Source organism: Mauremys reevesii, linkage group 9 (genome assembly GCF_016161935.1).
Source record: "Mauremys reevesii isolate NIE-2019 linkage group 9, ASM1616193v1, whole genome shotgun sequence".
In the NCBI taxonomy this organism is placed as follows: domain Eukaryota; kingdom Metazoa; phylum Chordata; order Testudines; family Geoemydidae; genus Mauremys; species Mauremys reevesii.
The window spans coordinates 28,475,007-28,547,095 of record NC_052631.1 but is presented as its reverse complement, the minus strand read 5'-3'; the positions used below and the strand labels follow the sequence as shown (position 1 = coordinate 28,547,095).

General features: G+C 38.9%; 2 long non-coding RNA genes across 2 annotated transcripts in view; one reads left to right on the top strand and one right to left on the bottom strand.

Annotated features, from left to right (window-relative positions):
• The window catches only part of LOC120371463, an 18,008-nt gene extending 5,622 nt beyond the window's left edge, over positions 1–12,386 (bottom strand). The window contains exons 1-2 of the long non-coding RNA XR_005584367.1: positions 12,144–12,386; positions 9,539–9,598 (exon numbers count right to left, since the gene is read on the bottom strand). This is a non-coding gene — a long non-coding RNA (uncharacterized LOC120371463). The remainder of the gene's footprint in view (positions 1–9,538; positions 9,599–12,143) is intronic.
• A 21,919-nt stretch (positions 12,387–34,305) lies between these two features.
• Positions 34,306–57,045, top strand: LOC120371465. Its single transcript, XR_005584369.1, has 4 exons — positions 34,306–34,362; positions 47,855–47,956; positions 53,689–53,803; positions 56,539–57,045. It is a non-coding gene; the product is annotated as an uncharacterized LOC120371465 (long non-coding RNA).
• The last annotated feature ends 15,044 nt before the right edge of the window (positions 57,046–72,089 follow it).

Here is a 72,089-nt window from a genome sequence, read left to right as displayed (position 1 = left end):
TTTTATAGGGACAGTCCCGATTTTTGGGTCTTTTTCTTATATAGGCTCCTATTACCCCCCACCCCCATCCCGATTTTTCACATTTGCTGTCTGGTCACCCTAGGTCTACCCACCTAAAGGCAGGCAAGTAGGAAGGAGGGGGAAGAGGGTGAGGTAGTGCTTCAGGGAAGGCAATGGGAGGGGATTGGGCATGACAGAGTGAAGCTTTGCTATGGCCAATTCATCACTCATTAAGTTCCTGAGGGAACTTACCCAGGCAGCATAGTTTAAAGGTGCCTCCCTGCAACTTTTAAGCTGAGTGGCTGAGAATCAGGGGCCTGCAATTAGTGCTTAGGCAGCCCGGCTCCCTCCTCCTCTACTGCACACACATTGCCAGAGCTCTGTGCATGTGCAGTGGATAATCAGGCCCATTGGGACTACTCATGTGCTTAAAGTTAAGCATGTGCTTTAAGCGCGTTGCCAGACTGGGACCTCTGGGCCTTGTGTTTTGACGTGCTTCAACTCCCATTGGCTTCAGAGGGAGCTGAGGTCATTCAGGATCTTCCAGGAGCAGACATGTTGTTTTGTAATTCTAGGTTTACTAGTGAGTGGCAATTTAGGATGTTGATGGATGTTACACACCAAATGAGTGGGACACATAAATAACAATGGCTGATTGTGTTTCTGTTCATCAAGGCCTTCCTACTCTGTACACAGCTTACTGACTTGAGGGGTTCGCAGGCAAAGAGAAAGACAAACATGCTTTCCCAGTAAAATAGCACTAACGGTGCCAGTTGTGGGGGTGCTAGTTACATCTGCATGGAAACAATTCTAACTCTCAGTTCCCCTCCTCTAACTTTTGCTGTAAAATGCATAAAAAATAATACCCATGGCAACCAATGGAACAAATAATACATGCGCTTTCTCTGAAATACAGGTCTTTCTCACAAAAGGGCAAAATCCTGCATTCAGCAGCTCCAGTGTAAATTTGGAGTTACTGCAGCCACCTCCAGTATGTGACAGCACCTTAAAATTTAGCTCTTGGCTTGCACTGCTTATCTCCATTGAAGGTATTATGCCTGCCTCTGTATAAAACAGGTTTAATCCTTACAACCATCGCTCTTTGGGTATTACGGCTGCTCCCAGCCAACCCACCACATCTGTCTCCTTGAAGCTGAGTGCATTCAACACTTAGAAGGGTCAGGCACTAAGACGTGTCAGATAATCCTGTATCTATATCTGTACTTGCTACATCGTTGCCCAGTCAAAACCCTCACTGAATTCAGGAGAGTGAAAAAATTGCAGGACTTGACAAAAATATTCTTGTTGGCAAATGTAATGTTTACTGAAAGAGGCATCATGTTTAACTTCTTCATGGGAAAGGGGAATGCCGTAATTAATGTGATCCATGGCAGAACCTGTCCTTCTCTTTCTACCTTCCCTTCATCTTTAAGAAGCTTTAAAATAAAAGTTAATTTTAAAATGTTAAATCTCAGAGGATTATTTCATTGTTGATTTGCTGATTTTATTTTGAGGAGAGGAATAGAATCTTCCAGTAGCTCTACACATTTTTTATTCAAAGTATAAAAATTGTCCTGATTACCTGTATAGTCCTTGATGTACTCAACACACTGTTTACTACAGCTTTGATTAATTATCCATAACTAGTAAAACCTTTCAAAATTTTTAACTGCAAGAGCTAATTAAATGAACAAATGATTCTGTTTGATCCAGATATACTTTGAGTCGTTCATTTTAAGTTAAATGATCCTCTTTTTGTAACACAATCTGTACATGTCCAGTAATGGAATAAATTTTAGCAGCTGCACTGTATTTACTGTTACTCATTTCCTTCTGTCTGAACTGCTCGTGTTTTCAGGTAGTACAAGATACCCACATTACACCAAGCAAAACAAGCTTTAAAAAATCCCCCAAAACTACAGTGTGTGCTCTATATGAATCAGATTATTTAGGGTTTTCAAAACAGCCTTCAAAGATTCCATTTAAATCCCCAAATTGCAATCTGTAATTTAAACAAACCTTTCCCTGAGGTGAAGTAAACATGTGCTGGACAGCAGATATTTCTAAACATGCCAGCTTGCCCACTATATGGCCAAACTGTTTATTCAGCTGAAGCTTGGACAAGAGCCACCACATCAGTGTCACAGTCTCTCAGCACATGTGAAGAAAATACATGCGATACATAGCAAATTAGGTGTCATGCTCTAGAAGGAGTGGAATAGGATTGATTTGCCACTTTTAGCAATGCTCTTTTACTGTCAGCCATGGCTTTGAGAAAAGCATTAGAGATTCTTGTCACAGATGTTTCTTTCATAAACTGTTGTGGGAGAATGACATTCTGCAAAAATGGTTTACTACTCTGCTTTCTTCTCTTGGGAAAAACAAAGTGCGCTACTCAGCCTAGCCAAATGGGCTCAAGGAACGCTCCTCATTTATACCACAATAGCATTAAGGATCATGACATTTACAGAGCTGATCTCAGAGACTCTGTTGGCAAATGTACAGTGCAGAGGTATTTATCCAAAGTGTGTGCCACTGATTTTTTTTTTCTTGCATTAGTTCAGTGGCGTGAAACTGGCCAGTTGGGTGTTGAAAACTGAGACGATAAAAAGGATTGAGCTTACACACCATGCATTAAGTGAATGGTTCACACTGGCTTTGAGTGATTAATCACCTTTAACAAAACCAGAACAAAACAAAAACCACCCCCACCACTACTACAGTATTTAAAGCTAGAAATCCCCTTTGGCTTACTTTAAGTTACAACATTGCAAAATACATGAAATATAACCATGAGACTAGATCATTTTTGATATCAAAATAACTCGTCGTTAGGAAAAATATTTTAAGTTGTTTATAATGATCTACTATTTTTAGGTCAGAAACTTGAAAACATTTGAGAATGCAAATTTTCTGAATTCAAGTTGAAAGGTTTTGTATGAATATTTGCTCTGATGTAAAAAAATAGTTACTGTAGTAACAGCAACATCACATGGTGTTTTTTCTAGACTGTACTTTGTAAGTCATAGACAAGTTATCCACGTCACACTAATTTTCATACTTTTATATAATGTTAATTAAGCAAAAAACAAAACAAAAAGCCCCAAATCCTAATAATGCCATACATTTTCCCATTTTGCAGTTCATTTTAAAGTAATAGTTTTCCTATACAGTCTCATATTCCCTCAGTAGAATCAGGGCAGGGAAGGGCAGAGAGAGGGCCATAAAATGATGGGATAGGGAGCAGTCTGGAGGTTCAGGCAGTCCATGTGCATGCCCCAGTCCTACATACAAATGCCCTGGCATCAAAATGGTTTACACATTGAAATCAGGACACAATTACTGCTGAAGGACTATGCCCCAATGTATTGGCTCAAACTTCCTTCTCTCATGAGAATACTGCAGACTGAAACAAAGTTTCCTGCACAATTTTTTTTCTTGTTCTATGGGCTTTTCTGTGGGAGTACCGATAGATGGCATTTTTATTTATTTATTTATTTATTTATTTATGTTTAATATGATGAATTTAGCACTATTAGAAAATAATAGCATGGCAGGCTTGAGCTAGCTGTAATGAAGCTAATGGTGCCACAGCCTTCTACACAACATTGTACCTTAGGCTTGATTTAAGACAAACAAACAAACAAACAAACCCTAATGAAACAAAACCATATGCTGGACATACAGTTTTCTTCCTGGAGAGAGGATGAGGGAGAGAATGAACCACGCATGACAGATGTCGTTCATGGGACAAGGCACATGAGGTAATATTTTTTACTGGACCAACTTCTGTCAGTGAGAGAGACATGCTTTCAAGCTTACGCACGTTCATGTTGCTTAATGCACTACTGGAAGGTGTTTAGGTTACTGCAGTGATGAGGCCAGGTAAACTCTCTAAGTCAGGAACTGTATTTGTTCTGTGTTTGTACAACGCCTAGCACAATGAGTCCTTGGTCCATGACTAGGGGTCCTAGGTGTTGCTGCATTATAAATCATGCTTATAAAAACTATTTATATTTATATTCAGAGAGAGAGAGAGAGAGAGAGAGAGAGAGAGAGAGAGAGTAGATTTGCATCTCTCCTGCTATTCTGTACCTTGGACTCTTCTTAAACTTAACTGTCAGTTGTGCCAAATTGTGTGATGGCCTTGTTATATACACACATGTTCTCTAGAAGAAGAGCATTCCTCACCACAGAGGTCAGATTTTACTCTAGTTACATCACAGGAAACCTGTAGTAATGCCCCTGATGACAACAGAGTTGCTTCAGATGAAGGTTTAGGTTTTGGAACCCTTTCTCACGTTGATGAGCACTTACAATGCTCATTGGCACGAGAAAAGGTTGCACAACCTGATCCCGATGACTCTGGTGTAACTAATAGCAAAATTTGGTCCAAGGTCTCCAAAGGTGAAAGGCTAGTGTAAGTAATTATTTTAAGCACCTATACCTTTTTCTCTCCTTGATTACGTGTTCATTCAGAAGGGCTTCACTGTAATTCAGTATACAGTACACTGCAGTTCTGTATGATTAGCTTCATGGAATGGGTATGTGTTCCTTTTGCAGGTTGTTTGTTTATATATCTCTAGCTATATATATCATTCTTTAAAAATCCTGTCTACTGTCCTGTATTTGAATAATAAAAAGACTGCATTTAATTTGCAGCTGTGACTGTGTTCAGTCTTTATGTATACAGTCAGACTGAAAATCTATGTCTTAGTTTCTAAGTTGGCATGATTCCCAGATTGCAATGTGGTAAAACTTTTGACATGAGATATTAAACAAATGACAAGAATTTCATGCAAGATTTGCTTCTATAGAGTATCCGTGTACTCTTTATCTTTCTTTTCTTCACCATTCATGTTTTCAGATTTTGGTTTATTTTGCCATGTAAATGTCAACAAGTTTGATTAAGTGTAAACAAGAATTTAGAATTCATCTTTCAGTGGAGCCTCACAGCAAAAAGAACATTCAATACAAGAGAAGGTACTGCAGTACAGGTATTAAACAGATTTTTCCTCAAAAGCTGAATTTCTGAATTCTGTGGCATTTTGAGACCAACTTTCTGATTAGGGAATGATAATTCTATGGCTGTATTCCTCAAACTATAACCTTGGCTGCAGGATTCTAGTTTCACAGCTATGAAATCATTCTATACCCCTGGATTCATGTAATAGTCTCAGTATATCTTGCCATAGATCTTAAAGAAGAATGGCAAAAAATGGACTAAATCCAACCTGTATATAAGGGAAAAAAACAGATGTACATTACTCAAATGACATATGCAAGCTTGCAATGTGGTGATAAGTATGGCATTCTAGACACAATAGTGTGCTACCACCCATGCACGGGTATCTCCACAGGCTGCACAAATCCATGGCAAGGGTTGTGGTTGCGAAAGAGGCATGGACACCAAGTAGTCTGGTGAGAATATTTGCAGCTATAATAAACCCATACAAAAAGCAATAGCAGAAGGCAAAATGCGACAGAAGCTGAAGTTAGGAGCACCCCACAGCACATTGGATGGCCCTGCGTGACATTCTGCCCTGTTATGGCAGACTACACAAGATAATATCTATTGAGCTGCGTGCACCTGGTGTTGCATGTGGGAACACATTATTATTTCCTGAACTGCGCTTGCCTTTGTGCATATACTTGGGATTTATTTAGCCCATTATATTAGTATGTGTCAAAAATGTTGCATAAAGGTTTCTACTAAAGTGCTGAAATGATTAAAAAGGTTCTATACAAAAAAGATCTGGCACTTTATAATTAAACAGGGCTATTTAGCAACCTGGGAGCTGTTAAGCTGGATTCCTCCATGAACATCAGGAGTGACATCAGGCACTAACTGATGCAAAACAAACAAACAAAAAGCTGACATACTGCTATTGGCAAGCCAGGGAAAGTCTTTTTTAAACAACCACATTTAATGACCTTTTGTATCCACTGCTGTTTCCTCTGGCAGCTCTGGGCAGGGGTCTGTTCTTTGAAACATGTTTGTTATATTTTTAACATTTAACCGTCTAACATAGGAGCTGTTCTTGTTGTACTCCTTTTAAAGTGCCACGAGGACTATTTTTGACAGGTGACTAAGAAGAAACAAAAATTGACTATTAAAAGGCTTTCAAATGATATTGTTAAAAATACAGCAGCAGCATCTAAAATATTTCCAATAACATTCTCCTTTGGCCTGGTTCCTGTTGTATTTGCTGCTGTTTATTTCACATCACTAGTGATTTAGCAGAAAAGGATTGGTCAGTATCCAGTATAATGTCGATGCTGACATAAAACATTGATCTGCAAGTTCAAAAGAGGGGGAATGATTTTAAACAAAGTTGGATGAATTTGGAAAAAAACTAAAAAATTAAAAAAAAAAACCCTGGGGCAGATCCTCAAATTAGCTTAAGTGAAGAGATGCCAATTTACACCAACCTGGTATTCATAAACTTTAATTCCAATTCCAAATGACTATGGAGTTTGACTGTGTTCTTGACTCTTTTGATTTACATGTGAACAATCTCTCGGGGGGTTTTGCCTACAGGAATGTTTGGGGAACAACTGGGTTTCTGATAAATGTCCAAATTCACATACGACCAAGGGTATTTTTGCCTAAACAGAATTTTTTAAAAAAATGGCTACTCATAATTTGCCATTCATTATTTATTTGAAAAGTTTCATTTATCCAATCAGTGAGTAGAAACAATACCATGTGACTTTAAGTATACTAATTCATGGTGAACCAGCCAAGTGAAAAATTTGTGAATGTGAATAATCCCATTGGTTGAAATGTAAAAGCTGGTGATTGAATTCTAGAACTTGTTCATTGAATAGAGAAAAAGTTAGAAAAAATCAGTCTTTGTGAATGTTTTGAAAATCAGGAGAAAGGGTTACATTGAACTGATAAATTGTTTACAATGAATCATTGAACCAGATCTAGCCTGAAAGTTCTATCTTCATTTCGAATGAACCCAGAGCAGGTTGATTGTGTGTGTTTGCGCATCTTTTGCTGTCCACAAAGGATTCTATGGCTAGCTAGCCTATTGCTGGTTAGAGAACTAACAAACCTATAACTGATCTATGTTGTAATGAAAAAGTCCAACCAATTTATGAGTGGGCACAATGCCATCCAAACAGATGGGTCTGAGTGCCAGCAGTCAAAATACCAAGTAAGTTAATCAAATGCAGATATTGAGGCTGGGCAGATTTCACAGCCAGGAGCACTGAATGTTGAGCCCATGTAATTAACAGAATGTGACATCATTAAACCAGCTCTGGGCTGGATTGATTTTGAAAAATAAAATAAATACTTTACATGTTATGGAAGGGAGAACCTAAAAAGAGGCTGATTTTCAATAGTCAGGATATGGCAGAAGGAAGCCAAAGATTCCAAATCAGAGACCACAGGTTTACTTTTCATGCATGTTCATGGCCCAGTGCCAGATTTAGATGTTCCAGTGCCTGTGTACAATGGATGGCACTCTAATGGGAGTGAAAGATGAGGAGTCAACCCAGTTGAATTTGCCTTACTCCCCTTTTGCCTTTCCATAAAGCATAGAGCAGCAAATCTTTCTTCCCTGGCCAACATTTGTCAGAGTAACAGTAAGTCGGATATTCTCTGAACAGAGCTTTTGTTGATGAAACAACAGTAATTTATTAAAAATTGATCCTACAAAATAAATATATTTTCAAATTATATTTAAATTCCATAAGATCCTACAGCAGCAACTATGAATTACACTCAACCACCATACCAAAAAATCCATTATTCGCTCAAGTCTACTGCCACCTTCCGCCGAAGTTCTGCCACAAGTGAAGAGGTTTAAACTTTGCTTATGACAACATAGGAACTCTGCTCAAAGAATCTGCAGGGAGTATGTGCTGAATCAGCTATCCTCTGCTGGCCATGTCCATGCTCATTCCTTTGATGAACTTCCAGTGACTGGACTGGACTGGAGCTGCTCAGCAATAATTTATGAATACTGCATGTTGATTGGTTTATTGGGATGTTTACTGTATGAATTTATTGGTTTAATTTAAAAGGGGTCTGTAAGGACAACAGTAGGAAGGAAACAATGGCTCAAATAAGCTGCCTCCTGGTAAACACTTGAGGGACAACAGGAGAGCCATTGACTCTGAGGATTCTTGTTTCATGTCCTACTAACAGTCTCCGGACTGGGCCAGAAGGGCAAAAGCTCAGGAACTGAGAAGAACAGGGACTCTGGCTAAGTTAAAAACTCTCTTTTCATAGGGAAGGCATTTGTGGATATGTTCAGGAAAGCTGAGTGAGATAGGAACCCACTGAGGTGCCTGAAGAAGTTAGGCCCGCATAGGTCACCGTCACAGGATGGTAGAACTTTAGGTGAGGTAGACAAGCCTGTAGACTGTTGTCTCAAAATCCTTTTTTCCTATTGTGACAATAAACAATCCTTTGGTTTAAGAAGGCTGTTTGATCACTATATACTATTGATCATAGATGCCTGAAGGAAAGAAGCGCAAGTGATGAACCCAATCAGCATGTCTGGGTAAGCACTGTTGATACCAGGGCCCTGTCTGAGTGGAAGAGTCATATGATTCCACACAGGAGAGATGAAGTCATTAGGCCCGATGCCTGATGAAGTACACTCAGAGAAACCAGGAAAGGGACAGAGGTGCAGCTGGCCCTGCAACCATGACACCTCCATTTCCTTCTTGTGAACTGAAGCAGTGACACTCCTTCCTGCCCTAGTGGGTTGTGCTGGCCATTTCTTGAAGTCCACCCATCTTAGGAGGCTTCTCTACTCCCAACCCCATTGCATTTGCAGTGTGCTTAAATTGGGTGCCACAGACTGTGGTTAAGAGTGCTGCACAACATCACCATGTATTGGTCACTAATGCCAAGACCTTCCCTCTGCCCCAGCCAGCTCCAGCACTCATGCTGTCATGGGTCTGCTCATTCTACTCTTCCCAAGAGGAGATATTTCTGCACTTCCAGTATGGATCAGCAAGTGGTTAGGGCCTGCAGCCTGCAATGGAGGCTGGATTTACCCTTTGTGCTAATCATTGTGCGTTCCTCAGGATCGCCAGCCCTAAGTACTCAAACATCATGATTCAAACCAGACCCCAACAAAGCGTAAGGTTGGCTAAAAAAATCATGAGATTTAAAAAAAAAGAATGAACTTGGGTTGTTCGGTTGGTTGGTTCTGGCCTTTCGAGTTCTGAGCCTTTAGGTTTCATGTTTTCAAGATTTTTCCTCAAAACCATGCAGACTAGAAACTTACTTTAAAAAAAAAAAGAAAGCTGAGATTTCTCATATAATCCCTTGATTCCAGGAGCTGGAGCTTAAGGAAAAACATGAAATATTGGGACTCACAATGAAATCTCAAAAGGTTGCAAAAGTGGTTCTTCAGTCTGTGTGCTAAGGAGCCAGGAAGGGACAAGGTGTGTGTGTGTCCAGCTTCCTGTGTAAAGAAGACTCTTTGTGTTTATTATATTTGAGTCCTACCACTTCTATATTGTGACAGACCCTACAAAAAACAACAAGAGAGCTCCTCCCACATACCTGGGATGAGTTGCTGAAGCATGCTATTAGGAACTAGTAAGTCATCCTGGGATGCCCAATCTAAAAAAAAAAAAAAAGTATTTCAGTTATTTTTTTTTAAATACTTTTATAAATGTGTCATCTTTTAATAACCTTACAACACTACTGTGTGAGAGTATGACAACACACTCATAGCCTGTATTAATAAACTGCTAATAACAAGGATAATAAGAATTTGTTTGGCCTATGAATAGTCCATGAACAGTAAATATTATCATATACTGTATTACTATTTATATCCACATGGGGTCCTGTTCTCCCACATTAAATAGTTTATTTGGAATGGAGGTTGGGGGGAGGTGCATGTTAACCAAGACTATTTTTTACAACCAGTAAAACTTTAAGATATTTTTAAATTTTACAATATCATCATCACCCTACAATAGTTAAAGACATTGCCTTTGGCCTTTTATCTCACAACTCACTCTACAAGGGCTAATATTTTGATAATATCACTTTACCCAAGTATGTCTTGTTGCTTAATCTATAAGGCCTGATCCTGCCACTGTTTCTCATCCCGGGTAGTACCTTATTTCTGGAATAGTCTAATTGTTTTCAGCAGACCTTACTCACATGTATGTGTAATGGATATATTCATAAACACATTTGTTTGCTAGGATGACTAATATTTTAAGTAGAGGTGTGGACAACACCAGCTTTTCTGGATAATCTTTGGACAATGTCAAAATTACTGCGGGCAATTTGTTTCAATTGCGTGAGTTTACTAACGCTGAGACCAAATTCTCCTCTGTTATATTACTGCATTTCCATTGACATCAGGGTTTGGGGGCTGGGTGGGGAGGACCAGCAGTACAATTGGCCATGCTGTTTAATACCTGACTTGTAACAGAGTATGAATATGAAGTTCATATTTTTTTCTTGAAAATTTTAAAAAGTATATTAAAATATAATATGTTAAAATTTTATGCATGTTGTTTATCTTTATGGGTTTCAGTTAATTATCCTTTCAGGTACAGTTATGCATTGGATGACAGTCAGAGTGTGGCATTTTTAAGGTTAAAATCATTGTACAGGCCAATTTCCTCACTGCTGAACTTGTCTTTTTGTAGCCCACCTGTCTTGATGTAATTTACACTTTTTCATGATGCAGCCATTTGTAGTAAGTTCTCCAGCAGAAAGATTGTCTTTTGTAAATATTTAGCCATGAGCATATATCTGCTCTGTCACTCCAATCTTTAACACACAAAGTGCCTGACTTTTATTAATAGCCCTATAACAAACATGAAACATTGTAAGAACAGAGAATCAGTTTTCTATGTCTCCTTGTTATTATTTCATTTGAGCTAAATAAGAATAGGGCTAGAAGATGAGTTATTCATGTGAAGGTTGGAAGAAATATCACTCTAGGTGCCAGGACCCCTGCAGGTTTCCACAGATTTTACCAAAATATTTTTGTAGATTCCTATTGTTTTTTTTTTACTTAAAAATATGGCAGAACTGAATGAAATGAATAGGCCTCTTTCAAGAGTAAAAAAAAAAATTCAATTTCATTGCCCAGCATGTAACATTTTTCTGTGTGTTTCAAATATGCTGTAAAACTAGATCTCCATGTCTTTTTAATAGAGAAACTTAGCACTTTGAAAAATCACAGACAAATACAGGAAGACTGTAGATGATTCAGCTTTCTATAGTTATGATGCTATTATGTTTTTTTTTACTTTGTTCACACTGTTTTGTTTTTAGTAAACTTTGCTTGAATAGTGAAGGAAATATAAGCTTTTAGAATTAACTTGTGCCTTGCATCACAAATGGAATTTAATCCATAATATACAAAGTATGTAGGTACAGCTGAAAAACAAATGAGTCCTTTTGGACTGATGTGGCTCAGTGCATAAGGTCAGTTAGACTTTACACTTCCTGTAAAGCTCTAAAGGTTATTTGGATGTATCTCCTAACAGGAAACAGCAACAAGCAGGGAGGAAAAACTCTTAAAAGAGGATACTCCCATAGGAACACATTGGTAACAATTCTGTCTGCCTAAATCTGTTGAGAATCTACCAGCAGTTTGTGCTAGGTATGGCATTGATATTTAGTCCTGAGTCAACTTGCTACAGTCTTTCAGTCTTCTAAAGCACACTTTGTACATTACTCTGGAGGCTAGGAAAAAATATGGTGTTCATATTGTAAAGCAGCAGCTAAGTAAAAATGTACCTGGAATTAATATCTTCCCGTCTAAGCCTATATAATACAATGTAGAGTACCTACAGATAAACCAATGGGTAATCAAACTTTTTACAAACTTAAATATTCTACAAAGTTAAACAAATTTAGGTAAAACAAACAAAACATTTACAGCTATGATTAAAACGGCCTTCCTTCAGTGCATGGGTTGCTTTTGTTGCGAGAGAGACTCATCTACATTTCATTCTGAACCTTAAGTGATAGCACTGAAATTGAAAAACAAATGTCTCACTTCATACTTTGCGCTGAGTTTCTTTGAACTTCAACTGCATGCGCAAGGGAAAAAGGTGCCACTCCTAACATCTTGCATGTGAGACCAAGGGAATTCACTTCAAAACATATTTTCTCCTTCACATAAACCTACCTGGTTTGAAAGAAATCGTATGGATTTGATGCTTATGAAAAGGGCTAGATCAGTGGGCTGAGGTGCCGAAGTGCTCTTTTTATCCACAGTAGAGATACAGCAAATGCAAACTTCCCCACCCTGTTTTACCAATGAACCTCTCAATCCTCACATAAAAGAATATTGCTAAGAGAAAGGAGTTCAAACTTCATCAGGCCCATTCAGTCCTTGGCCTGTCTAGCTGAAGCAGCCAACAAGAATAGCAGTTTCTGCCAGTTGTGGTAAGAATGGTCTGAGGATTCTAGATTTATTTTCCTTAGGCCTGTCCCATCCTCTGTGAATATGCTAAGCCACAGTTCTTCTACCTTTTTGTCTGTGAAGGCCACAGGAATTAAAGGACAAATATGATGGTCTGTTTGTGATATGGATGGTATTTGATGTGAGTGGTGTGGTTGGCTTTTAGTGGGGTTTTGTTTTACCTGGATAGCTGATATTTACCTGTCTTGCTGTTTTTTTCCCCCTTAGCTAGCTGCCTTACTGTTTATTATAGCCAGATTTTTTGTTGTTGTTTTGGTGGGTGTTTGGTTCTGGGATGCCTGCCTGGTTCAGCATTGGCCAATTCTAGGCTGTCAAGTTTTGGAATATCTGGGCTGACTATTTCAGGGCTGGCTGGTTGGCTGGTTGGCTTAAGGTTGATTGGACTTAGGCTGCTCAAACTGGCCATCTACTCCATCCACTCCATAGTCAGCTTATTTATTTACTTTGCCAGCCATCCCGATTTTATTGCTGATAACTCCTCTTTCCCAGTTTAGTTGTCTCATGTTTCTTCACAGAAGGTGGCATAAAGTACCTCCTCTTCATTGCTAAACATTACCCTACAGTAGACTGGAAAATGAAAATGGATTTATCTGAAGGCTTACTAGGCAGCAAAGTGTGGATAAGGTGTACAGGACTTGAAACTAACTGCCCTAAAGAATTCATGCACATTTTGGAACCAAGCCGTTTAGGGAAATAAATCTGTTGTATAGTGAAAAAGCTCTAATTCTGTGGATCTAACAAAGCAAAATATGACTCAAACAATAGAGCCAGAACTGAAATACATAAACTTGAATAGACACTTCAAAAATCCTCCATGATCTTGAAAAAGTGAAGCATTGGCACCCACTAGCTCTAGAATGACAACAGTTATGGATCAAATATTTATAAATTGGAATTCAGCACCATGGCCACAGAGTGAGGAATAGAAGCAACACAAAAACAAAATGCGATACAATTTTTTAGGAGATTAAAAGTTTGGTTGATAAAGGTAACTTTATTGACAAAACAGACTTTGACTTACATAAAACATTTCAGTTACCACATGACATTCTGATTAAAAAACTAACACTTTGCAAAACCAATGGTGCTTATATTAAATGGATTAAAAACTGGCTAATTTACAGATCTCAGAATGTAATTGTAAATGGGGAATTGTCATACAATAGGAGTGTTTCTAGTGGAGATTCATAAGGATATATTTGTGACCCAATCCTATTTAGTATCTTTATTAGTGGTGGAGTGGTAAATAGGGATATGAACACATCAGTTCTACATAGTGTTCTGGATCATTTGATATAGTGGTCTAATTTGAACAGCAAGCATTTCATTACAGCTAGATACAAGGTCATATATCTAGGACAAAAAATGTAGGTCATGCTTATAGGAGGGCTGACTGTATTTCAGAAAGCAATGACATTAAAAGGGACCTAAAGATCATGATAAATAGCCAATTTAACTTGAGCTCCTAGTGCCAATTGGTGGTAATTAAGTGGAATAATTTTCCTAGGGATGTGGTGGATTCTCTGCCACTTGAACTCTTTAAATCAAGGTTAGATGTATTTCTAAAATGGGTAGTCAACGGGCGGCCCATGGGCCAAATGTGGACTGCCAGACATTTTTTATTGGACCCCAAAATCTTTTATTTACTGATCATCTTTATTTATTTATTTATTTTCTCTAGAGTATAGACCTTGACTATATCTTGACCAAGAAATTTGGACCTTGACAAAAATAATTGACTACCCCTGTAATTTAAAAGGTATGCTCTAGCTTAACTAGAAGTTATGGTCTTAATGCAGGAACCACTTGGTGAAATTCTATGGCTTTATTGTGCAAGAGATCAGACTAGATTATCACCATAATCCCTTCTGATTTAAATTCTGTGTATCTATCAGAAGCAGAAGAGATAAAAGACAACAGCAAGGAGAATAGAGATGGGCCAGCAGCTGCAAAATTCACATAGAAATCCTAACCTAAATTTCCACAAAGTTTGGGAGTTTTTGGGTCTTGCACTTGTCTGAAAGCCATTGCTGAAGAACAGCGAAATGTCTCAAGTGTACAATTGATTTCTTTCTCTATTTCAATAAATTTCCTTCCAACTAGGGCTGTCGATTAATCACAGTTAACTCATGCAATTAACTCAAAACATTAATTGTGATTAAAAAAATTAATCATGATTAATTGTAATTTTAATCACACTGTTAAACAATAGAATACCAATTTATTAACTATTTTGGATGTTTTGCTACATTTTCATATATATTGTATTCTGTGTTGTAATTTAAATCAAAGTGTATATTTTTATTAAAAATATTTGCACTGTAAAAATGATAAAATATAGTATTTTTCAATTCACCTCCTACAAGTACTGTAGTGCAATCTCTTTATTGTGAAAGTGCAACTTACAAATGTAGATTCTTTTTGTTACATAACTGAACTAAAAAACAAAACAACATAAAACTTTGAAGCCTACAAGTCCACTCAGTCCTACTTCTTGTCCAGACAATCGCTAAGAGAAACAAGTTTGTTTACATTTACAGGAGATAATGCTGTCCTCTTCTTGTTTACAGTCTCTCTAGAAAGTGAAAACAGGCATTCACATGGCACTTTTGTAGCCAGCATTGCAAGGTATTTATATGCCAGCTATGCTAAACATTTGTATGCCCCTTCATGCTTTGGCCACCATTCCAGAGGACATGCTTTCATGCTGATGATGCTTGTTAAAAAAATAATGTGTTAATTACTTAGTGACTGAACTCCTTGAGGGAGAATTGTATGTCTCCTGCTCTGTTTTACCCGCATTCTGCCATATATTTCATGTTATAGCAGTTGTGGATGATGACCCAGCACATGTTGTTCATTTTAAGAACACTTTCACTGCAGATTTGACAAAACGCAAAGAAGGTACAATGTGAGATTTCTAAACATAGCTAAAGCACTCGACCCAAGGTTTAAGAATCTGAAGTGCCGTCCAAAATCTGAGAGGGATGAGGTGTGGAGCATGCTTTCAGAAGTCTTAAATGAGCAACACTCTAATGTGGAAACTACAGAACCCAAACAACCAAAAAAGAAAATCAACCTTCTGCAGGTGGCATCTGACTCAGATGATGAAAATGAACATGCGTCAGTCCGCATTGCTTTGGATCATTATCAAGCAGAACCCGTCATCAGCATGGAAGCATGTCCTCTAGAATGGTGGTTGAAGCATGAAGGGACATATGAATCTTTAGCGCATCTGGCATGTAAATATCTTGCGATGCTGACTACAACAGCGCCATGTGAATGCCTGTTTTCACTTTCAAGTGACATTGTAAACAAGAAGTGGGCAGCATTATTTCCTGCAACTGTTAACAAACTTGTTCATATCAGTGATTGGCTGAATAAGAAGTAGGACTGAGTGGACTTGTAGGTTCTAAAGTTTTACATTGTTTTGTTTTTGAATGCAGTTATTTTTTGTACATAATTTTGTACATAATTTTTTGTACATAATTCTACATTCAACTTTCATGCTAAAGAGATTGCACTACAGTACTTTGTATTAGGTGAATTGAAAAATACTATTTCTTTTATTTTTTTTACTGTGCAAATACTTGTAATAAAAAATAAATATAAAGTGATTACTGTACACTTTGTATTCTGTTTTATAATTGAAATCAATATATTTGAAAATGTAGAAAACATCCAAAAATATTTAAACAAATGTTATTCTATTATTAACAGTGCGATTAATTGCGATTACTTTTTTTAATTGACAGCCCTACTTCCAACCCATCATGTAACATCACAATAAATCACACATCTGGCATGTTTAGCAGAATAATCAAGTGGTAAACATACTATATATCTATAATTGTTTGCTTCCCAGGTGTAGCAGATTGCATTTCTTACCCAACAAACAGATTTTTTGAGATTACTCTAAATTGGCCTGGAGAAAGCATGAAAGCAAGAAAGACTGACAGACTGAACCTGGATCCCATTTTCTCTACTTAACACTGGTGCAGTTCCATTAAATCAACAAGATTGCACCAGTGTGTTTGAGATTAGAATTATGGCCTTATTTTCTTTGTCTTTGTTTTAGTTAAAAACAAAGACCAAGACTTTTCTTACAGTGCCGTGTGCTCTATAAGCTGCTGTATTTGGTACTGAAAATGTGACTAAGCTGGTGGATCCTGAGACAAAAGGAAGCCTAGAATATGGGTTCTCAATAGCTTGGAGTCCCTCCCTTCCCCTTCATGACTCTGCAGATCACCCTTCCTCCCGTTTGCAATCGTGTAACATTCCTGTGACACATACAGTAATTCCTTCCATTACATTGACAAGTAATATTAGGAAAGCATTGCATGCGTAGTGGTATATTTTGCTATATCCTTATATGATTTAGAAGCTGGAAATAAGGAAGAGTAGTCATCAGCATGTATTTTGTGGTCTCCAGACCACAATTAGGGAAACGCTGTTTTAGTGTATTTGTATTTGTGCATAATCTTTCCAAGGCCATTTCAAACTAATAGTCTCCGCTGCCTTACCCACACAGGGTATTGTAGTTAGTAGTTATATATCCACCCTATCAATAAATTAAAGTGAAGTAGAACCTTTCATGTCAAAGGATCCTGAAGTGCTTTACAAAGGTTACAGCCCATACATGTTTGAATCACTTCACACACAGCCAGCTCAGGGGTGAATTATGGCAGCTGCTTAACAGAATGCAGCGGCACAACACAATGGTTGAGAGAGTAAGAGCAAACTACTCTCCTAATGCCTGTGCTAGTAACTCAGTTGGGTGCTGAACACGTTGGGGAAAGAAGGGACAAATTCCCTCCCCTGGGCCACAGAGCAGCCAATCAATACTTGGCCAAATGGCTGAAGTAGCCTCCTTGGCCCTTGTGTCACTTCTATCTGTGGCAAAGAAGAACTGGAGGATAAAGGAACCTATGGCTCTCTTCCTTCCACTGAACAGTCACTACACAGCAGTGCACAAAGAGCACTTTATGTAGCATCTCCAAAGTCTTGCTCCTCTCTGCACTGACCCCACTGTGAGACCCTGGTACCTGCAAAGGAGGGGGCAGGACTTAGAGATGAAGAATATTGGGTGCAGTTGAAACTGGTGGGAAAAATTAGGTAGGCAGAATGTTATTAATCATACTGATATTTATCCAGGACTTCAGTAAGTATCTCAATATTGGCAGTGCTAGAAATTTTCTGCATTGCTTTGGCCTGTCTTTGGGCTCATGCAGATTCCTCAGAAACTATACAGCTTAGAATCAGGGAGTTAGAGGAAAACCCTTAGTTTCACTGTCAATCCATATCTATCCTGTGACTTGAACAGAACCCAGACTTTTCTAAAAGGTCAGATAGGAAATTAATTTATATTCTGTTCCCTTTCTGGCTACCAGCTGTCCTTCCAGCCATAAACTAATGATCCACATAAAGGCCTTCTGAAGAAACAGGTGGTTTCCTGAATAAATCAAGTTTTCTTTTCCTCCTTTCCTTTTGTCTTCCCTTCCTTGACTAGTATCTTTGGTGACAATCCTGTGCAGTCTTGTTGCCAGCTGCTCCAGTCCAGCACTTACATCATTTCACCTTGATATTTCTCTCCGCATTATTTCCTGTAAATGCTCAATATTGTGTATCCTGAGATGCCTCTGAGTGGCTGTATGCAGAAGTTCAATGCAGAAGTGGAATTGGTTAAGATGACGTGCACCAAATTAAGGTTGGTTTCTTGCTGTAGGAATGGATTCATTTGTACATTGGAAACATTTATCTGAGTTTCCTTCTGCAAAAGAATGTGACTTACAAGAATGTATTGTTTCATGTTCTTTTGTCTGTATAGGTTCAGGGAGCCTAGCTGAAGTTGGGTAAACTGTGAGCATGTGGGTTGAAAGAAATAGGAACTACTGTATTGTTTTGCTTGCATTAGACATCGTAAGGCTGCAAAGAATATTTTTTTTCTGCTTATATAGTGTAATATTTGTGTGACGGGGGTCCTAGAATTTATTGTGTTCTGATTTTTTATGTAACTTCACTGAGTAAACTGCAGGACCTTCATACTTAGAGGCTAATTCTGCAGTCTTTCCTCCAGTTAAGTAGTCTTATGAGACTGCTCAGATGAGTAAGTACTACTCATAATGAATAAGAGCTGCAGAATTGGGCCTTTGAAAATATGTTGTTTGCAGGAAACAAATGTCATTTATGACAGACTTCTATTGATTTCAGTGGGATTTGGATCAGGTTCCTAAGGAGGGAAAAAACCCAAACAAATCAATATAATAGTTGTTTACCAAAGATTTGCAAATTTCATTGGTTTATTTTCCCTACAACTTAAACTTTAAGAAGAATTTTACATACAAATTATTAGGTATTAAACTGATTTTCATGTATCAACTCTGTGATAAACTGTGTCCTCTATTTATAAATACTCTGAGCCTTAAAAAGCAATTTCTGTTATGTCCTCCTTCATATTTCTATTTCCTTCATCACCATCCACAAAGAAACACTTTAACTTCAGGCAACAAGAAGCCTTTAATTCAGGTCTAAATTTATATGAAGTACAAGCTCCATTAGGGTATAGAATGTAAAAAAAAATCATATTTTAAAAATGATAATTAGATCATTTATATTTTCTTTGTCTATTTTAAAATATATAATAAAACTTCAATAAATTATACTCCGGGTCATATCAGCATCTCCTCAAGAAAATGAAGTTAAATCTTTGTAGTAACCAGCAGCTTAATTTTCATTAGGCTAGCTATTCAATAATTAGTCATGCACCATAAATCAAGTCCCCAAGTCTTCTCCAGGTTTCTTAATTGAAAATTATTGTTTCTTGTCTCTATGGCTGAATGTGCAGCAAGTCTGAGGAGTGATAGATGCTGAATCCAGCACAAACAGTTTGAGACAGTCAGAACTTGATAGATCATTGCCCTGAAGGGGCTTGTAATGGTGGATAGGCTGTGAATTTCAAAATTAAAGGTTTGTTTTTAAAAATAGCAAGTATAAAAGCTAGATGTATTTTACCAGATATGTCTTGACCTTCATCCACTTTTCTTGTTATTGCTAGTTGGAATCCAATTGTTTTTTCTAGTGACAATAGTAATAAATACATCTTGAATATATTTGATAAGCTAAAACTTTTTGGTTTGGAATGGTTAAATAGAGTTGTTTTTTGTTTTGTTTTTTGGGAAATCTCATTAACATGTATGGAACTTGTTTAATTTTTGGCACTTTCAAAACCTGAATGAAATGGTTGTACTCATCTGACAGCCAATATGAAAGAACAGATGGCCTCCCAACTCTTGCCCCTAGCCATAAAATAATTTCAGATATGATGCGATTGTGGCTAAGTAAAAGACTTTTGCAAAATTAGAAATATATTAAAATATATAAATATATATATCAGAGTGCAGCCCTTTGTAATCTCACTTTTGACAGCATAGCAGACTTTGCACAGAATTCTGCTCAGGTTTGCAATTCTATAGATAAGAACAGGCACAGGGGTTTTCTACCATTCATTGCTTATTTTCTAGTGACCTGGCAGCCAGGACCTTAAGACGACCCAGCAGAGAACAGTGTGAAATGCACCATAAATTTAAATGCAGGAATCAATAGATTCTAAAAATTTGGGCACAAGATCTTGCTAAGCATTTCACAATCACCTGTGCAAATATATGGTTAAAACCTTTTCTAATATTTGTGCTCATATTTGATCAGTGAAATTTGTTCTCTAAGTTTAAAAATATTGACTTGTACCTTGTCAAAGGATAATTTTTGGTATAAATGTTATTCAAACTCTGCCCTCAGTTCCACCCTCACAAACATATTAATTTCACTGATGTCAATTAGAAGGCATTCACCCTAGTTTCTAGGCCTGATCCTGCAACCCTTGCTCTTCTAAATAATTCTTATTCATATGAGTGATGATAAACCAGTAAAGGTTAAACCAGTAAAGGCTGCCCAAAAGAAGAAGGGGTGTATGATTGAAAAGTATTTTAAAAAGTAATTGAACCAATAAAGACAAAGATTGTGAAAACAGAGTGATCTCTCAGTGAAGCAGATCTGGAGTTTGAGTCAAAACATCGTTATTGCCGTTGTGGCATATATTGTTTTAAAGAGCTTGAAACATCCATGTATAAGTTATAAAGTTAAAGTTTTCATTAAAGGATAATCCCTGTAAAGGAAAGCCCTCTTCCTAGGTAATGTATGAGGGTATGATTTCATTCTGTTGCACTCATTACATTGACTAAAATGGCAGACATAGGGCCAAATTGAGATCTGGCAAAATGGGTTCAGCTCCATTGAAGCAAGAGAAGTTGCATCCACTGGTACCAAATCTATATTTGTTGCAGTAAATATAAACAAGAATTGTTTTCTAGTAAATTTCTTATAGATTTCATACAAATTTACCAACACCTTTTAGTATTTTACTGTCATCATACAGAGCTAGACTGTAAGTGAATAAGAGGCAGCCTGTAGCTGCATTATCACGAGAAGACCAGAGAATGAATGGTGATTCTAAGGCTATGTCTACACTTGAGCATAGATTCGAGTACTGGATCATATTCATGCTTATGTGTGCTCCCAAGACCCATGCCTAAGAGTCCTCATATGCAGTGCTGGATTTGGGTATAATGCTGTGTTCTCGTGTATATTTGCATTCATACAGTCACTGTCGGTATATGATGTTAGCACTACCATTTCAGGGGCACCATCTCAGGGTGTTGTGAGTCACTCGGAGACATTCTGGGAACTTCTTTGCTGTCTGTTGTTGATACTGTCCCCGACTTAACACATTTGTTAAAGGCAGTTACTGATCATGTTTCCCCCTCACTGTTATTTCCCGCAAAACTGGGTGAAAGTCATAGAGCAATTGGCTGATGATCTGACTCTGTTCCTGTTCCTTATTGTGGGACAAATGGCTATGCTGTGGAGTAGCGATTTGGTGAGATGCTGGATGAAATTTGGGAAACACTTTTTGACTCGTTGAAGGCAGCTGACTTTGAGGGTCAAGGACAATGAGTTCAGTTCACACTGTACAGATATGGTAAATGCTGCTATTGTCATGGTATGCTCTTGGTTGACCTTTGCTTCTAGTGCAGGAGAAGGAGCATGGTGTTGTGGGGTCACAGCATTTTGGAAATGACCAGCAGTGGCTTCAGAACTTCTGTATGAGGAAACAGACCTTCAAGTAGGGTGACCATACTTCCCAAAGGGAAAATGGGACACCAAGTAGGGCTGGCCCAAGTCGCCCTCTGCAGCCACTCTCTAGAACCCCCTCTTTCCTCCGCAGAGCTGCCCCACCCCCGTGCCAGCTGTCATTGGTTGCTCAAACCCTGCAAGCCCCCTGCATGCTGGAACCCTGCCTGCCTCCACCCAGCCCTGCCTCCCCGCCCCCCCTGCATGGGCCTGGCATCTCCGCTTGCACCCCACACATTCCTTCGATTGTACAGCACCTCAATTTTTTGACAAAAGTGGGCATTTGTCCGGTTTGCTCTTGCCAGCTTGATCAATTGACAAGAGCAAATGGGACAAATGCCCACTTTTGCCAAAAAATTGGGATGGCTGGGACAGGGCTAAGGCACTGTCCTGGCCAAAACGGGACATATAGTCACCCTACCTTCAAGGATCTGTGTGGCAAGAGCCACAACTGTCAGTTCAGGGACGCCACTGTCCTATGGAAACTGGCTACACCAGACAGCTTATAGGTCTTTTGCAAAGCACTTTGGGTTTGGAAAGTTTACTGTCAGGATCAAGGTTGTGCAGGTTTGTGAGGCAGTTAACACTGTCATTTACCCCAAGGCAGTTGCCATAAGAAAAGTTCCAGAAATAACAGGGTTTCAAAACTGTACTGGGGCCATCGATAGCACTCATATCTCAATACTTTTCCCACCACGAGGGGCAACTGAGTATGTGAACAGAAAAGGTTACTATTAAATTGTTCTGCAAGGCTTAGTGGAACACAGAAGCAAACTCATGTATACTGGAAAGGTTTATGATGTCAGGGTGCTGAGGTGATTGGGATTGTACTAGAAGGGGGAAGAAGGGACTTCACCAGAAATGATATGGCTATGTACAGTGTCTCTGTGTCAACTGTCATTTTTGGGGACCCCATATACCTACTCCTGCCTTGGCTCATGAAACTGTACCCCAACATAGGAGACCCTGGAAAAAGGGAATCCAGATACAAGCTCACTGTAGAATGGTCATAGAGAGCATGTTTGGTAGGCTGAAAGCATGATGGTGCTGCCTAAACACCCATCTGGATGCCAGTGTGGCAAATGCCATGCATATAATCATGGAATCATAGAATATCAGGATTGGAAGGGACCTCAGGAGCTCATCTAGTCCAACCCCCTGCTCAAAGCAGGACCAATCCCCAACTAAATCATAATCATCGCCTGCTGAGCACTACATAATATTTATCAGCATAGTGGGGAGCACTTCCATCCCTAGCAGGCTGACAACAACTCTGTTTTTCAAAATCTGTACAGGCAGCCTGATCCCACCCATGTGCACACTGTACACTGGTCCTGGTTCTCAGCAGGCAGGGGAAAACAGGAATGCCATATGTGTACACATCTTGGAACAGCTGCAAGGCAGATGATGACATTTGTGTGTGTTGAGAGACATCTTCGCATCCTATAAAGCTGCCCATAAGGGAACACTGATACATATGTATGGGGCTATATAGCTTTGGAAGAGTTTTATTCCCCTGTATCTGAAGGTTATTACCACTTGTTCATGTGACATTGCATATATTAACCCAATGGAGGTGTCCTGTTCTATTTGTCTTTATCAACTTGGGGTTAGGTTTGAGTTGTGGAGGGGTTGTCCAAGTTGTTATGCAGTCATTGTCCAATGTATTTGTCTATAGTATTTACACTTCTTTAGAAGCCTCTCTTATCAGGAGAACTTAAACTTTTTTTAATGAGCTTATGACTGTTTGGTTTAGGGTGGGAGAGTATTGCAGCAATTGTGGGTTCTTTTACTTTTTATTGTCAGCAATGCCAAGTGCGATGAATGGCTGTTACAGAGCACTAATCCCTGGCATGGTTGCAACTGCTTAAGGTTTTGGGGTGGGGAAAAGGGGCTATTTTTGAACAGGGTGTTGGCAGAGACTGTTATTGCCAGTGTGTTCCCTGTTTCTTATTGTTCTTTGGTTTTAATATTAAATATAGGTATTAAGACATCAATCAATCCCTTTTCTATGTTTCAGAGATCTGCTACACTGAAAAATAATAGTGCTTTCTAAACACATAACATATATGCTGCATTTTCTCCATTTCTTCTGTGTATCTGTGGGATGTAAAATATTTCTGATTTTTTGGGGACCTTAAAAATATTTGCACTATGATGATACCAGATTTTTACACACCATTCCATCACATGAGGTAGGAAGCTTGCAGCCCAATCAAGAACAAAGAAATCCCTTCAGTTCATCATTAGGCAGGAGTACCAACACACAGCTAAACAAAGCAAAATATTTATTAAAACTGAGGTAGAAGGTTTAATAGAAAGATTTTGAAATCAGAACACGAATATATTTTACCAAAGTAACTGTTCACAACCAATAATACTGCCCACAGTTTAAAGTCTTTGCACCTGTTTTCTTCCCTTCCTCATCAGAAGGGGTGAACAACAGGGGACAATGACTTTTGGTGAAACCTGGGAATGGCTCCTGCAAGGGGTTTTTTGGGGCAGTCAAAAAAGCAAACAGAGTGTTGGAAATCATTAAGAAAGGGATAGATGATAAGACAGAAAATGTCATATTGCCTCTATATAAACCCATGGTATATCCATATCTTGAATACTGCATGCAGATGTGGTTGCCCCCTCTCTAAAAAGATATATTGGAATTGGAAAAGATTCAGAAAAGGGCAACAAAATTGATTAGGGGTATGGAATGGCTTCCGTATGAGGAGCGATTAATAAGACTGGGACTTTTTAGCTTGGAAAAGAGACAACTTAGGGCTAGTCTACACTTACCAGCCGGGTCGACGCGGTGAGTTCGACTTCTCGGAGTTCGAACTATCGCGTCTAATCTGGACGCAATAGTTCAAACTCCGGAAGCGCCGCGGTCGACTCCGGTACTCCACCACTGCAAACGGTGGTGGCGGAGTCGACCTTGGAGCCGCGGACTTTGATTCTGCGGCGTCTGGACGGGTGAGTAGTTCGAACTAGGGTACTTCGAATTCAGCTACGCTATTCACGTAGCTGAACTTGCGTACCCTAGTTCGACCCCCGCCCTTAGTGTAGACCTGCCCTAAGGGGGAATATGATTGATGTCTATAAAATCATGACTGGTGTGGAGAAAGTAAATAAGGAAGTGTTGTTTACTCCTTCTCATAACACAAGAACTAGGGGTCACCAAATGAAATTAATAGGCAGCATGTTTAAAACAAAGAAAAGGAAATATTTTTTCACACAATGCACAGTCAACCTGTGGAATGCCTTGCCAGAGGATGTTGTGAAGGCCAAGACTATAACAAGATTCAAAAAAGAACTAGATAAATTCATGGAGGATAGGTTCATCAACGGCTGTTAGTCAGGATGAGCAGGGATGGTGTCCCTATCCTCAGTTTGCCAGAGCTGGGAATGGGTGACAGGAGACGGATCACTTGATGATTACCTATTCTGTTCATTCCTGCTGGGGCACCTGGCATTGGTCACTGTCAGAAGACAGGATATTGGGCTAGATGGACCTTTGGTCTGACCTAGTATGGCCTTTCTTATGTTCTTATGTTCTGTATATGGTGGCAGTCTGGAACTCCTACAGGCTCGGAGTCATTATCCTGAGCAGTTGTAGGAGTCATTGAACAGCGTCTGCAGGCTCAGCAGCACAGTTGGTGACAGCCAGAAGAGAAGGAGTAGGAGGCGGCTGATGGGTAGTTCTGGGCCATTGGCAGGAGGTGGACATTGCATTCTTTCAGCCACCAGTTTGATGATCGTCTCCATAGGGAAGGTACCTGTTCCCTGTTGCATGTCTCCAGCTCCATGAGCAGGTTTGTAAATGTCTCTTCCTGCTGAAGAGACTGCACCTGCTGTGCCCTGAGGAATATCTCCTGTTTTTTTCTGTCCATCCCTATGAGCAGCTCCTTCAAGTTCCTTCTCAGTCTATCTCTGCTGCCTCTGGGATACTGCTCCTGCCCTCTTGATCTCAGGAGCATAGGTCCTGCCAATTCAAAGAGAAGAGAATTATATTTTTGACCTTGGGAAGAAGCTGAGAAATCTCCCCACATGACATAACTTTGCTGTGGAAGGCCACCGTTTTGATATTCAGCATTCCAGGAATGTAACTGTCTCACTATCCCTGATCCTCAGACAGCCTTTGTAGCCCATGAGGAAGAAGAGGCTAGTAATGGTAAGAAAATTGCCCTTGATCTTAAAATCAGGAATTTAGCACAACAAGAAGGGATATCAGTGGGAGGATTCTGGTTCCTGCCACAGCTCAGGGTCATCCTCAGGTTTGTAACTGGAGGCTTATTCAATATGCTCCACCAGATAAAAGTACAGGCTCACATGCCCCTCATCCTCCAGGTCTTCTGGGACATCTTCCATGGTCCCTACCACCTCCTTGCCCTGGCCAGGAGGGGTTGAGGAGGGGATCATGAGGCACTTCAGGTTCTGTACTGGGGTTCCTTGACCACGTCCAGCCACACTCCTCTTAAAATATTCATGCAGAATGAGACTTCAGGACCAACTGTTGAAGTCTTTGGCCTTTCTGTAGAGAAGCCTCAAATGCTTCATGCCTTCCTGGCACTAAGATGGAGTGACCCACCTGCTCCAGCCTCCATGTAATTTCCCAGTACCGCGAATATTTCTGCTGCTCTGGTTGAAATTGCAGAGCACAATGTACTCTGTCCAGACATGGATCAGCATGTGGGTATTCCAGACAGATCAATGGCTGGATCCATTTTCACCTGTGAAGACTGCAGAGGAAAGCTGTTTTGCTGTGGTCAGTGCAGCATGCCACTACCGGTGCAAGGTCAGGGTGTGTAAGGGTCAGGAAGAAAAGGGTTCAGTGCATTGTGGGTATGCAGGTGGAGGACTATTGATACTTCAGACCTGATAAACACCCCTTCCCCCATTCACACTGCATGGCACAGGACTGTGCCACAGCTAAGGCATGTATTTACCGACACCCTTCAGGTGTGCTAGATTACTTAACTTTTGCTTGTCTTGAGACAAGTGCTTCAGGGTTTTAAGTGTGGACAATAGGGAGATTGTCACAAGCCTGCATGTGGACTTCTCCAGGAGAAATTAGTTTAGTATTGTGAAAACCTCATCAAGATCCAGATCCTGAGCTTCATGCTGCCTTCTCAATCTCTCTCTGCTATCAGTGGGCCAAATCCTGATCTTTCTACGCAGTGGGGGAAGGAGCGGCCCCTAGGGCAGTGGCCATGAACATGCATGCCTAGCTGCATAGTAAAAGACTCTACTCACTACTGCCAGGGAGGTCTGCAACAGTGAAAGATCCTGAAATCCCCTGGCCTGAAACCTCTGCAGCTGTTGCTTGGAAGCATAGCTCCCAAAAGTGTGTGGTACTGGCAAGAGAGAGTGGGTGGCCAGGCAAGTCAGGGAGCATCCTGATTCAGTGCAACCAAGCTACATTCTCTGCCAGTGTGGTTTCTCTGTCAGCAATGTCACAGCAGCCCTGATTAATTAATTCAGGGAAGACCTATAGTCTGTGTTTTGCAGGAGGTCAGACTAGATGATCACAATCGTCCCCGCTGTCCTTAAGTCATTGGTTTCAGGGAACTACAGTTTGTGTCACTGTGCAGCAGTGGAATCTAGCCCAATGTGGGGTTTCAGTTTGTAAAATTTAATGTTTGCAAAAGGCATAGTTTTCAGTCTTTGCTACTTCACCTTCTGCATGAGGGTGGGGAATGGGCTGGCTTTGATTCTAGCCTTTTCTCCTAATGTGCCGGCCACCACCCCTCTCTTGCCAGAACCACTCAACTTTTTGGGAGTTGTGCTTCCTAGCAACATCTGCAGAAGTTTCAGGCCAGGAGGTTTCAGGAACCTTCATTGTTGCAGTACCCACTCTGGCAGTAATGAGCAGAGCCTTTTACTGCAAAGCCTGGCAAGCATATTGCATGTTCATGGTTACTGAACCATGATGGAGGTAGGTTGTTCTCAGTGGTGGCAGATGACAGAGCAAGGAGCAATGGTCTCAAGTTTCAGTGGGGGAGGTCTAGGTTGGATATTAGGAAAAGCTATTTCACTAGGTGGGTGGCGAAGCACTGGAATGGGTTACCTAGGGAGGTGGTGGAATCTCCATACTTAGAGGTTTTTAAGGCCTGTCTCGACAAAGCCCTGGCTGGGATAATTTAGTTGGGGTTGGTCTTGCTTTCAGCGGGGGTTGGACTAGATGACCTCCTGAGGTCTCTTCCAACTCTAATCTTTTATGATTCTACTGCTTTAGGGGCCACTCCTTCCCCCTTAGGAGGATGTTGGATTGTCATTTAATGTTTCCTGGAAGTACAGAAAAGTTGGGGTGGAGGCTCTTGTTACCTTAAGGTGCTTCCCTTAGCTTCTGGGGCCTATGCATCTTCCCTACAACATGTAATTGTCTCTATGAAGGGTCTCAGAGTATCACCTGCTGATTGAATAGCCTCACTCTGCTGATCATAGAATATGGTATACTAGAAATCCAAGACTCATACCCTCCACAAATCTTGTGCCAGAGCACACAACTAATCAAAAGAGAGGCAGGAAGGGAGAATGGTGAAGGAGGGAGAGTGCAATAGGCTGCAGCTCCTAAAACTACCAAATGCCATGAAGTTGTATGGGGTCAGGGTGCCATTTGGTCACCATCACCGGTATAAATATAATACAATACTAATGTAAAGGTTGGGTTGAGTGGTCTTTATAAGCAGAGTGAAATAATATTCATCAACTGGCCATCTACTTGCTATTCACTTTAGAGCTTAAAACAACTAATTCCAGATGTATGCCTGCCTCAGTCAAAGAAAGACCTGTAACAGTCACCAAGAAAAGAAGCATTTCTGAGGCATTTATGAAGTAACTCATCAAATCTAGAACTTGATTATGTATCTACATTAGAAGTTACAAGTCAGGAAATGCTGTGGTTGCAGAAGGGTTGTATTCAGTGATATGCTTTGCCTACAACTTCATAAATAATTCTGTGAATCCTCACTAAATGAAGAGCTCTGAGGCTCTCTGTCCAAACAGTTCCAATGGAAAAACAAGATTAATAGATTCCAAGGCCAGATGATTTGGTTCAGGGTTTGGATTTAGTAGCAGATGGGACCTATTTTTCTGTTCTGATTGAGGTGCAACCAAAATTTCCTAAATCCTGCTGCTCTAGAAAGGTTTCCAGTATTTGGGGCCAAAATCTAATTAAAAGAAGTTGCAGTATTTCATCATCATCATCAATCATCATCATCAAATCATCTTATCTTTTCACTATGGCTTTTGGGGACTAGGGAATCCCTTGAGATATCAAAAAGGACAGAAATAGTCTTTTATCTGTTTTGCTGTAATGATTAGCTGGTCTGGTGATTGCTGGTGTGTGGCAGAGTTTGCTGCTGGATTGGTCTGTCTGCTATGATTTGTGTTTTGAAATTAATGTCTCAGGTGGCTAGAACTTGGGATATAGGCACCTTTGTAAATGCTTGTGAGTGCAAAGAAATACACAATAAATAAATAACCAGACCTGAACCCTAGACAAGAATTGGTTTTGGAATCAAACTGCAACCTAAACTGAATCTGAATCTGAATCCAGAACATCACTTTTTCAGGACATCTTTATGCAAATCTAGATGGTACTCAGATGCTGAGATTTTAATACTTGGCTAAATATAGTTAGTTTTACAGTCAAATTTGAATGAGTTTTCAGAGTCAATAGGTCCAATGCCGCACTCATCAAATGTCTAATTCAGCTACGCTAACTTCAATGGGAGAGGGATCAAGGCCATGAGAATCTCTGCCATATCAAATCAGAACTAAATGTATGTACATTTCCTCTCAGCAAAATATCCCCCCAACCAGTTTTCCTTTGCTTTGCATCACAGACACAGTAGCAGTTTAATACACTTCTTCCTCTCCTGTTCTTTTTCTGTGTACTGAGATGATACATTCTTTGGGGCAAGAATCTGCTGACTTCCATGTCTATGAAGTGCCCAGAAGGCTTTTGAGTACTATACAAAACATAAATAAACTTATAATGAAAACTATTGTCAATATTCTACTATTCATACAAAAAATACCTTATTATCAAAACCTGGTCTAATTTGTATGTTCTAATCTAATTTAAAACTACCTAATTAAATACTGTGAACCTTGACAGATTTGAAAGGTATCCAAATTCTTTTAAGGTATTTATGATACTAATATTTAGAGATTAGGTTTATGCTGAAAACTGCTGCTGTCTGGTAGGAAAAATGGCTTCCAATAGGGATAAAAATCTCAGAGCTTGCTGCAAGATATTGGCTACTTTTAAAATCTGTGGGCAACAGTTTTCTGCTCCAAGGTCAAATTGTAGTCAACACTGATGTCAATAGACATAAGTACATATCAATAATGACAGTGTGGCTCAGTTGAAAGTCCTTTTTTTTTTTTTAACCTCTTGGCTACAGGGTCATGGGTTCAAGTCTCACACCAGGACTTGGGTTGATTCTTAATTCTGACATGGCAGTGCAACACCACAGAGGTGTTGAACTGTTTGAGATACCGTCCTGCAGATGAGATGTTAATCCAAAATCCCTTTTGCCCGTCCCTGCTGCCTGTCTAGGCAATATCTCCATGACACTTTGTGAAAAGAATAAGGATAAGCCTACTTCCCAGCCAAAATTCTCTGTCTCAATAAGACAGATTCTAATCTCCAAGTCAGAGCAGGAGCTATTGTGTTACACTTAATGGCTGTTATTGCACTACTACTGTATTAACTAAATCTAGTGGAAACACTGTCAAGCATTTTAGGGTACCCAGAGTATGAAAGGCCAAATCTAAACCCCAAAATCTAATGTAGTCTTCTACTTTCTATTATTTCTAATGTCTCTGTATATATGTGTGCATGTAGATATATTTAGAAAGTGGCACATGAATTACATTCAGCATACACACAATTGTATTAATACTATGTTGTGCAATTATTATCCTCCATCCCTCATTCATACCGTTTTTTTGCCATTTTGAAATAAGAACTCTGCATTTAATATCAAACATTCTTTATTAATGAAACACATTGTTTAGCTTGTCATGTTGTAGTGATACTGTTCTGTAAGTACTTTAAGCATGGATACTCTGTGGGTGTTTTCTTCAAAGCAAATAGAAAATCGGGGAAGAAACATGTTTCCACTGTGTATGGTTAAAAAATTAGAAATAGAAAAAATTGGTTAAAAAGTACTACAGTATGTATATTGCACTGTTGAAAATGCCATCTCATGTGTTATCTAGTAATTAGCAGCATATCCCTATTATTATATGTTTTTCTTGCAACATAAATTAGAAGGGTCAGAGCTAGATCATGAAGTATTCATGCTTTATAACTGTTTAGGTAAATAAATGCTTCTGTGATAATCTCCACAAAGTTTCTTTTGTAACTCTATATTTAGTGGTTGCATTGAAAAGGCTATTAGGTAACTGAGTTTGGGTACAAATTAAAATAATTTAGGATTTTTGCATCTAACAAGTGTTTTTTCCCTAAAATTAGAAGATTATGAGAGCTTGTTATCAAAAGAGACCACTTAAGAAAAGAGTCAATTGAGAAGTAAAATTTCAAAATGACCCTTTTTTTTGGACCACTCTGCATAATATAAAGTATTTAAACTCTTTTTGCAGCAGTCCTGCTGGCTTTCTGTTGCTTGATATTCTGACCATCTTTGAACCCTTGAACTCTGACAGAGAGGAGGGACTTGGAGAGGTTGTCATCTGATCTATGTATGAAGGCAAAAGGAATAGCTTTCCCCTTTAATAGCACTTCTTTCTGCTTAACAGTTGGTGGGAGATTAAAATGATCTAGGTGGATAAGGCAGGTTAAAGGTCAAGGGACACCACAATTTTTTCCCCCTGCATGTCAAAATATAGAAAGGTCATTAGAAGTTAAAATTTTATGTCCTTTCCCCAAATATTTCAGTCTATTTATTCACTAATTTTTATAGTGAATTCCAATTCTTCAGGGGACTGGACCCCCACCAGGCTACTGTCCAGCCTGCATAGTCGTCAGGTGCTGACATTTTGAGTTTCAGCCATATTAATTGCTGGATAAAGGCTATAATCCCCTTGCTTTGAAGCCGAAGGCTGATTTTTAGGCAGTACTTCAAAAGCAGCACACAACTGAAGAGGCATATTTCCTACTAGCACTGAATCAACATGATTTACTCTGTTTGCGTTCGTCTACATAGGCCTTGCATATTTGGCTGCACAACAAAAAGGTGCGATCTGGCTATAATACAGACCAAGGAGAAGTTTTTACTATCCTTAAGTTGATAAATGACCTCATTTGAGACATACCATTCCAGATCTTTGCTTTAAGCATCATTAATAAAGTATAAACTCCTATATCATACTTTTGTTACCAATGAAAAATCTTGCCTTATGCAATTTGATTTTTTTTCATCCCGTGAAACCTCATATTAAAACTATAATTTAGAGTCAGGCTGAGTCCTAAAGCCTATCTAAATAAAGGCTGTGTTTTTAAAAATGCTAAACCTTCTCAAAACACTGTTTTAATATCTTAAACACTGCAGCTTCTTAATTAAATAAGACTGTGAACAAGAACTTCATATCCAGCAGGAAATGTCCTTTATTAATTAAACATATTGTTTAACTTGTTTGCAAAAATGCCCATAAGTGCAAAGAAATTTCCAGCCAATATGGAACGTTTTATTGGTGTGTATTTCACTTATGGCTCTCTATCTGCAGACCTGCACTATAGGGACTTTCTCATACAGGATTTGCCAAGTATACTTAGTGCTATATTTGAGAAAGATTAACAGTATTTCAGATCAAAGGAGAATCCTGCTGCATGGTCTTAGGAGATTGTCATTCTCTCCCATTATGGCTCATTTGCACAAGATTTTCATGTAATATGAGCCATTGTTTTGATGGCAGTGTCTTGACATACAGACAGGGCCAAAATGCATTGCTGGGTCCTAGTCAGTCAGGCTGGGGGGTATCTTGGTCCCAAAGAACTTGCCAGTCATAAAATACAACTTCTATTTCAGTTATGTTTAAGCCTTTATCAGGTGGAAAACTTTTTCATGAGCCTTGATTCCAGAAAAGAGCCAACAATGGTCATTTTTATTAGAGCTTAGATGTAGTTTTAACAAGGCAAAGTTTTGATTAATATGACATGCACACAGCAAATTATGAGTAGTTTTGGTGAGCGATGGATTCCTTCGGCTTGTTTGTTACTTTGATGTAATCAGTTTATTTTAAAGTATTTCACAAAGTGGGAAAACCTCTGCTTGTAGTGACACATGAAAATTTATTTATCTTAATATTTACAGGTAGGAACCTAGTTTTAAGGCTCAGATGTAGTATATATGTTGTATTGCAGAATGTTTTAGGATCAATTGAGTTGTTAGTGAACTGCACACACAAAAAAGTACTTCTAGGATACTTTTCTTCAAATCTTGTCTTTCAGCTAATAATTTGTTGGGGAAGGTCAGATTACATTGTCAAATAAGAATTAAATCACACACATGCACTAAAAAAGCATGTTAAAGCAATATTTAGAGTCTGATTTCCATCCACAAATACATTCAGAGCTAAGCCTGTTACTCTGGCTTTTACACACCCAGCAGTGCTTAGGTGGTGCAGGGAACTCAAGGCACTAACAGACGTGAGATATCCCAGGCCTGATCTTGTAATTCTTACTCAGGCAAAACTCCCATTGACTTCAGACATGGACTGCGGGATGCCCACTTTTCCCTCCCAACCAAAGTACATAGGTGCAGTTGTGAGAGTTAAATATAGAGTGCCAGCCTTAACTGTAAGTTTCCTTGATTTTTGCTGATTTAAATCAACATTAAGATGATTTTATCAACTTTTTTTACCCCTTTGAGGATTTGTAATTTGTTCTTTCTACTGTGGAAAAAAACCTCAACAACAAATTTTTTAATGGAAATGTAGAACATGTGGCACATTATGATGGAAATGCTGGACATTTGAGACACTGTTTACTTGGAAGAAGTAGTGGCTCCTTTCCAGCCATTACATTTTCCTGTGACTCTCAAGTGTGAAGATACAATGTTAAGATATACATATATAAAGTTCTGAAGAAAAGTTATTGCACACTAGCTGGCTGTAAAATGTAAACACCAGGCATCTTTCTTGTTCTGTATGTTTGTGTGTATGTCTAGACAACATTATGGACAAACACCTGTAGTATTTCACTGTAAACTTGCAAGTATTTTAGAGATAAGGAAATGCAGAAGAAGAGCCCCAAAATAGTATACTTGAATTTCTTCTCATCCTTGCAATTAAAAATGGTTCCTAAATACTTATAGCTATTTTTAAAAAAAATTATATGTAAGTTTTAGGATGGAAGAAACATTATAGCTGAATTACAGAGCTTTGCCAAATGGGGATTATAATGAAAACCCTGAAAAAACATTTAACTTTGATTATGATAGCGGGCACCCAGTATTAATTTGTTGCACAAGGGTTTACTTTAGTAAACTCATCACATAAAATGCAGTGTAGAATTTGTGTCAACAATTCCACTGATATTTAAGGGAAACTAAAAATATAAAAGCATCAAGCTTTTAAACAAATATTTTTCCCCCTCATCAGGAAATGCTTGCAAAATACATGAACAACAGCGCCCTCTACATTTGGAAACCCTATGATGATTAAAAACAGACTTTTACTACTTGCAAAAGGAAGCCTTTTTAAGTCAATAGTAGCCAGTTGCAGCAGCTGTTTTGGGGGGCCGAGGGGTGTTATGATGAGTTTCTAAGAGGTATGTAGCATTATAAAATTACACATTATCATGTTTTATTTAGAGTTACAAGAGCTCCCTTAGTATAGTAATAAAAATAATAAAGTGTACAATAGATGTTATGTTACACTTTTCAGTTCCCTAAAACATAGTTTAGACACACAGTATAACTTTTTTGAAAGGGAATATATTGCACAGCATTGTTTGGCTTTTAAAATATTTGCACTCTATTCTTTGAATGTTATTTTTACTATTAAGATACATTTTATTTAGAAGCATAAGTATTAGTTTCCTTTGTTGATTAGATATATAGTTATGATATTCTCAGAATATGCAGTAAAGTGAGAGACTGGTCTAAAAGAATGTGTGTGTGAATCTTTACACATAATGACTGAAATTAAATTTGGATCTAATTGTAATATTTTTGCAGATCTCAAAGTGCAATTAGTCAGGGAAGTATATGCTATTGATAATTTCATCATTTGAACAATGCATTTTCATGTTATAAACACTACACAAAGAAATACACTCATTCTTCCTTTGCGAGAAGTTTTTATATGGTATTTCTTAATCAAAAAAATTTTTTTTTCCTTCTATCTATATAGTCATTTAGCATAACTGAAATGCTAATTAACTTACTACTATTCTGAGTATATACATGTAAAAAGTATGGGATGTTTTGTAATTTTAAAGAAGCTATCTTAGTTATTTTCAAACTGAAAAAATATTTTCTTTAAGCCAATGGCAGTGTGCATTTTACTAACAGTGTAATATGTAAATATAGAAAAATAAATGCAAAACATATTGAAATAGTTAATTTAAAAACAATAATATTTTTAGCCCTTCAAAGTCCGATATACTTTAATTTTTTATTGTTATATTACATCTTGCTTAACTATATAATTCTTCCTTTTTAATATGCAATTAGCATCTAATAGCTTTTGCACATAGAAAGCAAGATTTAAATGTGCTCAGGATTCTTTTTACATTGCATTACTTGGAAAAAATACATTTCAAATGAGTAGCTGTACAAAATTGAAGATGTGTGGTTTTTGTGTGTAAATGGAACGTAAGGATATCAGTGCTTAGGGTGTTATATTAACACAGACAAAACTTACATTTTAAATTTATTAATTTAAAAAAGAAAAACTGTCTCTTTGGCTAAACAATTTAGGACAGATAGAAATGTCTAAAATAATTACATTTCTGCAGATCTGCCTTAGAAACGTAAGAGGAATGTAAAGACATGTCTGAGTATTAATATAAAGCTTAGATTATTGCAGTTAAAGTGATTTAACAATCAAGCAACAATAGTTCTTTGTTATAGTTCTACTTTCGTGCCATTTAGGTTGCCACTTTGAAAAATATGAAGCCATGTACTAAATTTACAAAGACAAAGCACCAATGGCTCTAAGTATCACTGTGTTCATTTTAAGAGCAAATTAAAAGAGTGGAAGAATGGTACAAATAATTGTTTCATATGTTCTTTGCTTGTGACTGCTGTAATCATCCAGGCTGATTTACAAATGTAGACTTGTAGGTTTCTCAGCTTCCTGCAGTGTAGAAGACTGTTACTTTGGCACTCACACTCATGCCCTTGTAATCACCACTCAAAACTGTGCCCTGGTACTTCCAATTCCCAGTCTCTTGATTGAACACCTCATTCTGTGCTAACAAGGTGTCCAAGGTATTTGAACAGGGGCTGCAGTAGGAAAATTGTTAATGGTTTTGCTCATTAAGAGTTGCAGCACTAGTTTTGGTAATTTGGTAACTGTCTAAATTGCAAGTTGATTTTTTTCCCCTTCATTTTAAAGAATGATGCTAAAATGGGAGACGAGTGACATAAACAGCTACAAACCCCCAGGAGAGTGGTTAAATGGCTGTATTTGTATTAATGCAAAGATTTTTTCACAGGGTAAATGGTATTATTTTATTTCTGAGATTATATTTTAAAGTTATTGACAAATATAAAACAAGTATAAAAAGAAAACATAAATGAAGAAAGATACACAAAAAGAGAATCACATCTCTGTGAAATAGCCTGAAGTTCTCACAGAAATTGTTTAAAAAACAAACCTATTTCATTAGATAGTAACAAAAAGTCACCAAGAATTCCTATTGGGCTTTACTGGGTATAAATCAGGAGTAAGTTTGTTGAAGTCAAAGAAGTTACATCAGTATAAACTCGTTTAGGCGAAATTGCAATGTGGCTTTAAGAGTCTTAAATAATCCTCCTGAAACAGTGTAAATTAAGAGGAAAATACCTTATGTTCACAAAGGGCCTGATCCTGCAAACCTTAATCAAACAAAAGTCTCATCGACTTTGAGAGGAATTTTACTCAAGTAAGGAGTGCAGGAGTTGTGCCATAACACAGCAATATAGACTAATTAAGGTATTTTTTACAAAATACATCTAAGGAATTTATCTACTTATAAATTTAATGTCTCACTTGAGTTTATTGATTTACTTCCATGGGCTGTTTAAAATTATAAACATCATCAGGTCAGATTCTGTTCTCAGTTACATATCTTATACTCAAAGTAATTCCACCGATTATTCTGAGAGTAGAATTTACCCTGTGGAAAATAATTTAAAAATGGGGGTGGGGGTTGGAAAGTTACTTTAAGAAGGAAAGAAAAAATAAATGTGTTATGTAGGTTTTATTTCCCCACTAAAGTTTAAAGTATCACCAAGAACATGAGATCTAGTCTCTCTCTCTCTCTCTCTCTCTGAATTAAGAGTAGTTTCAGGTATTGCCCCTGCCTTGAATCCTCCTGCCAATTTTTGTGATTTTACAATCACATATACCTAATTTTAAAAATGTTTTTCTCTCCTCTCCTGCTGCCTAAAAAAACCACAAACACCAGAGGAAAGTGACTAATTATAAAAAGGAAACACTAATACTGATCATGAAAAAATATTGCCAAATGCACACAGTAAAAACAAACTGAAAAGAGATTTTTTTTTCTAATTTCTCTCCATTACAGTAATCTTAAAGGTTCCTTGTAACAACACTAGGCAAAGCATTTTCAGACAAAAGTGTGCCTTTTAAGTTGACAGTGTCCTTTTAGGTTATGGTTCAAAGTTGTTTACTGAACAAGCACCAATTTAAATTGAAATAGGAAAAATGTAAAAAAACCAAAACCAAAAAAACCCCAAAGTTTTGCCATGATAGACATATTAAAACTATTTGGCCTTTGCAAAAATGTTCCAAACAGCAGGCAATGCTAATCTAATTTAGTGATAGCACAATCCCACTCATTCCTTCTTTAACCAATGCTTTTTTCAGAAACTTATGCCAGCTACAAAATCAGTGTTCAAAAAATCACACTCTCCAATTGCTGGCTTATTTCTCCAAGGTACACATTTTATTCTTTAAAGGTGTGTGTGTGTGTGTGTGGGGGGGGGGAAGCTGAATTAAAAAAAAACAAAATGAAAGCATCATTTTATTTACAGTGCTGATATATTTTGCTTAGGAATATTGTGTGCATAAATATGTCCACATTGTGTATTGAACAAAACATTTTTATACATACTGTAAAAGTATAGAACAATCTGTTAATTGCATTCAAATGAAGGAATCTATTACTTTTTAAAGCATCTTAAGTGTTTTATATTAATTCCTGGTTTTGTTTAGAGTCCATATTTTTTTAAAAGAATATGAATTTATATTTAACTGAAGATGGAAGTTCTGCTAATGTGCAGAAGGCAAAGGACTATTTTAATATAATTTATGTAGCATTTTTTTTTCTGTGTGCCCATTTTGTTCTTCTTATCTGACTGCAACATGGTGGTTGCTAAAATTGTAGTAATAATTTCCTGGAATCAGAGTCTGTCTGAATTTCAGTTTCTGATCAGTTTAGTTCTGAACTAGAAAGGGTAGTTTTTTTCCACATACTTGTTTTGTTGTTCCCATGGAATTGAGTGTTTAGATAAAACTACTCCTATATAAATCTGAAACGTCTCTTTCTGAGCTGTTGAATGCTGACCATGACTTCTGCACAGAAAAATTATAGAAATAATGGCATCCTACTATGTAAGGAATTTTTTTTTCACAAATCAAGCCCAACATTATTTAAATTAATTCTGGTCTCATCACTTTAACACAATATCATTATTGTTCTTTAAAAAAACAAACAAACCAATAAACATGAAACAAAACCCCCACAGTTCATGGACATAATAGCAATACCTGTTTGACCTACTTTCCCCAATTTTTTTTGTCTTTATCAAAGAGCAAGAATTGCAATGGCTACGTTTCACTGATAATTAGATATATTCAATCAGTATAAAAAGATAGTGTGTAAAGTGTACAAATTACTAACCATCCTATTGTTTCATGGACCACAAGAATTAGTTTATTTATTTTTACCTTGAAAACTCAGTGATTGTGGAAGCAATCAATGAACAATTCTATTAGTCAGAAATCTTTATGAAAAAAAATCAAAATTCTCATTTAATTATAGTCCATCATACATCTAAGTATTATCTGATTGAACTTAGTCTCTATGTTACCCACAAAGGACACTGCATTTGAGGTCCGTCCTAAGAGTGTCAACACAAAACTTCCACTAAAAGTTAATGAAAAATACCCAGGGCTGAAGTACTTCCCCAAGTGTACTCCAGCTAACAGAATGAGTACAGGTTTCAGAGTAGCAGCCGTGTTAGTCTGTATCCGCAAAAAGAACAGGAGTACTTGTGGCACCTTAAAGACTAACAAATTTATTTTAGCATGAGCTTTCGTGAGCTACAGCTCACTTCTTCGGATGCATAGAATGGAACACACAGACAGGAGATATTTATACATACAGAGAACATGAAAAGGTGGAAGTATGCATACCAACAGGAAAAGTCTAATCTATTGATTATGCATACTTATGCATACTTCCACCTTTTCATGTTCTCTGTATGTATAAATTTCTCCTGTCTGTGTGTTCCTTTCTATGCATCCGAAGAAGTGAGCTGTAGCTCACGAAAGCTCATGCTAGAATGAGTACAGGATACTGTGCAATAGCTACGGTCTAAAAATTTTTTTTGGCCAATATTTTCATAACTGTAGTATCCCTTCTTCTTTTCTTTGCTCCACACAGACCTAATTTTGCTCCCCAGGGCATTGTCTGAGTATGTAACTATGGGGTGATGTGTGGAATGGGGAGGGAGAAGTTATTTTCTTGCAAGGACCGAAAGCCTATAAAGGCTGCAACAGGTGGTATCACCCTAATGTGGTCCTCTTTTCAGGAGGAGAATAGGAGGGTGTGCATAACAGGTCCTCCACCCCAGCCCCTAGCTGCACTCCACTTCCATATCCTCCCTACATGCTAGTGGGCAAGGAGTCCCAACAGAGATGATCTCTGCTCCGTTCAGATGGTTTGCACCCCAAATCCATCCTGTTCAGTGGCACTGCCATGGTTCCATTGCCAAAGGAAACTTCATGGCCCTGGATTAGGGGTAGTATGTGCACATTAAGCACAGACACACTGGAACAGAAAAGGCTGCTTTCTACCTTTATATTGCAACGATTGCTACTGCAGTTGAAAGGTACCTGACATACCAGACTAGTTGTGACAGAAGATATGACATTCTTCCTGCTGTCATTTAAGTCAATGGGAATTTGCCATTGACCTAAGCAAAAGCAGAACTGGGCCCTCCCTTTTCTCACCCCCACCCCCCTTGGTTTTTTCACCTTGAGAAAAGAACGAGTAGGATCTTTGTGGGCTCAAGTAGTCAAGTTAAGCACTAGGTGATGTCCTCGGTGCTGAGAGGAATTAACCTTCAAGGCCACTTCCTTAATGCAAGAATGCAGGATAAAAAAGGGCTGGACTTTGGATAGAGTGTGTATAGGTCTGAGGAGAGGTAAGCTTAAATCTGACCCTGAGCTAGCAAATGAGTCACAGAGGTTTGCACTCCCATGTTTGGCCTGACTCTCCAACAAGGCAGGAGTAACTCAGAAGCCATGCAGAAATTCTCTATTACATGATCAGGTGTCTTGGCATTTCCTAGCCTGCTTGTCACTTTATACTGTGTGCTTATGTGTGCAACAGTCCACACATGCTCTGCAAAAGATGGAGCCCAAAGTATTAAATTGTTTTTAAATTGGCACTGTTGATTTTTAAATCCCTGGATGGTTTACACATGGGCTATAGTCAAGAACTTTCCAAGAGAATTTAATGGTAGTAGTGGGAGAAGTTCTATGAAGTTGAAGGAAATTGCTGCATGACTAATTTCAACTATCCTAGGCTACCTCCTCCATCTTGGAAATACTATTTTCAAAAATGTTGTGTACTTTATTTCTGAGCCATTAGGATGGCCTGTGTGTTTCCTTATGGGGGATTGGTGACTGGCCAATCAGGGATGTTCGCTTAAACCTTTTACAATAACTCAGAGAACTCTCACACTCCATGCATGAGTAACTATTCTATACCAGGCATATTAACAATTCCAACTTTAAATGTAAACATAGTTACAGTCACCAGTACTGAACGGATAAGTTACTGGACAGATGGGCTACCACCCATCACAGTGTTAATGTCCACATTTTTCTCTCCTATTGCTTAAAATAATTGCTCATTTTACATGCTTTTGCAATCCTTGATGAGACCATCTAACTCCCTAAAGGATAAATCCATGTTTTTCGGAGAGGTTTTAAGAGGGAAGAGTCAGAACTACTATAGCTTTTGGGTTCAGTTTGTTCCTTACTTTGAGCGGCAGTGCAATGTCCAGTGTGTGCCCATTTGCAGTAGCCTTTGCTTTGGATATGAATTATGGAATGAGAGGAGTATGGGCAAAAGTCTCATTCCATATTGACAACAACAAGTACAACATGAACTATTCATGTTCTCAGATAAGCTGCACTGTGCTGGATTAGACACACTTTGGTACCTTTACAGGAAACATTTTAGCAGAAGCATTTTTGGTCAAGAATCATTGCAATAATATTGGTGAATCTATCACCTGAAGAGCCAAAGATTTTTTGCCCCAGTTTGCCAGATTTTGTTCTAGTATTTTTAAAGACTCTTTAGTTCTCTTGCCTATGTATTTGACACTGCTCTTTCCTGATTTTAATCAAAAGTTACTTTTGGTTAGAATGGTTACTTGCATTGCATAGATGTGATAGCGGGAGAGAGGCACTGGAATTCCTTCTTCCCTTTTGCTTTTGCTTAGTGTGCAGTGTGGAGGGGCAAATGTTGCCCCTTGTAAAAGACTATAGCAATATCTGCTGCTATATGAGCTCTCAGAGCCTCACGCACAAGGCTTCTGGAGCTTCCTCTGGGGCAGGGTGCCTTTCCTCACTGTGGTTTAAAGCTCCATTCTGCCTTAAAGCTTACTGCTTAGATTTTGTATAATTGGCTTTGAATGAAATTTGCCTTGCTACCCACTAGTGTGCAGTGGAGTAGGACAGGGCACAACTGTTTTCTCTTCACTTCTTGCATATTGGGGAGTTTGGGGATGGAATATTGCAATACCCCCAGTGTGGGCTGTGCCTTAAAGGCATAACTGAGCTCTAAATACTTTGATTTCATTCATGATATGTGGCATGGAAGCCACAGGGTCAGAGATCATTATCTAAATATCATCTGTTTATATAATGCTACATTTAGTGCCCCAGCATGTATAACACACAAACCAACATTACATAACACATTTGTGGTAATGTTACTTCTTTAGGAATCTAATCCATAATTTAATAGGCCTTACTAGTAGGATTTTTTCCTTGCTATTCGGTCTAAATTGTCCCTTGCTTAATTTCATCCTATCATTCCTAATTATACCTCATTTTTACTACACCCAGATACTCTCCTTCATTAATGTACATAGCCCTCAAACTACACATCCTGTAGTCTCCATTTGGCCAAGCCAGACATTTTCAGATTTTTAAATCTTGCTATTGTGACACAGAACAAGAAAATGGATCAATGTAATAATTTAGGGTTTGATCCTGCTCTGACTGAAATCAGTAACACAACACCCAATTGGAGCAAGCTCAGATCCTTTGCTGATTCCATTTCTGGCATATTCAGTGGCTAACACATTATCTATCTATCTAGCTAGCTAGCTAATCTTTAAAAGATAAATGTTATATTTGGTGAACTAAAAGAAAAACTTAAAGAAGAGAATATCTTTCAGCAACAAGCATGGAAATGTGGATACAGAACACGTTGGAATTTCTTGAATCCTGAGAAGAAAAATCTGAGCCATACAATAAACCTGGACTGTATTTATTTGTGTCTTCTAGATAAGTAATTTCCATTGTGATGTGTTGTCTCAGAAATTGGATTATGGAAAATTGAGAATAATGGGCCGTATCATGCCTTCAGTCCATGTGCAGAACTCACACTGATGTCAATAGGCGCTCCCTTCACAGACTGAGGCCCATATATGGCCCATAGAATCAAGACGAGATTTTCACATATATAACGACAAAATTAATGGAGCGTTGTAATCCATTTTAAGATCTAATGAAATACACCCTGATTTAAATAGCAATTAAACAGAGAGATGTCAATAGACATTGATGAGTTTCCACATGAAGACAACAAAATTCCTGCCACCACCATACAGCTTTTGAGGGGTAATGGCTCATAGACACTAAAAACACATTTATTCAGAGCATTATTGATTAAACATCTATGGAGGCTTAAATGTGTGAATTATACTTCAGTAGTAACATATAATTTACACATCCAAAACTGGATCTGTTTTGGAAAGATGGAAGCATCCCACATGATGAACTTCAGAATTACCTAATGGCATCCAGTTTTAAATAATGTTAACCCCTTTATTCAATTCTGTTATTTGTATGTTCCAAGGTGTCAGAATTCAGATGAATCATATCAAACCTCACTTGCTTAATGAAGTTAGTTTCACCTGACCCTGCTACCGATTTAGCCCTATATGGTACAATAATTTTGGATAGAGCTTGTTTGAAAGGTTTTATGCAATAACCAGGGCCTGGGTACTCCACAGTGTAAAGGGACAAAATTTCACAGCGGCAACTTCTAAATTCTCCAGCAGCACCCTCACATTCCATGGCAATATTAATTTATTCTAGTGCTGTGAAACAGCTTTCATTCGCTTCCCCCATGAAAATGTACATAACCATAGCTACTAGTTGAAAATACCCTTTGACATAACATTTTTGGATGAGTATTTTAATTGGGATTATTTGCAAACATGTTTTAGGTTATTTTCTCCAGGCAGCCCAGCTCCATTCATCAGGGTTTAGCTTTCATGATGTTATCCAGGTGACCCAGCTGGCTTCAGTAGCTTACCTTCCTTAGCTTACCCAGGCCTCAGCTGCTCCACTGATCTCCATTGGGTCGTACTCACCAGCCTACACTTCTCCCCTACACCCTGACTGCATTCATTTGCTGGAAGCTGGACTCTATTTCTTGTTCCACAATATTCTGCTGCTAGAATAGTGCGGGTTGGGGGTGCACGATAATGGAATTATTGCCTCCTTGTGTGGAGACTTGTGGAATCAGAGACAGCTACAGGCAGGTCCTGGCATACAGGGCCGCCCAGAGGATTTAGGGGCAAAGCAATTTTGGGGGTCCCTTCCATAAAAAAAAGTTGCAATCCTATAGAATACTATATTCTTGTGGGGGCCCCTGCAGGACCTGGTGCCTGGGGCAAATTGCCCCCTCTGGGTGGCCCTGCTGGCATAGCAGGGAGAGAGAAAAAAGAATGACTGGTGCCTACCTGATACAAAATGGTGAATTCCATGGCACCTTGGAAAAATGCCAAATTACAGTCTATAACTGCAGAGTCCACAGGCACTCTTAGAGCTAGTATTTCAGGCTCTCCAAGGCTCAGGCAGAAGACACTGCTTTGGCTGGTTCATATTTTTGAGATTTTGTCTTTAATCTTTAGGGCTAGTGCGATGGAGGTGCCCACCCCCACACAAGCCCTGAGAGCAGGTTAACCTTATATGCTGCACCTGGAGGGGAACCAGGGATTGATAAGTGTTAATGGCAAATGAAACCCACTAGGGGAGGAACTAAGGATTATAAAACAGAAAGTGAGAGCAAGAAGAGGCTGTAGAGAGTCTTCAGTCACTGTCTTGGGGGCAGAGTGGGGTGAGGATGATACCAAAGGGGTAGAATAAGCCCTGGGATCCTAGCCTTGAAAGAAGGGTCAACCCAAGGAAATTACAGGGAAGAAATGCTGAGAAGGAGGGGTAGGAAGAAGTCCAGGGAGGCAGCAGCAAGGAGTTTGACAGAAGAGACCTTGGCTGCTAGTTAGGGTCATCGGTACTACTGGCCAGTCAGAGGGCTGGTGACTCTGAATACAATGACACAGCTGGATTTAAAAGCCCAGCTGTAAAATGAGGGGGAGGGGAAGAGGAAAGGGAGGGGGAGAGGAAGGGGAAGAGGGCACTTGTTGCGACCTGCAGGATCCCCCAGCTGCCATTTATCCCCAGTAAATTCTATAAGCTCTTTCCATAACAGCTAAGTGCAGACTTGATGGTAAAATCTGACCCTAAATGCTATTCTTGCTTACACACTTGTTTCCTGCTTTTCTGGGTGTCAACAGACCAAAACAGGCACATTCTTTAATCCTACTTTGACTGTTTGAAAATTATAAAGGAACTATGCTCAACCTCTAACATCTAAACTGATTTCAACTCTTGTTTCCAGATCCTAGTAGGTGCATTGTGAAACCCTGTTAGAAGGAAAAGGATTTTGTTTCTTTACAACAACTTCTCTATACGCACTTTTCATATAATAGGAAAGGGTTTCATGAGCTCAAGATTTCATTTTCTTCACCTTTTGCATTTGGGGGCTCTGGAAAGCCATAATATAACTTTGCTCCTTGTTGGCAGCAGCTATAGCAAGATTAGTTGGGGTTCTCTTCAATCCCTACTGACAGTGGCTGCAGCAAACTCAGGAGACCCTGATTATTCCTTACCCCTTCCCCTAAAAGATACATCCCACATCTACCACTGTTTAAAGATGTGTATTATCTTCTGATCCTCTAGCTTAGCTCAAAGCACCCCATTTAGACAATTCTGTTAAAGAACCTCCATATCACCTCCAGATGGCATACTAGGTGGCAAGAATAAGCTTCAGTCATAGGCACTGACTATCTCATGACAGATCCAACAGTCCAGCCCCCTGGTTTTGATCTTCTATGCTATGTGTGAGTAAAGCTCAGGGTGTCAGATATAGAGTGATTAGAAGTGCTGCAAATGACTATAGTGGGGCCTTTGTGACTCTTCTCTTTGTTGCTGTGGCCAGTTAGAAGATGTAGATCATAACTTGCGGGCTGTATCCATTGGCAAGGGCTTCCTGGTTCCCTCATTGACTTGCAAAATGCCCTTCCCTCAGCTATTGAATGGTTAAGACATTTAGACTAATAGGCTTGACTTGAATGTCTATTTAAAGTCAATCACAATAATAATAAATAATTAATAATAAATAATTAAAAAAGGATACAGGCAACTTCTCATTTTATCTCCCTCCTCTGATCAAAGTGTGCCCCTGGGAATGTAGCACTGAACTCCAGCGCTTGTCTGCAGGGGGGAACCCACTTAATTTAGTCTGGTGAAACTTCATGATAAGCAGTAAAGCATCCTTATCAGAGGAATGAAAGTCACTTAGAATGAACAGAAGCAATTTACTCTGTTCTTTCCTTTTTGCCCTAAGTCACATTTTACTATGACCAAGTTTGTTACAAGCAGATTCAACTATATTTCTTATGGGTTGAAGCTACTGTTTCCAGACTAATTTGCTTTTTACCTTTATTATTTCCAAACTGTACTGTATGTGGATGTGGTCTTGTTTCTGGGTCCATTTCCCCTTTCATTAGAACAGTTTTTCTCCTTTATTCCTTCTTGTGATATTGTTCAAAGGCTTCTTGTGATGGCTTGAAAAAAGTTATTGATTGTTAGATCATTCCTCTCATTCATTCAGATGTTTTCTGGTCCCCAGATGGAAACACCAAAGCTTCTGTACTGGAATTCACTATTGACTTTTGTCTCTGGATTATCAGCACCCCATAATCCAAGGCCTCTGAATCCAGGCTCTCCCTTTTCCCCTCTATTATGTGTTAAAATTGTTATTCTAACAACTCAAAAGAAGTTCTGGAACCTGTATCTGACAAGGATCAGGAGTAGCAGATCATATGATTGCTTTTCCTAAGCTATTTTTCTAATCTATCTTCTGTTCTTCAGTGGTTTGTTTCTTTCAGTTCTTCAGTAGGACCATCAGAACTCTGAGACACAATTATCCTGGTCCTTCTTTCCCCTCCCTCTGCTGTGATTATTTCTGCTCTGGTCATTCATTTTATGTAAGAGGGCTAGAATCTGCCTGACAAATTAGTATTTTTCAAATTCAGCCTTTGCTGGCCACCAGCCATCTGCTCAAACAAAGAAGAAAGTGGGGAAGATTGCCATATTTTAAATGCCTTTCACCCTATCCTTCAAGGAAAGCCTCTTTTTAAAAAATTTAGACTTGTGATCCAAAGAAAATTATTGTACAGACTGTTTCCTTTCCATTCAAGTTTATTTATACCCCCTTCTTGTCTAAAGGTATAATTATGAATGATCTAAGCTTGTAGTAAAAAACCTAAATTAAAAAATACATCTGTTGTAAGGACTCCTCCACTAGAAACCTTGAAAATGTTATCCTGTCTGTATATCCATATAGCTACTCTCTCTCTCTAGGTTTATTGTCATCCTTTATATGTTCCAGAGTTAAATAGGTATTAGATCTCTTGCTGTATATCTTATCTGCTTTAAATGTTGACAAAAAGGAATGAAACAACATGAGAATCTGAGGATATTTTGTATTTATTACTCACATTGGTTTTCCATTACTTTTTTTACTTGTGGAAAATTATGGAAATGTAACTGCACTGTTTTCCTCATTGTATATGTGAAAGTAAGAATTAGTTTAGCAAAAAATATTTAAATAGTAAAACCTCTTGCAAAGAAAAATGATACATTGCTTTCATCAGAAAACTAGGTGTGTTCCAGGCAGTAAATCATAATTGCTTCATCCAAGCTTTCCCATCATGCCTTAAGAAGCAACATCAAAACACATTTTTAATTAAGGCCAACACTGTCCCAACATTTGCTTTAAATATGAGGACGAAAGAGCAGCAGAAAAGGACATTATTCCTTAATTCCTTTGAAGCTGCCTCTTGACATGTAGCTCAAGGGAGGGCAATACCACATGTATGGTGGGTTCCTGGCAAATTCTTCATGTAGCGGAAGAAGCTGTGTAATGTTTTCCCAGTTTACGTTTTGCATGATTAATAATCTTGTTTTTCAGTTCATTTTAAAAACATTACAGTGTAAAGATTCCATTAAGACGCTGTAACATTAATTAACGTCATAGACTCTTCTTCTTTCATTTTATTTGCATTGGCTTTTTTGTTTATCAAATGGTGTGTTGTGAAAATTATTCCTTTACCCTGCAGTTTTGCCTTTTTATCACCTATATATTATTCCGTGCTAATACTGAAAGGTTAAATGCTATAATTATTTATGCTAATTTTAATTTTCCCTAGTGTCATAGGCAGTACAAATGAAGCAGCAGCAATTGATTATACATCACTGACAGCATAAAACAGAACAAACAGACAGGTCCTTCCATGAAAAGCCCATGCCAGGTAATTCATAGTTAGGTGGTTGTGGCATCATGAAAACAACAGTCAAAACCAACTAATAATGATGATATGAATATTTATTTTGTGCCTAATTTTGGATGTAAATCACTTTGATAAATAACTTTCCTTGGTGCTTTTGTGCCTAAAGAAATGGGATGGAAAATATATTTATTTTTAAAACTTTGTGGAGTTAAATATTAGGGTTAAATTCTGGCTTTTGGTTGCCAGTATTACTCTGAGGAGGGAGTAGAATTTTTGCAGTCAGGTGTTGTTTCCCTGATCCATTCTGCTTGTCCAGGAAGATGTAGACCTAATAGGTAAGGATTTGGGGGACAGGGCCTGGTTTCATCTCCGTCAGTGTTACACATTATGACAGGTCCAAAGCAGGAAAAGCATAACATTACCACCCAAATGCCTGCTTCTGAGTGTCTGCAAGTAGCCAGGATTTGTTGGGGGCCTTGATCATGTCACCAAACCACTTTGGGCCCAAGATGTATCACCAGGCACATTAGCCAGGCCCTTCCACTTAGTTCTCGGTGGAGTACCAGGTCACCCTTCTTCTTTGCATCCTGCATGGCTCAGGTAGAGTGGGCAAAAACTCTACAAGTCCCTCCATCCTTTCCCCATCGAACATCCATCCAAGACCTGGCAGAATTTAACTCTTTCTGAGGAGACCTAAATTTATTTCTTAATTATAATTCCTTTATTATTTATTTGCCTACAAAATGGAAGCCCTGGACAAATACAAAAGGAGGCATGATCCCTGCCCCTCTTAAGCGGAACAGTGACTCAGTCTCTACCATGGCACCATCTGCACTTTAAAAGGACAAAACAGAAAGACAGAGATTAGGGAAAAGAGGTACAATAATGTAAAGTGTCCAGGTGGTAACTGGCCTTTTTTTGAAAATACAACGTTTTAAGAACATAATGGGATAGATGGTCAGCTCCGCTGAAAGAGCAGCAGAGGAAACATTATACCATGTTCCCCCTGATCCTGATCCTGGGGCTGGCAGGAGGCCATTTCACTCCCAAGCACTGAACTGAAACAGGGCTGCTCTGACAACAGCTGAAACAGTCCTCAAGAGTCTGTTGTGCCGGCCCAGGGTCACCACAAACTGAGTATGAAGTGAGAAAATTGATGGCATAGAGCTGACTATGCTTGTACCATCAAGGAATTCCCATATTTGACAGGCAGCTTTAAGACTCCTTAATGTTCCAGGGGATTTCCCTTTAGGACAGTTTTAAGTCTCTCTTGTGCTGCTGGGGCAGTGACTTAAGCAGAGGATCCAGCCCAATGTTTTGAGAGCTTTTCCTGTTGCCCAAGTACCCCCAAAACAATCTGCAATCATCTGGTTAGTTCCTTGTAGACATCACAGTAGAAAGGGGCTGTAATAATATAATATATGGAGATATACCTATCTCATAGAGCTGGAAGAGACCCTGAAAGGTCATTGAGTCCTGCCCCCTGCCTTCACTAGCAAGACCAGGTTCTGATTTTGCCACAGATCTCTAAGTGATCCCTTAAAGATTGAACTCCCAGCCCTGGGTTTAGTAGGCCAATGCTCAAACCACTGAGCTATCCCTCCCTTAAGATGATGTTTGATTACAGAAAGGATAGTGGTGTTGTGGACGGGTTCAGGAAGGGTATTCTGTGAACAGAGGGAATGTGGAAGAAAGTGCGGAGGTGTTTGAGGGAGAAGCAAATGGGACACTGAGAATGGAATTATTGGCTGAGTAGAGGAGAAATAGGTAACATAGTAAGAGACCAGAGCAAGCAGGGAGGGACAGAGTTGTGCAGGACCTTGAATTTAGGGACAAGATTCTAGAAATTAAGAACAAAATGTTCCATCTTACCCTCTGTGCATTGAGAGGTAAGAAGCAAACACTTAAGTGGAAGCTTTTCAAAAAGACCTAAGGGATTTAATTGCACAAGTCCCATTGAAAGTTAATGGGACTTTTGCTTCTAAATCTATCAGCGTACTTTTGCAAATCTTCTCATAAAAATTGAATAGTGGTACTTCCACTCCAGCCTTTCAAATGTCTAGACCGTGCCAACATTCTGTGCAACAAACAGTAAAAATATGAAACAGGTTTATACTTATATTACCCTACAGGAAAACACAAATTGTGCAGATCTCAACTTTACTCAACTACATAATTTTAATGAAGAAATACATTAATGAATAGAGGTAGATGAATTACCAAAAAGTTAGGATATTCAGCTTCAATTACAATATACTGATTTAAAGGAGACTCCTTTTTTCTATGTAGCACTATTGCTGTCTGACTCAGAATTAGTGAAATACAGATTGGTTGCTTTAGCACAGATACTTTCTTTCCCTCTCCCATAAGGCATAATAGAAAGAACACAAAGCATCTTATTTTATCAAGAAACAATGACAACAACAACCTACTAACTTAGATATGTTCATATCGACACCCATTGCAAAAAGTTATTTTTCTGGCCCATAATTTACAGTTCTTTCATTTTACTTTTTTCCCTAAAAGGGTGAAGATTCCAATCTATTCCAACTGATCTTTATTCAGAAAGAATAAAGGGTGGAACAGGCTGACAAATTTATTTGGCTAATGATTAATATCTTTGCTTTGTTCTGGCCTGAAGGATAAGCACAAAGTATTAGACAAGAGCGTGATGAAATATGGTTTGCAAGCAGTTTTAAGTCAGTCTTGAAAATGCAAGGTACTAAATCCATGAGGCTATGTCAAAACCAGATCACTATGTTGCAGTTCTAGCTAAAATTTAGCTCATTTTGCTTCAGAATTCTTAACACACAATGGACGAGTGCCCCCATAGCTATATGTATGGATGAACCCCCATATGCACAGATATCACCCATTGTGAATGGAACAGTGGTTCTGCCTCTACTGGGGCACCCTCTTACCCCAGAACCTGTGGACTGAGGTGTGTGCTGGAGAAGAGGTGGAGACTCGGCAGGTAATGGGAGGTCACGGTGTATGTGTGAAAGGATACCTCTGGCTACTTGGAAATTAGAGAAGATAATGCAATCTGGTGCTCCATTATCGTTCCTGTATAGCCAACTTCGGTGAGCCAGAGGCAGCTGCGGCCAGAAAGTCCCTGAGGAAAATCTCCAGTGGATCAGTGCTGCCAGGAGCCATGGGGGAGAGGGTGCCTCATGGATCTCTTACAGCTGGTGCAGAGGCATAGTGCCTCCATTCAGATGGTTCTGGCCTCTAGTGGTTTCCCCAGCATCTTCTAGGGTTGAAACCAGCTCTGACTGCCTTTTCCACTAGGAAACAAACCACCCCCCTGTGCTGTGATGGTGTTGTCAGTGAATCCTTGCAGAGAAAACATCCCTATAGTCCCATTTCACAGATTTTTCCATTACAGGGAATGGTCTTGGCCAATTTAAGCTCCACTATATTTACAAGCGCTTTTATAATAGCTATATTTCACAGATTTTTTGCCTAGTCCAACTTTTTGCTATTTCAGCGAGAAGCAGTATTAAGGATTTATATTTTATTTTTTTAATTAGTAATCTCTGTAGAGGAGAAATTAATTATGTTGCATGTGGTCACACATCATGCCAGGAATAACATTTAGTGTATATAGTTTAACTCAGTAGACCATTTTTAAAAATCTTTTTCTAAAGTTTAGTTTTAGTTTGGGGACTATGGAGTGTTTAACTTACCTTCAGGAGGATATTTTGTATGAAAATATCATGAAACTGGGCTACTAGAATATCAGCCATGCTTGACTGATACTAACCATGTGAAAAAATGTATAGACATCTAAACTTAATATGAGAACTACAGTTAAACCAACACATTTTTCTTCTAAAATGGATGTCCAGACTTTAAAGGGGCTGATGTTATTCTTCTTAAGGTCCAAATATATTTTTGGAGACTGGGTTCCTACTATTTGCATTAATGAACACCTCAGGGAAAGCAGGGGGGAAAATAACTTTTCCTAAATGCTACTGTAGGTTAGAGGAAAATTTGAAAAATAATTTAAAATCAAGATGCCTGGGATCTTGTCTGAGTAAAGGGATGAAGTTTTAAGGAAAGCCTCTTTGTATGTTTCCCTGTACCTTCTCACTGCATACCTAGGTGGGGCCAAAACCAAGCTGGCCTGAAATCTAGGATTATTTTCTAGCATTTGGTGAAGAATGTGTGCTAAATGCAGCAGAGTAACCTATCAAATGTAAACGCTAAAACAAATTAATAGTATTTGAGACAAAAACCAGAGCTTCAGGACCAGGTATATATCAGAGAATTGGTTTACCTGTATCTATGTTTATACATCTACAGATATATTACAAGATCTAACCATCAAGAGTATATGCATAAGGAGAATTACCCCTGCTGAGTGGATGAAGGAACTCTACATACACAAAATGTCTGCTAAGCAACTATTTCTGTCCATAAGAGGAAGGAAGTGGCCTCAGTTCATGACATGCCTCATCTCTATCTCCAACATGTCCCCCTTTCCCATTGCACCTGTAGCAGAAGGCAATGCACACAGGGGAGGAGTAGGTAACGAACAAGCCCTATGCAATCCAGTGTAGCTTATGGAGCAGGCATTCCTTCACTGGGTAGTCTATTTTCTCCCCAGTGACCTGATCCAAAGTCCACCAAATTCAGTAGAAAGACTCCTGTTGACTTCAACGGGTTTTGGATCAGTCTCCAAAACTGGTGCTCAAGCAGTTTGTTTCATGGGATACGTAGGGAACATCTCAGGACGGTAAGGATGGTACAAATAATGAGCTAAGTCTATGCAGAAAGGTTTATAGTAAGCAAAGTATTTTCTGCTGTTGTTGGGATCCCAGGATGTGCACAGCCTCATTAATAGTATCCTGTGCTGTGTTTTGTGTGTAGTGAGTCATACAAAATTCAAATAAGAAAAACATTTACTATTTATTAATTTCCTTACAAATGATCTTTTCGCACACTTAAATTTTTGTTTTAAAAACATCTGTGTTTTAAATCTCATTTCTGTGGTTTACTGTAGTCTCCCATTGTGCGTCTCATTTTTTCCCAACACTATTCTTCATTATTAGTAACTCTAGCATTAGGAGCAACTCCAAAGCACTGAAAAGAAGTGGAAATGCTATTTATTTTTGTTCCCTCTACTTCTGCAGTCTGTTTGGATGGCTGTGCATTGGTTAGCTAAGAAATAGCAGTAGGATGTAGTTTAATTGGCTGAGTTATTAGGTCAGTTTTCAGAGCTGTGGACAGAGTTTCAAGTGTGTGCTTGTATGCATCTGTGTGTGAGAGTGAATGTGATACACAAAAAGATAAATACCTGACTGCTCTGGGTTTTTAAAATCTGAAATATGCATGATAACAACACTGACCATTAGAAGAGGAGGTTATGTTTGAAGGGCCAGAATCATGCTTTGTGTTGCAAGCCCCTCATGACAGTAAGTCTGCTTGGAGCAAGGTCATAGAGGCACAATCCACCTGCGTGCCACATTCTGCCAGGGTTCTGAACCACACAATGTATTCCCAAAATTGAATGAAGTAGGACTGGAAGTGGGAGCAGGGAGAGGGCAGGACAGATGCTGTGATACAAAAACCTCACCAACGGCTGCTAATCTGCTGAGTCCACAGCCTATCGTACTGACCAAAATTATCTCATTGTTTCCTTTTTCTGCTCCATTGGTCTATCTGCGTCCATCTGTTGTCTCTTGTCTTATACTTTGACGGTAAGTTCTTTGCAGCAGGAACCTTCTTTTTGTTATGTGTTTATACAGCATCAAGCAGAAGTAGCAAGTTGGAGGATGAATTCCACAGAAGCAACACCAAAGCTGGAAATATATCACAGCACCAACTAAAAGCTACTACACAGGAGTATCTTCTATTGTCCAGGTCATTGAAATCCCCCATCACTCATATTGGAAGAAGGCACCCATGACCACAGTCTTGTTACACCTCCTGCTTAACCTCCATAGTTCAGCAGTAGGGCTGGTTGAATTTTTTTCAGTTTGAGCAGAAAATTGGGTTTTCAACTACATGAAATATTCTGTTGAAAACTCCAGCTTTTTGTAAAAACCAAACAAACCTTGAAACACAAAAACTTTTCAATTTTTCAACAAAAAGTTGAAATTTTCCATCGTGGGAGTGTGTAAAAAACGTTTTCCAACCAGATCTACTCAGCAATTATCTTCTGTTATTTCTCATGAAATGAAAGCCTTTCCAATACAAGTATTTTATGTTAAGGTGTAAAGGAAGATTCTAAGAGGTGATGATGTTTCTGGGGCCCACAGTCCACAATTCCAACTGACCCTTTTGCTGGCTCTCGCTTTGAGGAGAACTTGTCCCGCAGTTTAGAGAGATTTGAGGTTTAAGCAATTTGCGGCAACTTGGATTCAATTGGTAAACAACAAGGGAAACCAGGGGTGTAGATGTACATCACAGACACATTTGTAAATCATTAGGGCCAAATCCTGAGAAGTACTGAGCACCTGAAGTGCTACTGACACCTAGTAGGAGTTACAGGAGTCCACAGGACCGACTCTCGTGCAGACAAGGTTCTAGTATCACCATTGTTGCTAGCCTTCAGCTAGCTATCTTTGCTGTCTCTGAACACAAGAACTCAGATTGTGTCTTCAACTGTATATAAATACAAGGTTGGGGAAGGTATTTTGTACCTTTCCTGCACTCTTACACACAATCTTGCCCTGAGCAGAGGAAAGTATATTAACACAAATATAACATAAACATATCAGCATAAATATGTTAACTCAGAAATGTTAATAGGTCATTTGTTCTTGCTTCTCGTTTTAACTCCTGTCATTTTTTTAAAAAATCTGAAGTTATTTACTCTCAAACGATAATGAAAGAGTCAAAATAACATAGCTTTATAAACAGTATGGAAAGGTAACTGCTAGAAGGAATCATTTTACTAATGTAGTATTCATGATTCTGAAATTCAGGATAAATTCTAAAATTTCCGTCAAAAATTACTGAAGGATTCTTTCAATAAAGTCTCTTAAGGAATTGTGTACTTAAAATTGAGATCTGGATCAGTTTCTGTGGATCTGATAATGTACATTCTTCTTCTATAAATACAACTTTTAAAGGATTTTGAGCAGGGGTGGGCAAACTACAGCCTGCCAGCCCTTTTAATCCGGCCCTTGAGCTCCCACTGGGGAGTGGGGTCTGGGGCTTGCCCTGCTCTGGTGGTCCAGTTGGGGAGCAGGGTTGGGGGCCAGTCCATGCAGCTCCTGGAAGCAGGGCCGCCCAGAGGATTCCAGGGGTTCTGGGGTCTTTGGCGGCGGGGGGCACCCGCTTCGGTGGTAATTCGGCGGCGGGGGGCCCTTCCGTTCTGGGACGAGCCACCGAAGTGCCCCAAAGACCCGCGGCGGGGGCTCCCCGCCGCTGAATTGCCGCTGAAGTGGGACCCACCACCGAAGTGCAGCCGGGCCTTCGGCGGTAATTCAGAGGTGGGGTGCTCCCGCTGCTGGTCTTTGGGGGACTTCGGTGGCGGGAACCAAAATAGAAGGTCCCCCCGCCACTGAATTACCACCAAAGACCCGGTTGCACTTCGGCGGTGGGTCCTGCTTCGGCGGTAATTCGCCGGCGGGGGGTCCTTCCGCCCCGGAGCGGAAGGACCCCCCGCCGGCGAAGACCGGCAGCGGAAGACGCTCCGGGGGCCCAGCCCCGCAAGAGTTTTCCGGGCCCCCCGGAGCAAGTGAAGGACTCTGCTCCAGGGGCCCCGAAAAACTCTCACGGGTGCCCCTGCAGGGCCCGGGGCAAATTGCCCCTCTTGCCCCCCCCGGGCGGCCCTGCCTGGAAGCAGCGACATGCCCCCCCTTGGCTCCTACATGTAGGTGCAGCCAGGGGGCTCCACTGTGCACACTGCCCCCACTGCAAGCGGTGCTCCTGCAGCTCCCATTGGCCAGGAATTGCAGCCAATGGGAGCTACAGGGGTGGCATCTGCAGACAGGGCAGCGTGCAGAGCCACCTGGCTGTGCCTCCATGTAGGAGCTGGAGAAGTGACACGCCGCTGCTTTCAGGAGTCGCTTGAGGTAAGCGCTGCCTGGAGCCCCTTCCCGCACCCTGAACTCCTCATTTCTGGCCCCACCCCAGAACCTGCACCCCCAACCAGAGCCCTCACCCCTTCCTGCACCCCAACCCCAATTTTGTAAGCATTCATGGCCCGCCATACAATTTCTATTCCCAGATGTGGCCCTCAGGCCAAAATGTTTGCCCACCCCTGATTTAGAGGATTCTCACTGTTATTAACACGGACAATAATTTACACTTATCAGGTGGCATACTAGTTTTTTTTCTTGAGATTGATCCTTAGCTTAGGTAAATCAAGATAGTTCAGTAGAAGTAATTGAAACTATGCTGATTTGCACCAGCTGAGATGTGGCCCACTTTTTCCAGCTTTCTTTGATATACAAGTAATAACCTTTGGCATTTATGGGACACACACACATAATTACAGAGAAGATTGTATTTAATTAATCTTTTATATGATTTTGAGTAGAAACTTTGCATTTATTATGAATTTTAACATTTATTTAAAGATTTTATTTCAAAAGACTTTGGTGAAGTAATTTTGCCTGATTATTGTAATTTTTTTACATTTATAGGGAAGTTTTTTTTCCTGATGTAATGGAGTCCACTTCCCCCATCTGGTTATGTGTCTGCTGCTTCAGTTTTCCCAACTCAGTTCCCACAGAATGCACGCTGAAGACTCATGTGGTTCAAGTACATTCCATTCTTGGGGTCTGACTTTTTAACAAAACAATTTTACTCAACTGAACATAAATCTTCCCAACAGACTTTCTTGTTCCTTCCCATCCCCAGGACTGCTGCTTGGCCTTTCCTAAAGCTTCTTTTTCCAGCTGAGGCTTCTATTCCCACTCCCTGCCTTTATCCCCTGCCATGCCTTCTGGTGCAGAAAGCCCCTTTCCAGGTACTTTCCTTGACCTTGTGTCTCCCACATCTGTGTAGGGCGGCTCTCTCTTAAAGGAAAGACCACCTTCAGATTGTCATCACGTGATATTTGGTCACCTGACCCAACTGCCAGCCACAGCCATGAAACAGTGTACTTGGACACATGCATGCGTTCAAGGAACATCAGCATCCTATTACTCCTCCACATATTCTTATAGAGCTTAAAGAGAAAAATAAATGAATACATCTATAAATTATAATCTTCAAAAGTAAGTATATATCTATGCATTATAGTGACTTAAGGCCAATTCTGAAAGATACTCAGGTCCTCCTGAGATTTGTTGAGTGCCCAAAGCTACCAATGAAGTTGGCATTCAGAGTATTTGTGATTGGACCCAAAATTAATAATTGGTAGCACCAATGTCTGACTCTTGTTTCTATTAGAGGACATAACATTGCAAAAAGGAGGTGGCAGCATTCATACAAGATATTTGGAAATTTTTGACTCCCCCTTCTCTATCTTTCTGAGTGAAAAAGATCTATACTGGTAATGTGCAAAGGGATGCACATATTTTCATAATTAAAGGGTCAAATTATGCAACTCTTTGGGATGAACAGTAACCAGGATAAAACACAACATGGTTTTACAAAAGGCAGATCATGCCAGACCAACCTGATCTCCTTCTTTGAGAAGATAACTAATTTTTTAGACAAAGGAAATGCAGTAGATCTCATCTACCTGGATTTCAGTAAGGCATTGGATACAGTTCCACATGGTAAATTATTAGTTAAATTGGAGAAGATGGGGATTAATATGACAATTGCAAGGTGAATAAGGAACTGGTTAAAGGGGAAACTGCAATGGGTCATACTAAAAGGTGAACGGTCAGATTGGAGGGAGGTTACTAGTAGAGTTCCTCAAGGATCGATTATGGGACGAATCTTATTTAACAGTTTTGTTACTGATCTTGACCCAAAAAGTGGGAGTGTGCTAATAAAATTTGCAGATGACACAAAGTTGGGATGTATAGCTAATACGGCGGAGGACTGGAATGTCACACAAGAAGACCTGGATGACATTGAAAACTGGAGTAATAGAAATGAAATTAAATGTAATAGTGCAAAGGGCAAGGTCATGCATTTAGGGACTAACAACTGGAATTTTTGCTATAAGCTGGATCTTATCACTTGGAAGCAACAGAGGAGGAGAAAGACCTGGGTGTATTGGTTGATGACAGGATGACTATGAGCCGTCAATGTGATATGGCTGTGAAAAATGCTAATGCAGTCCTAGGATGCATCAGGCGAGCTATTTCCAGTAGACACAGGGAAGTGTTAGTACCATTATACAAGGCACTGGTGAGACCTCATCTGGAATACTGTATGCAATTATGGTCTCCCATGCTTAATACAGATGAATTCAAACTGGAAGTGCTTCAGAGAAGGGTTACTAGGATTATCTGAAGAATGGAAAACCTACCTTATGAAAGGAGACTCAAAGAGCTTGACGTGTTTAGCCTAACCAAAGGAAGGCTCAGGGGTGATTTGATTACTCTCTCTATATTAGGGCTGTTGATTAATCGCAGTTAAGTCATGCGATTAACTAAAGAAAATTAATCATGATTAAAAAAAATTAATTGCAGTTTTAATCATACTGTTAAACAGTAGAATACCAATTGAAATGTATTAAATATTTTTGGATGTTTTTCTACATTTTTAATTATATTGATTTCAATTGCAACACAGATTACGAGGTGTACAGTTCTCACTTTATATTATTATTATATTTGATTACAAATTACTGTAAAAATAACAAAATAAGTAGTATTTTTTAATTCACCTCCTACAAGTATTGTAGTGCAATCTCTTTACTGTGAAAGTGCAACTTACAAATGTAGATTTTTTTTGTTACATAACTGAACTCAAAAACAAAACAACATAAAACTTTGAAGCCTACAAGTCCACTCAGTCCTACTTCTCGTTCAGCCAACCGCTAAGAGAAACAAGTTTGTTTACATTTACAGGAGAAGCTGCCTGCTTCTTATTTACAATGTCACCTGAAAGTGAGAACAGGCATTCACATGGCACTTTTGCAGCCGGCATTGCAAGGTATTTACATGCCAGATATGCTAAACATTCATATGCCCCTTCATGCTTTGGCCACCATTCCAGAGAACATGCTTCCATGCTGATGATGCTTGTTAAAAAAAGAATGTGTTACTTAGTGACTGAATTCCTTGGGAGAGAATTGTATGTCTCCTGCTCTGTTTCACTTCCATTCTGCCATATATTTCATGTTATAGTAGTCTCGGATGATGCCCCAGCACATGTTGTTCATTTTAAGAACATTTTCACTGCAGATTTGACAAAACGCAAAGAAGGTACAATGTGAGATTTCTAAACATAGCTAAAACACTCGACCCAAGGTTTAAGAATCTGAAGTGCTTTCCAAAATCTGAGAGGGACGAGGTGTTGAGCATGCTTTCAGAAGTCTTAAAAGAGCAACACTCTGATGCGGAAACTACAGAACACAAACCACCAAAAAAGAAAATCAACCTTCTACAGATGGCATCTGACTCAGATGATGAAAATGAACATGCATCAGTCCGCACTGCTTTGGATCATTATCAAGCAGAACCCATCATCAGCATGGAAGCATGTCTTCTGGAATGCTGGTTGAAGCATGAAGGGATATATGAATCTTTAATGCATTTGGCATGTAAATACCTTGCGATGCCAGCTACAACAGTGCCACTTTCAGGTGACATTGTAAACAAGAAGCAGGCAGCATTATCTCCTGCAAATGTAAACAAACATGTTTGTCTGAGCAATTGGCTGAACAAGAAGTGGGACTGAGTGGACTTGTAGGTTCTAAAGTTTTACATTGTTTTGTTTTTGAATGCAGTTTTTTCGTACATAATTCTATGTTTGTAAGTGCAACTTTCATGATAAAGAGATTGCACTACAGTACTTGTATTAGGTGAATTGAAACTATTTTGCTTTTTACAGTGCAAATATTTGTAATAAAAAATAAATATAAAGTGAGCAGTGTATATTTCAAATCAATATATTTGAAATGTAGAAAACATCCAAAAATATTTAAATAAATGGTTTCCTATTATTGTTTAACAGGGCAAATAATTGCGATTAATTTTTTAATCGCTTGACAACTCTACTATAAATACATCAGAGGGATAAACACCAGGGAGGAAGAGTACAAAAGAACAAATGGATATAAACTAGCCATCAACAAGTTTAGGCTCGAAATTAGGCAAAGGTTTCTAAACATTGAAGGAGTGAAGTTTTGGAACAGCCTTCCAAGAGGAGCAAAAAACTAACTGGTTTCAAGACTGAGCTTGATAAGTTTATGGCAGGGATGGTACGATGGAACTGCCTATGATGGCATGTGGCCCATTGGCAACTGCTAGTAGCAAAAATCCCCGATAGTTGGAGATGGGACACTAGATGGGGAGGGCTCTGAGTTACTAAAGAGAATTCTTTCCCAGGTGTGTGACTGGTGTGTCTTGTCCATATGCTCAAGGTCTAGCTGATCACCATATTTGGAGTCAGGAAGGAATTTTCCCCTGGGCTAGATTGGCAGAGACCCGGAGGGTTTTTCACCTTCCTCTGCAAAATGGGGCATGGGTCATTTGCAGGTTTAAACTAGTGCAAATGGTGAATTTTCTGTAACTTGAAGTCTTTAAACCATGACTTGAGGACTTCAGTAACTCATCTAGGGATTGTGGGGCTATTTCAGGAGTGGGTGGGTGAGATTTTGTGGCCTGCAATGTGCAGGAGGTGAGACTAGATTATCATGATGGTCCCTTCTGACCTTGAAATCTATTCAAGTACTCACAGTGAGTTCATTTGTGTGACTCATGGTGAGTAAAGGTGCAGATTGGGCCCAAATTAGTATTTCAATCTTAAAGAAAATAAGTATTTGAATCCAGATATAGGCTAAATATATACAGTAGATGACAAAGTTGTTCATATACATTAGGAATATAGTTGCAGGCCATGGAACGTGAGAGCAGTTCCTCCTACCTTCCCACCTATCAATAATACTTTGAGATTGTCCTGAACTGAAATCCTGGATCCAAATAACCTCAAACTCTGTGGGAGTCCAGAGTCTGAACCCTGAATCCAGGTCTGAATTTTCAAATGGGGACCCTGTCTTTATAATGGTCAAGTCAAAGACCCAGATCTGAATTAATGTCATATTTTGAGGGCAGCTGGATGTGATTCAAAATCCAGGTCCTTATCAAAATTTTGCATTGTCTGCCATTATGCTACACATTCACTTAGCTTTATTAGGTCCCTGCTGAACTAAAGTTTTAATTGTTAATGTCAGCTCAGTGCAGTGAATGAGATTATTATGCATGTCTGCAAAATAGGATATGATTGGGTTTGTTTGGACATTTTTAAGATGCTAGGAAAGAAGAAAGAACTGTACCCTGAACCAAAGCCACCACTACCGAACCCTATTTTAAACAAAATAAGTATTAAACATTTTTAAAAACATGTTCAGTTATTGCAATCTTCTTTTTACTTCTTGAATTATGTGTGGTTACATACACACAAACACTCACCCTGAGACAGAAACTTCTCTGTGTATAAATATTTCATTTCACAGCGAAGTTGCTGTACTGCTTATACTGCCCTACTGTACGTTTCAGCAATTTTTCATTCAAGTGGACAACATGCAATTTTCAACTTTCTCAGGGCAGCAGTAATTTGTACTCCCACCTTTTTATGATTTGTTCAAAGCCTTTTTGATGAATATGCCCATTATTCATGTTAGAGCTAGACTGGACCATTTAGCAGCCTAACTTTCTTCCCCTTTTGGATTTGTACATCTCTCAGGAGCTTAAAAGTGAAGAAGAATTTGCCGCATTAGCCACATTTGGGAGTGGAAACACAGCTTTAATCGATGTCACACAAAAATAGGTATATAGGAAAAAGTGTTCCATATTTCCCTTGAGTAAAGATAACATGAATTGTATGGAAATAAGCCAAAGCTTTTTCATCATTAGGGGTCTTAGTCTTTAGAAATAGGACTCAGGCATCGTAAACAAGGTTTTCCATGTCTTTAATCCTAATCCCAATATATAAACCACATTCTCAGTGGAGCAGTTAATGATATATTGACTAAACACGGCCAAAGTTGTTGGCTTTTATTTTTTTACTTCATTCTATAATATCTATTCTCAGATTTAAATTTCAGTCTCCTTTTCTGTCTCCCTTGCATTGAAACAACATACAGTCATTGGTCTTCCTATTGACTGATTCCAGTGTCAAATGTAATGGGTTTTTGTGATGTAAACACCTGTCCACTAAAAGTTAAGACCCTCAACTTCTTTAAAATAGGTCAGGGAATAGCCATCAGATGATAGTGAGTGAGCTGGATCATTTTAAAATGGCCTAATTTTCAGAAAGTGCTCAGCACCCATGCTCTGAAAATCAGGCTAATTGAAAGTGTCTCAGGTTGGGCACTCACAAATTAAAGTACTCAAAATCATCAGTCTTTTTTGAAAATCTGCATGACTTGGTGGAGCATTTTGTATCCCATGACTGTAAAGGGAAAGGGAGAAAATCTGTGCCCCACAAGTCATTCTGCAGCAGTTACACCTGAATGAATTTGCCTCTATGAGTTTTGATGACACATAAATTAAGACAGCCACTGGACAGATTTAAACTACATCCAGTATAGTCCCTTTTTCTAGTCTTCAGTGTTTCCTCTCTTTTGAAAATTTTTTAAACCTTTCACTTTTTTTCTGCTGTTTTTATACTGTTCTAATAAGTTATATTGCCCCTTCTTGTCTGTCACTATCCCATGTTTGGGGGAGTGCAACCCTCAATTGTACAATGGTGCAGAATTGCCTTGAGGAGTCAAGAGGCTATTGAAACATTACTTCACCCGCTGTTTAACTAGAGAAAGCAAGCATGTCAATTCTTTGGCATAAAAGATGTGAAAGTGCTATGGGATCCGTTTTTATTCTTTTTTCAGTTGGGTCCCAAGTGTTCCCATGCTATATGTGTGATGTGCATTACTAGCCGATTAGAAGTGACATCAATTAGTCACTTTTCTATGGTTTTGGTGGAAAATAAAAATGAGCCCTTGTACACAAAAATCTCAAATTCATCTGTGTTGCCTAGGGATCTTTTCCCCCGCAATATCAGTTATCAGTTTAATATAATATTGTTGACTTAACAATGATGTATTTCAGGCTGAAGGCAGAAATGCATTTTGCATTAATAAATTGTTTTGAAATGGATTTAAGGAATATTTCATTACATAAGAGAGGCAGCTATAAAACATATTTGGTGGTCTTTCAATCACTGCTACCTGTGGTCTATTTGTGGGGATGGCATTTATCAGAGTGGCAGGAAATATTAAACAAGTGATAGACAGTTATTAGTTCTCCTAAACAGAAGTCCTCATACCTTATACTCCTACGCCATGGGAAAAATTCACTTGGTATTTTCTTTCTGGCAACTGTTCTGCTGTTCATAATTTGATGGAAAATTGATTAATCACACATTTAACTCAATGCAAGATCTTGTGCACTGTAATAAATTATGGCCATTAATCAATAAGTACAAAGTAATTCCAGGAGTCTGGAGACATGCTGGTTTCTAATAGAAAAACTTGCGCTTAGGCCTTTCTGCCAGTGACCACTTCATCTGAGGTATTTTGCACCTGCCTCAATCCAATTAGATGACATAATTAATGAATCTCAGAGCACTTGATAATTTGTTATACAAAAGAACGAATGTTTTGGCATATCCATTAAATCCTGATGTACAACACTTTGCAAGGAGAGAAGGTGAACGAGGAAGAATAGAAGCTTAGGATGGATATCTTAAAGATCAAGTTTGAATGTGGAAAGCCCTGTTTAGTACATGGAAGTGAGTGTGCAAATTCAATTTAACTTAAAACAAAAGTACACACATTTCCTTCTCTTCTAGATAAAGAGAAGCTAACCGTGTTTAAAAACTTCCATGACATCTTGTTCTTTTTATGAAAAATTAAATGGTATGATTAGAGTAAGTATTCAGGAAGTATTGTTTCCCAGGCAATCTAATCAATGTTTCCTTGGTTAAGTATCAGTTACAGTTTTACATATCTCAGTCCTTTTGCACCTGTTATATGCAGCTAACAAATAGGCACTCAATAGATTTCAGTGAGAGAAAGCGTGTTAAGATAAAAAGAAAACCAGTCTGCGGCTAATTCTGTCACTAGGAGACGCCATGAGCAGATTTTGTTTAGAGACTTTGAAAAACAATTAGCTAAGGATTATAGGACTAAAAGGCCTTTACTAGCTGTACCTGGAAAATACTTTGCCCATTTAATGCCTTCTAAGCTGTCATTGTGCTTGAACTTCAGTTCTAGTGATTAATGAAAAGCTTCAGGGCACAGCTAGAAGCTAAAGTCTCAATTATGAAAAAGCAGTAACTAGTTTAATGTGCTGATGCTTTTATACTTAAACTGACAGCTGTGAAAAATGGCAATATTTCCAATCATGCTTTAATAATTTATCATTAATTTATTGGCATGTCCAACATACTTTACTCCCACTGTTCTTTTTTTCCTTTTAGGCTCGTGGCATTTTGACATAGAAGAACAAAATCTGTTGCAAATCTCTAAGGAGGAACTTCCTTTTTGTGACTGAGTGGCTATTGTTTCCAAGCCTTCAAATGTTATCAAACAGCCCACAGTTTATCAATAGAAATACAGTATAAGCATTTTTGTGGGCCAGATCCTTGCCTGGAGTAAATCAATGTAGCTCTATCAGTTTAAATTGAGCTATTCTGTGTCACACCAGCTGAGGATATTGGCTTGTGTGATCTGAGGTAAACATGTTCATGAAGGCAATTTTTTCCTTGGCTCTGGGATGCCATTTAGAGCTGGAGTAAGAACAGAAACAAACTGTCTGAAATCAAAAGTTAAAATTTAGAAAGGAGATCTTTTGAAAAATAGAGCCAGATTCTCTGCTGGAATAAATTGGCATAGTTCCACTGAAGTAAATGGAAATGGTGTCATGTTTCACAGCAAACAACTGTAATCAATGAAGCTAATCAATCTATACCAACTGAGGATCTGACCCAGTATTTATATTCATATCTTGGACTTCTTTTTTTGTTTCAGTATTTAAAGTTTCCTCTCCCTTGTTTATTTCTAGGACCTACAAAAAATGGAGCTGGTCAAATAGTACAAATTTGTGAATATTTGCATGCTGAGTTTGGTCTGCTATGGTTCATGGAATCCTTTTATATGTCATTCATGACTATTCCGATGTGTGCTGTGTGTTATGACAATATCATAAATACAGAAATGTTTGAAAATTCTAGTATGAATAATTGATCAGTTGTCTAAAAATTTGTACCAGAAGTTAATTCTTCCTTATTCTCCTTTTGATATTCCCCTGTTTCCAAAGTTTACAAAGTTTTAATCATCTAGTCAAGGATTGGATCCAATCCTCCATTTTTGTACAAAAGTGGCAAGTTCTGCAATGGTTTATTCTTATGTACTTTGACCAGTTCATTGAAGTTCCAGGACTCAGCAGATGCTATTGTTATTAATAGGAATTGATGGCTGCTGAGCATTTTTGAAAACCTCACTACTTAATTTAGGTATCAAAATGGGAGCTGAGCTCTCTTGATAATCTGGCCTCTGTTGTGGGTGCTAGATCCTAAATTTAAAGGTAACGTGGTCAAATACTGGGAAAAGTTTTCTGAATAAATGATTCTGAATTGTTTGAAGCAAACAAAAATCGTTTATTTGGATATTACTCAACTATCTACAGAGTTATTGAATAGTGGAAACAGGTATATAAGGATAAATTATTCAACAATTGATGTAAAAATAATCGGACAATTTGTGAGAGCTTTTTGACCAGTTCTATTAGTTGTACACAGTACACCATTAAAAATTATAAGGATATTTATTTCAAAACATATTTATAAACAATTCAATTTTGAAAATAGCTGTGTTAATTTTTAATAGAGTCATCACTCTACTGCAACTTGTTGTGTTGTCTGATCAGAATATATTATTGAAAGGCTGCAGCACACCTGATTTTTGTTGACATAATGTATTAAACATCAGAACAGTATATGTGCCAAACCAAATTATATGCTCCAGCTGCCAGGAGATTAGATAAAATGAGTTAGTCAATAACTAAAGATGAAAAAAGACATTTCTTAGAAAAAAATCTACCTTCACTTACCTGTGAATTTGGAAAAATATGTTCTCTTTCTTAATTCTGGGCTAAAGTTTGTAATCATTAGTCAGAATTTCAATTAATATCAATGGAATTTTTGAATGAATAAGCTCAGCTCCCACTGAAGTCAATGCACGTTTTAACATTAACTTCAATAGGACCAGGATAAGGAGTACGGGATTTGGTCCAACAGTAATACTTATATCTACTAGTAGTCATAGAAAGATTCAAATCACTATTTTGTGAGTGAATTCCTGAACGGGAAAGATATTTCAGGCCACATTACTTATTGGTTCAATAGTCCTCTGATGCAACATGTGACAGAGTCTACTCCAGTGTAACATATGGACTGGTCTGGCCAAACAGAGGAGTCTATTTTGACTCACGTAGATACACTTCTGCCTACCATTGCCAGTGGATGTACTGTTGTTATGATAAATACCATTTCTCAGATCACTTAGCTCCTAGTCTGAGGGTTGATTATAGCAGTTTAAGGAAGTATGCAAAGTTATTCCAGCTACTAAATGGGGGAACTCTACTAATTAGTACAGGACAGTTTACTGTCAAGTATAGGATCATCTTCTGAATTTAACCCCCTACATAGTCAGAGTGACTGGTAATTTGGACAAACTTCACAGAGCTCTTATTGGATTAGGACCAGATTCTGCAAATAATTATTCATGCTGTGGAGCACCAGCGTTGCCAGCATTTGTGGTTTTATTGCAAATATCATGGTATTTGGTGTTTTCTTAAAGCCCCAGCTCCTGGAATCATGTGATTATGTGAGAGTCACAGCTTTCATTAAGAAAAATAAAAAGTAAATTTTTACCCCTCATGGTTGTAAGAAAAAGCTTGAAAATATGACTCCTAAAGCCTCAGCATAAAAAGAACCCAAAATGTGTCTTTTTAAAAAATCTGATGAGGTCTGATTCATAATTTTTCAGTTTGGGGTTGCAATACCATGGCATTTACATGAGTAGTCCCATTAATGTTGATTAGACCACTCATGTAAGTGCTACTTAATATAAGGACTGCAGAATCTGGCGTTCAGAGAGCTGTTCCTTAGCTCATCTGGTTGAGTTGTGCTGCTGGACTAGTCCAGTTCTTTGCTGTGGTAATGTGTAGGACTGACAACTTAGTCCCCAAGAGACCAATCTTGCAAAATACTAGGTACCTACTGAAAGATGCTTTGTTAGGGGCACTAAGCACTTTCTCAGATTAGGCCCTAAATGGGGATCTATGAAACTGGTTATGCCCAATTTATTATCTAGTGATCAGACACCATATCTGAAGAGATCTCTAACATACAGAACTGAGAATAAGTGTGATAATCGGCTTGAATTTCATACAGGACAAATTCTGCCTGGCCTTTATGTGGAGTTCATTGTAGGACTTGGGCACAAATGGAACTTTAACCTCCAGCGCTTTCAACATAAGGGCCAAGCAGAATTGTACCTTCTGTGTCACAGTAACTCATATATTAGTTACAGGGCCATCAGAACGTCACATGTCTAATTCCATATATGGAAGTAGTCATGTAGTAACATATACGTAAGGAGATACAGTATATGTGTGCATATATATATAAACCTCCAAATATTAAAATACAAGACACGAATTTCATGTTTGTCATCTTAAACATTTTCCTTAATAAGTCTAAGCCTTTGCCACATATACCTGTGCTTTATCTCTCCCTCACCGAGCTCATATTTTCTAAAAATAATCTATCCCTTGTAAGATACAATACCTCCTTTGATGCTGCTGAAATGGATAAGAATATTGTCCATTCTGCATCAGAAGGATTTATCTCATTTTTCTTCTGTCTTAAAGTGTTATTTTTAGCTGTTATTAATGCTACTCCAATCCAAATGTTATTTGCGGAGGAAGCACCCAGGTATTCTTTAGTCATTTAATACATAGAGATCTGGGGAATGCTGTAAAACCAGACCTATAAACTCTTTGATAGGGCAGAGTATTTTCTGTCCAAATTCATATCCCTTTCAATGGGGATAGTTATGGTTGTGACTCTGAACTTAAACCTGTCAAAATGAGTGACTTGAGTGCAATATGGAGATATAGAGAAACATAGTTTATGGATGTTATTCATCACCGTGTGAATCTGGATCTCTTCTGAAGTAGAAAACATTTATTGGCACTCAGCGCTCCTGAGCCACTAAACTGTTTTGGGTTACATGCACCTAATCAGAGTGACCCCTGTCTGCTGTGTCCATATCCCCTCCCCAGCCAGCACGATGGACTTTTGGGGCAATGCTGCCTGGTTGCAGGGTCCCCAAGGGAACAATGAGTGCTACTGTAAACTGCTATCTTGGTACATTTTCTATTACCAGCGGACTCTGCATCTTCGGTTATGCCAGAGAAAACTGGCTTAACTGAGGGCATAGGACTTCAAAAACACTACATAGTATAAATGTAAGGAATGAAAATGGACAGTGCCAGCAAATACCTAAAGATGTGCTCCTTGTGCTTGCAGACTAGTAGAGTCAGTGGAAGTAGTTACATGAATAAGGCAAGCAGGACTGAGCCAAAAATGCGTTTTGATATCATTTGTGGAAGTACAAACGGAAAGGATGGTATTTCCAGGACTGACTTGCCTGGCAGGTATCATAATATCATTCCAAAGTAGCACCACTTTCTAAAAGTTTTGTAGCATTATGAATGCCAATAAGTACATTACTATGTGGATAACAAACTATCCATCTTGGGTAAAAAGTTCACAAATTCCTAAGTGATGTATGAGCCCAAGTCCCATTTTCAATAGTAACTTAGGAGCCGAAGGCACACTGAAAGTCAATAAGTGAGTTTGACAGTTGTATCCCTTATCCACAGCATGTTTGGAAGTTCCCAAATGTTTGTGAGAACCCCACATTTAAGAAATGAAAATGCAGATAGGGCCAGTCCTAAAGCACATAAAAGCCTTTTCAAGGTGTCTTTTCACTAATCAGTGGGTTTTGGACCAAACCGATGATCATTACTGATGATTAGAAGCGAGAGACTCAGAACAAATATAATCAGGGTGGTGGCCTGTTCATGATTAAAAGAATGACTTGGCACTTTAAATCATACTAATTGGAGTGCTATATACTACCATGGGAGGAGCAAGGGTCCCAGGGACTGCAGTTGTGGGGCGGGTCACAATGTGGAAGAAGTCTCCTTGCTCTCTCCTCCCAGCTGTAAGGGACAGGCACAATCTGGTCCTAAAAGGTAAGTGGTTTAGTTCATAGCATGCCTTATGTGACAAGCCAAAGAAGGAAGCATCAGCCACAGAGCTCAGTTCTGGCAGCCTTTCTCAAGAGGAGTAGTCCTCACTCAGTGGGACTACTTGCCTGATTCCTGTCCCTACACACACTCAGTCTTTTGGGCAACGTTCCCTGTGGGGAGCACCTTGGAAGCACCCTGTGGTCCCTCAATTGCAGGGGCTGCATGTCTGGTTGAACTTACACAAACAGTTCAAAGTGGGGAGAGATGAAGGTGGGCTCCTTATTCTCTCTCACCCGCCAGCCCCATGCGTGGCCAGAATCTAGCCTTTAATAGCTAACTGTGTGTATGTAATAATCTCTGCAATCCTATCTGAATACCTTCTGGAAATATTGTCTCTCCTGAGAAGTTTACCCAGCTTGCCTTGGAGTATTTTATGTTGACACTCTGAAATAAGAGGTCTTATACTGCTTATGTGGCTCACAAACATTTATTACATGGTAAAAAGACTTCCTTAAAAAAATCAAAGCTTTTAAAATCAGGCAAGGCAGTTATATCCTACAATAGTGGGTCACTCTTAGTTGAAATGGCAGTGTTGTAAAATTAGAAAATATCTCTAGATATGGATGGGACTATCTAAATATCCAGAGGTCCTGAGATAATACTGTATATATTCTGACTGATGTATTACAGATGCACTTACAGTACTGGGGCACTGTGATGGGAAGATCAAATTTAAAATGTTTAGGGCAGGAGGAAACCAGAGCTTTCATTTGATAGATGCACTTTAGGTGGCTAACAACTGGGAAAGTTATCTCTGAGTTTTGATAATCCATTTCTACCTTTTAGGATGGCAGAGCTGTTTCTTATGCATTCTCTTTAATGTGAAAAAGATTCAGATTTTCATTCTCTGCCCTACATACTCAGGTTAGAGAACATCCTAATTCAGAGGTGTAGCGAGCGCCCTCCGTACCCTCCGACCGGAGGGGGCCCGGCAAGGAAGAACATATGCCAATATCTGTTAAAGGGTTATCGGACACTCATTGGGAGTCGAGAATTGATGCTGTGAAGCCATTGCGTTATCACCTTGAAGAATTGTGCAATGCTTTGTCATCTTTGCGAGAATATGCACTCGAAAAGAAAGATGGCAATACAGCAACAGAAGCCGGTGCGCTTTTAGACCATGTTACTACGTGGCCTTTTGTTCTGACTGTGTACACGTGGTACGATATACTATTTCACGTCAATAAAACCAGCAAATTAATTCAGTCACCAGATGTGTCAATTGACGTACTGCAGGCAGAAGTCGGTGCTACAATGAAGTTTTTGGAAGACTATCAAAATGCAGGATATAACTCTGTGGTCACAAATGCACGTGAAATAGCAGAGCATATGGGTATTGAGCAGGTGTTTCCAGAAACCAGGGTGCGACGTAAGAAGAGTGTTTGATTACGAATGTGCTGATGATTCGAGTCATCTTTCTGCCAAAGAAAAATTCAAATCGCAGTTCTTTCTTGTTCTCACTGATCAGGCCATATCTTCTGTTTCATCGCGATTTGACCAACTCGTGGAGTGGTATAAGTTGTTTGGATTTCTGTACAACGCTAACAGCCTGAAGCAGTGTCACAGAGAAAATGAACTGGAGAATCACAGCAAAAATTTTGAAAGAAAAATGGGAGACATTGATGCCAACAAACTCATAATGGAATTGAATCGTTTTATTTATGTCATCGAGAAAGAGAGAGGACTTGTCACGGCAAACAATTTTTTAACGTACAAATACAAGAACAGCCTTCAGGAGATACATCCGAATCTTTGCATTTGCATCAGAATTCTTCTGACCACACAAGTTACTGTCGCCGGTGCTGAAAGGAGCTTCAGCAGAATGAAACCGATCAAGAATATCCTGCGCTCCACCATGACAGATGACAGGCTTTCTGCGCTTGCAGTTATCTCAGTCGAAAACAAGATTGCCAGATCTCTGGACTATGACGCATTGATTAACCAATTTGCGGAGAACAAGGCTCGAAAGAAGCGCTTTGCGTAAATACGGAATACATGTACACTGTAGGCCTATGTATACATAATATGAACCCTATATATTGTATAAAATAAATACCGCATTCCAGTTTCTGCATTGTAAGGGGCCCCGGACATATGTTCGGAGGGGGCCACGTTCTTTGTTGCTACGGCCCTGTCCTAATTTTATAGCTTTGAAGCCAAATGGTTGTGCAGAGGCCTATTTCTTCACAAATCATTCTCAGAATTTTTTTCCCCAAAGGGATCCGCATCTATTTCCCCTAATATCTACCTTAAAAGGAAGGAACAACACAACTAAGAAGACTCTGAATTTCACCTGTCAAAGGGCAGTGTGAATATTATTCAGTCCTGGTGGTAACAGCTGGCATTACTGAAACTATTGCCCAAATAGAGAAAAGTGGTCCTTGAACATGATTCAGTGAATCGCAGAACAACTGGAAAAAATAAACATATTTTTAATTAGAAAAAAGCCTCTGTGTTCTTTTTCCTCCACATGTGGCTGCATTGTTTTAAGTTTGAATGTAGCCCGTGACAGCTGACTAAGGCTTTATTTATTACAAACAGTTTGGTTCAAGAACTCATGGAAAGCACATTTGTATCTACTTTGTTACAAATGCTGACCACATTCTGATTTAGACAAAGTGCTAAAGGGATTAAATGCACAAACATCTGCCTGGAACAAATGGCTGCAAACACTCTACACGTGTTTTGCTCCCATTGGAGCTCATCAGCACAAATCCTGTTTCTTGGGTAGGTTTAGACAC